Source organism: Dryobates pubescens, chromosome 13 (genome assembly GCF_014839835.1).
Source record: "Dryobates pubescens isolate bDryPub1 chromosome 13, bDryPub1.pri, whole genome shotgun sequence".
In the NCBI taxonomy this organism is placed as follows: Eukaryota; Metazoa; Chordata; class Aves; order Piciformes; family Picidae; genus Dryobates; species Dryobates pubescens.
In genome coordinates this window covers 8,747,077-8,802,227 of record NC_071624.1, presented here as the reverse complement: position 1 = coordinate 8,802,227, position 55,151 = coordinate 8,747,077, and the positions used below count along the sequence as shown (strand labels likewise).

General features: G+C 57.2%; 2 protein-coding genes across 2 annotated transcripts; both read right to left on the bottom strand.

Annotated features, from left to right (window-relative positions):
- Positions 1-4,482: 4,482 nt before the first annotated feature.
- ETV5 (ETS variant transcription factor 5) lies at positions 4,483-18,701 on the bottom strand. The gene is made up of 13 exons (XM_054166378.1): positions 18,632-18,701; positions 18,012-18,148; positions 17,793-17,880; positions 17,596-17,643; positions 17,434-17,484; positions 11,743-11,872; positions 11,351-11,602; positions 9,373-9,632; positions 8,639-8,698; positions 8,128-8,196; positions 7,622-7,791; positions 5,615-5,716; positions 4,483-4,805 (listed from the first exon to the last, which is right to left on the bottom strand). The coding sequence occupies exons 2-13, from the start codon at positions 18,054-18,056 to the stop codon at positions 4,584-4,586; spliced, it is 1,497 nt and encodes a 498-aa protein (XP_054022353.1). The 5' UTR covers positions 18,057-18,148; positions 18,632-18,701; the 3' UTR covers positions 4,483-4,583.
- Positions 18,702-20,792: 2,091 nt separating this feature from the next.
- Positions 20,793-54,901, bottom strand: LOC104299295 (diacylglycerol kinase beta-like). The gene is made up of 25 exons (XM_054166348.1): positions 54,765-54,901; positions 47,518-47,785; positions 44,725-44,801; positions 43,217-43,382; positions 42,245-42,481; positions 41,301-41,471; positions 40,865-40,914; positions 40,028-40,102; positions 39,813-39,932; positions 37,934-38,051; positions 37,223-37,311; positions 36,654-36,770; positions 36,427-36,525; positions 36,187-36,300; positions 36,028-36,101; positions 35,824-35,898; positions 35,651-35,736; positions 35,333-35,422; positions 34,340-34,500; positions 33,067-33,131; positions 32,300-32,390; positions 26,862-27,063; positions 25,090-25,210; positions 24,941-25,001; positions 20,793-24,288 (listed from the first exon to the last, which is right to left on the bottom strand). Exons 2-25 carry the CDS (start codon positions 47,582-47,584, stop codon positions 24,190-24,192), a joined length of 2,625 nt encoding a protein of 874 aa, XP_054022323.1. The 5' UTR covers positions 47,585-47,785; positions 54,765-54,901; the 3' UTR covers positions 20,793-24,189.
- Positions 54,902-55,151: the final 250 nt, after the last annotated feature.

Sequence of the window (55,151 nt, the reverse complement as noted above, 5' to 3'; positions counted from 1 at the left end):
GGGCTGTAATTATCTTCTCCCATTTATGGGCTCCTCTTTTCCAAACCATTTTTAACACGTGCCTCTCATTTTAACGGCTCTTGGACTCTGGTAAAGCTGAGCTCTTGCTCCAGGCAGGCAAGAGCAAAGTGCAGGTTATAAGAATGAAGAATCAAAGCATAGTAGAATTGTTTTGATTGGCAAAGACCTCTAAGACCATCGAGTCCAACTGCCAACCCAACATCATGGCCACTAAACCATGGCCCCAGGTGCCATGTCCACACGTTTCTTGAACACCTCCAGGGATGGTGACTCCAGCACCTCCCTGGGCAGCCTGTTCCAGTGCCTGACCACTCCTGCAGCAAAAGAAAAATATATCCAACCTAATATCCAACCAAATATCCAACCTAAACCTCCTCTGGAACACTCTGAGGCCATTTCCCCTCATTCCATCTCTTTTCACTTGGGAGAGTGACTCCCACCTGACTCCAACCTTCCTTCAGGAAGCTGTAGAGAGCAATGAGGTCTCCCCTCAGCCTCCTCCAGGTTAAACAACCCCGGGTCCCTCAGCTGCTCCTCACCAGACCTGTTCTCCAGACCAGCTTCATTGACCTTCTCTGAACATGTTTTTCCTGGAGTCTCAGATTCCTGATGTCTTTCCTGGAGTGAGCTTAGCCTGCTTCCTCTTCATATCCTCAACTCCTGGCAACTGCTAGCCCAGCCTCAGGGCTGCCTGGGAGCTCTTGTTCTCATTTCTGGGTGGGACCAGCAGGACTTTGAGCAGCTTTGGCTTGTCCCTTGTCCTGGTGGAGGGGGCTGTAGGGGGTGGTGATGAGTGGGACCATGCACCCAGGGCAGCTCCATCCCATCTGCATGGAGCAAAAGCCTCTTGTATACAACAGCAGGAGGGGTGATGTGCAGCAGGATAGAATAAGAAGTAACTTCTTGATGCCTTGAGTACTTAAAAGCCAGTGTGGTATCAAACTCTTTAGGACCTGACCCTTTTTGTCCCACAGACAGGCTGGAATGAAAAATGCCTCCTATCCCATCCTCACACCGTGGCGAGAGCAGCGCACAAGATGCTCTTTGTGCCCCTCAGCCCAGCCTGCAGCAGGATTTGTAAGGCTGGTTGAGTTCTGACATCACAAGCTGCTTGAGGAGGGCTTTGACTTAGAAGACTTTGCCTTATCTGCTCACCTTTGCCCTCCATAACTGGTCCCACACATCTCCTGTGCCAGTGGGTTGAGACCCTGCTGCCCCAGGCCATCTGCCTGCCGGCAGTGCTGCCGGTGGCCCTGATTCCCCCTCACTCTGTCCCGAGCACCAGGACCCAATCTGTTGAAACCACCAGCAAGGTAGGATTACTGTCTGGAGCTCAGATTGTCAGCAAGGTTTTTCACAGCCCCTCCTGCTTAACTTGATTTTTGCAGCCTTAGGCAGAGGACAAGGCTTTGTGATGAACAGAGATGAGCTGGGGCTGGCAGGCTGGCAGGAGCTACAGGTGTGTGCCCAGTCTGGAAAGGTTCTCCATACCAGCCCCATGTGGGTGCAGGGTGCAGGCAGTGCTGCTGCCTGCAGGTGCCAGCAGTCCTGCTGCAGCCCCCAGCCCCAGCACACTTAATACTACATTCTCCCATCTGAATGTCTCTCTGATTCTAGATGGCCACAGGTTATGCTCACGAGAGAGCCTCCCTGAGCGTCAGTTAGAGGTTTGCTTGCCAGAACACCAAGGCTCACTGCCATGGAGCTTGCTAGGAAGTGCAAGGAGATGTCTTCAGGGGCTGAGCAGCTGGTTTAACTCCTGGAAGGCTTCATGCTGAGTGAATTGGTTTTGCTAGGTGTTTTGGGACACTGCTTTGCCCAGGCTGGGAGATGGCCACACCTCTCTGCTCAGCCTAGTCCTTCAGGCACAGTGGAAGAAAGCAGCTCAAGGACCTATCAGGAGCCAGGCTAATAGGAGCATTGTAGCATGTGAAGACCTTCCATCTCCCCCCTGCTACATGTAAGGATGGAGTTTGAGCTGTGAAAACAGCCTGCAGAAGAGCCATGGGTGTCTTCAGCAGCATTGTCCCACCACCCTAGACAGAGATGGGGCTGGGAGCCAGTGAACACCCTGGCTGAGTATGATTTGACCAACTGAAATATAGGCCACCCTGAGCAGGCAGTTCTAGGGTGTTTGAACTTCCCTCCAGCCTGTCATGGAAACAGAGACCTTTCAACTGAGTCAAGTCCACATGGAGCAGCCCTTGCCCTCCACCTACCTACTTCAGCCTTTTGAAGACCCTGCTGCTCCATGGGGACATTTTTTTTGCAGTCCCCATGAGCACAAGAGGCTCCCATCCAGCCCAGGGTGTATCCCCAAGCCCAGGGGATGGCACTGGTGAGGCTGAGCCTCGAATACTAGGTTCAGTTCTGGGGCCCCTGCTACAAGAAGGACATCGAGGTGCTGGAGCATATCCAGAGAAGGCCGATGAAGGGCCCTGAACCCAAACCATATGAGGAGTGGCTGAGGGGACAGGGGGTGCTTCATCTTCAGAAGAGGCTGAGGGCAGTCATCATTGCCCTCCGCAGCCTCCTGAGAGGAGGGTGGAGTGAGGTGGGGGCTGATCTCGTCTCACATGCAGCGAGTGACAGGACAAAAGGAAACAGCCTCAAGATGTGTCAGGGGAGGTTCAGGTTGGACATCAGGAAAGATTTCTTCACAAGAAAGGGTTCTCAGGCACTGGAACAGGCTGCTCAGGGAGGTGGTGGAATCCCCATCCCCGGTGGTGTTTCAAAGACACAAAGGTGTGGTGCTGAGGGATGTGGTTTAGTGGTAGCATCTTAGCAGTAGTGGTGGGACTGTGAGCTCCAAGTGCTGGGCTTGACAACCTCCAAAGACTCTTCCAACCTCAACAGTTCTATGATTCTAGGAAAATGCCCCAGCAAAGCAGAGGGCCAGGCAGGAGGAGGAACAGAAAGCAAGATCCTTTATTGTACACAGTACAGAATGTAATGCAGCTTTGCAGGAGATACATAGCCCTGCTGGAGTAAAGATTATTTCAGATTAGTCCTCAGATTAACCTGCCACACTGAGCAAATAGTTAAACCCCTGTCCCCAAGGTGGGGTTCCCCCAACCAAATGCTCCCCCCTAGGTACAGGCTACTGCAGCCACCATGGAGAGAGCAACTGAGCCTACCCACAGTTAATCTTCATACTTCCCCCCCAAAAAGAATGAATTAGTCAAAAAAACCCCAAAAATCCAACCAAAGCTAACTAAGGAAGAGAAAAAAATTCCTATACAGCATTTACAACAAAAAACATGTAGCCAGTGGAGGAGGCAGGGGTGGATATATGAGTGGTGGAGGAGTGTTAGGAGGCACAGCAGGGAGGGGGCAGCTGGAGGAAGCTGGGTACCCAGGCAGTCGGTGAGGAACCCCCCAGTCCCTGCCCACCGCAACCTTACAGCCCAGCTCCGAGACCATGCCGAGCGGGATGGGGGGAGCACAGCTGAGCCAGCACTGGGGCTCAGCCTTGGCTCCCCCAGGAAAGGGGACTTGAGCAGTGAAATGGAGTGGACCGGGGACTTGGGCAGCCATTCCAGGGAGCTGTGGGTGCCAATGGCTCCCCCTGCAAGCATGACACCAGGAAAGCCAGGGGGGCATCCTCAAGGGCTCTGGGAATAGCAGCCAGGCTGCAAAAAACCCCAAACATAGCTTTGCCTTCAAATACAAAAAAATCTACAAAAACCAGTTTAGAAATGCTTTTTCTTCCTAAATCAACAAAACAACAAAATAAAGAAAGGGAAAGGGGGGAGGGGAGGGAAGAGGGAGGGAGACAGTGTCAGAGTCTGCTCCTCTGAAATGCAACCTATGGGCCACAGCTGGAGCTGGAAGGGGCAGGGAGAGGACTCAGAAGGGGCTGAGAAACCATGACATCAGGTTGTATCACAAGGGTGGGCCAGGGAGGAGCAACGTGGGATGAAGGCAGAAGGCTCCTCAGGGTTGGGGTCAGTACGCTGCGCACATCAGCCCTGGGGCGCCGACCCAGGCGGTCAACCCCACCCCGCATCCTTCCTCTGTGCAAATCAAAGCCCTTTCCACCACAGAAGGCAGCTACGCAGAGCATGCTCGATGCAAAGCAGATTGTCATGCCAACTGGCCGGGTGGTGGCTGTGCCAGCCCGGTGCCAGCCCAGCCGAGTCCCAGGGCACTGGCAGAGCCGTCACCCTGGCGGTGCTGGTGAGGAACGGGGCTGGGGGGGGGGGGGGTCGGGGGTGTCAGAGGCTGCATCTGTCACTCCCACCGCCCCGAGGCGCCGCAGCAATGCTGGGAGGGAGGTGCCAGCCACAGTCAGTCCTATGCACTAGCCCTTGGACAGGAAGGGTGGGGATTCAACACACTGGGCAGGGTAGGCTCCTCCGAGCGGTGGTGTGCGCGCGCGCGGGCTGCCGGTTTGGGTTTTGTCGGTTGGTTGGTTTTGGTTTTGTTGTTGTTGGGTTTTTTCCTCTCTCTCTCTCTCTCTCTCTCTCTCTCCTTAGGAACAGCAAAAAATTACTCTTTACAAAACCGTATTTTGCCCAAAAGTGGATGCGCTAGTGCTCGTGGCTCTGCCGCTGGCCCAGTCAGTAGGCGAAGCCCTCGGTGTAGGGCAGGCTGCCGCAGGGATCCATCTCCAGCAGGTAGGCAGGGCTGTCCTCGAAGTGCGTCAGCGGCACAGTCTCCTCCTCGGGCACCGGGCAGTCAGGCTCCGTCTTCAGGAAGGGACGCTGGTTGTCAGGGTAGGCCATGGAGAAGAGGGCGTCGGGGTCGCAGACAAACTTGTAGACGTACCGCTCACCGGCCACCTGTGAGGAGGAGCAGGAGCGCGTGAGAGGCGCCTCTGCCTTTCCCCTTCAGGGAACACTACACACAGCAGGACTGAAGGGTCTGGAGCACAGGTCTTCTGAGAGGCACCTGAGGGAACTGGGTTTGTTTAGTCTGGAGAAGAGAAGGCTGAGGGGAGACCAATTCTACACAGAGAGAGTGATTGGCCATTGGAATGTGCTGCCCAGGGAGGTGGTGGAGTCACCATCATTGGAGGTGTTTAGGAGGAGACTGGATGGGGTGCTTGGTGCCATGGTTTAGTTGATCAGATAGTGCTGGATAACAGGTTGGATGCGATGATCTCAAAGGTCTCTTCCAACCTGGTTTATTCTATTCTATTCATCGCTCTTTACAACTACCTGAAAGGAGGTTGGAGTCAGGTGGGGGATGGTCTCCTCTCACAAGTGAAAAAGGGATAGAACGAGAGGAAATGGCCTCAGGTTGTACCGGGGAGGATTAGGTTGGATGCTAGTAATTTCTTTGGTTTTGCTGCAGGAGTGGTCAGGCACTGGAACAGGCTGCCCAGGGAGGTGCTGGAGTCACTGTCCCTGGAGGTGTTCAAGAAATGTGTGGACATGGCACTCTGGAACATGGTTTAGTGGCCACTGGGGGTCGGGGGGTGCTAGTTGGACTCGGCAGTCTTAGAGGTCTTTGCCAACCTTCATGATTTTCTGTGATGCTATGACACTGGACCCAGTGCCCAGCCTGCTGTGCCCCAAGATGGTGGGGTGACAGTGGGGGGCAGCCATACCCTCCCCACCCACCCCCCAGTGGCAGAAGGGTCACTTGCCTTCTGCATGATGCCCTTCTCATAGTAGTAGCGCAGGGAGCGGCTGAGCTTGTCATAGTTCATGGCTGGCCGGTTCTTCTGGATGCCCCAGCGTCGTGCTACCTGTGGGAGACAGGAGGCAGCCATGAAGGCTCTGTCCAGGGCCTGGACCTGAACCCTTGAAGGAAATAACCAAAATGTGGAATAGGGGCTGGAGCAGCCAGGGGCAAAAGCGTCACCAGAGTCCTGGAGCGCTCCCTTGCTTGCTGCAATGAATGCAGCAAAATGTATCGGTACAAGCTGGGGGCTGACCTGTTGAAGAGCAGCTCTGAAGAAAAGGACCTGGAAGACCTGATATCCCATGGGCCCACTGACCATGAGCCAGCAATGTGCCCTTGTGCCAGTGGCATTCTGGTGTGCATTAAGGGGAATGTGGCTGTCAAGTTGAGGGAGGTTCTCCTACCCCTTCACTCTGTGCTGGTGAGGACTCACCTGCACTACTGTGTCCAGTTCTGGACTCCCCAGTTCCAAAAGGATAAACAGCTACTGAAGAGAGTCCAGCAAAGGATCACTAAGATGCTGAGGTGACTGGAACAGCTCTTACATAAGGAGAGGCTGAGAGTGCTGGGGCTGTTTAGCTTGGAGAAGAGGAAGCTGAGAGGGGATCTTACTAATGCTTACAAACATCTAAGGAGTGGGTGTCAGCAAGATGGAGACAGACTCTTGTCTGTAGTCCCCAGTGTCAGGACAAGAGGCAACGGGCATAAACTTGAACATAGGAAGTTCCATCTAAACATGAGGAGGAACTTCTTTACTGTGAGGGTGCTGGAGCCCTGGAACAGGCTGCAGAGAGAGGATGCGAGTCTCCTCTGGAAACTTTCAAAATACACCTGGACACGTTCCTGTGTGACCTGCTTTAGGTGATCTTGCTCAGACAGGGAGGCTGGACTCAATCTCCAGAGGTCCCTTCCAAGCCCTATCATCCTGTGAATGCTCCAGCTCCAAGCGCTGGCTGCCACAACACCACCACCACCAAACGGAGGGCCAAATCAAAAGGCATTTGATTAGGGGAGTCTGCCAAAAGAGCTGCTTCAATAAACAACACAATTTCCATGCATGGCATAAGAGATACTATGGGTAATCATCCACAGCATGCAGCTCCCTGCTCCAGCTGCTTTCAATTACTCCCCAAACAGCTTCCTCTTCTGTGCCACCGCCTGCAAAGCTGCAGAGCCTCAGCAGGGCACCACGCTGCACCCAGCCCCCTCTGGAGACCAGGGTCAGAGCAGTTTGGGAGGGAGCAAGCAGTGGCTGAGCAATGGATCTCAGCAGCAGGACACCCACGGCACAGCAGAGAGGTCAGGCCACCACACCTGGTGAGCACTGATAGCCCCAGAAGCAAAGCATATGCCAAGCCAAGAGGCAGTAGGGGAGATGAAAGGCAAATGTCTACGGCTGCTCAGTGTGGGTGGGAAGCTGGTGCTGCCCTCTTGTCCTCAAAAGCTGCCTGGGGAGTAAAGCCTTATGCCAGGAGAGGTTTAGGTTGGCCACCAGAAAAAAAGTCTTTCCTGAGAGCAGTCAGGCATTGGAACAGACTGCCCAGAGAGGTGGTGGAGTCACCATCCCTGGAGGGGTAGAAAAAAAATGTGTAGATATGGCACTTCAAGGTCAGGCTTGATGGAGCTCTGAGCAACCTGATCTAGTTGGGGATGTCCCTGTTTACTGCAGTGGCACTGAACCAGATGACCTCTAGAGGTCCCTTCCAACCAGTGCATTCTACAATTCCCTCATTCCCTTCGGGACATGGTGTAGTGGCTATGGAGGCGTTGGGTTGACAGTTGGACTTGATGATCTCAGAGGTCTTTTCCAACCAAAACAACTCTGATTCCAGCACCAGTGTGAACTGCTGTGGTGTATGGGAAGGATCTAGCCCCACTCCACACCCCCAGGCTCATCCCACCACCACTCCTGGGCTGCGCCCCAGCTCTGGCACACTAGATGCTGAGGTGGGATCCCCGCCCTCCATACCTCCTCAGGCTCAATCAGCTTGAACTCCATGCCCCGGCCAGTCCAGGCGATGAAGTGGGCATTGGCAGGGTCATCCAGGAGGGTAACAAGGAACTGCCAGAGCTGCAGGGACCCACGCCGCTGGTAGGGAGGACCCTCACGGTACAGGGTAGGCTCCTGCTTCACTTTACCTGCCCACATCAAGACAGAGCTGGTTAAATATCTGCCCTCTCCCTGGATGTGCCACCCAGCAGGGACAAATCATAATGCCGAGCTTGCTTCCATGCAGAGACCCCCTGTGCATGGTCAGGCCACGGGGGGCAGAGAGGGAAGAGGTGCTGCAGGCAGGAGAGGTGCACGGTAAGGATGGGGCACAGTGGCAATGCTGAGCAGCCCTTTGCAACAATGCCCAGCAGCTCATAAGAGCACGGTGCCAGCACACCTTGTCCTTGAAAGCTGACTGCCATGAAGCCTAGCCCCACGAGCCCTGGTTACCCCTCAGCCCTTCTCCAGGGCTGGATTCTTACCCTCCAGCCTCTCAGGTACCACACATGTGTCATCAAAATACAATCGTGAGTCCTTTTCATATGGAAATCCTAGAGGGAAGAGATCAACAGTGAACACAGGGGCCCCTCAACCACCCTGGCCAGACCCTCAGAAACCTGCTGGCACAGCCAAACCCAGCGCCGAGATCTCCTCCCCTGTGCCAGGAGCAGCGCTATTTTGGTGGCATGGCACTAGCACACCATCTGAGCACCACACAGCCCTGTCTGCCCCTCAGCCCCCAGGAGCTGGGGGAACCAAGCCCTCCTAAGCAGCTCTCTGGGGTGCGTTATCCCGGATTAGAGGGCGCTGCCACGCTGGCCGGGGCTGGCAGTTGCACAACACAGCTCCTATTTTTAGCGGCATGCGGGCTGCTGCGGGGGCCGGCGCTGCGCCTCGCCGTTCTGCTGGCTGGGGAGCGGGGCGCTCTGCCTGCCCAGAGGGAGCCATGGGGCAGGACACCCTGAGCAGAAGGCGGCCCGGCGGCATACTCACCATCATGGCTGCTGGGGAAGACACCCCCCTGCAGGTACGAGGACTGGCAGTTAGGCACTTCTGTGAGGAACACAACGGTGGAGTTAAGGATGTGTGTCCTGTGGGTCCTACTGACTGCTAAGTAGAATTCCCAAGCATGTCCTATGGCCAAACCCCATCATCTCCTCTCATCCTGCTCTGTGCACCCCGGGCTGCTGCACCCACCTCTAGCCTCCACCCTCAACTTTGGGGAAAACCGAGTACAGTTTAGGGGAGGGGGCACTGGAATGAGCACTGGGAGCCAGGATTAAGTCAGCTCAGGTTTTCATCACGTTATTCAGGCCCCGAGGGAAGGGAGGCAGCGCCGCGCCTCCCCTGCCATCTGCTTGGCTGTGCCACCCTCCAACCCGAGGTCGGGGTATTTTTAGGTCCTAAGGCGATTAGAGGATTTTTCCGTGATGCTGCTGGGGTCCAGCAGCCAGAAATCACAGCTGGCCCCAGGCCAGGGCCATGAGAGACCCCAGCCTGCAGCTACAGCATGGCACAGACCACACTGTGTGGCATTTGAATGCCTGCTTGTGTCCTCCTTACTCCAGAAAGAGAAGGGAGAGAAAAGAAAAATCAAAATAAGAGGAAAGAGAAGAGGCCATCTACCACAGCAGCCCAGCACCACGGCAGCCCCAGAGCGACACAGCATCTCTTGCCTGCAGCTCAACCCTGTGCCCACTGTGCTGCCACCACTGAGCCATACCCACCTGAGTCAATGCAGTAGTCCCGGGGCTCCTGCTTGATGCCCATGGGGGGTTGGAAGCTGCGGCCCGGGGCACCAGGCAGGCCAGGGCCACCATGCTCGTAGAGCGGGTCATGGTACTCCTGCTTGAATCCCTGAGGGGGGCGGAGGGCAGCGGGGCCCAGGGGCTCCGACAGCTGCCGGTGGTAGACAGGGCGGTTGTCCCCCGGGACCCCAGGCTGCGGCGGGAAGGGGTGGCAGGGCTCAGACAGCTGCCTCTGAAACCTGCGGTGGAGAGGCACATGGCATTAACTGGGAGTGGTAGTGCCAGCTTTGCCAGCACATCCTCACCTCCCATCCCACGCAGGCCAGACCACTGTTGGGTGCCTTCAGCCCAGGGTGCTCCCAGGGTAGTTTGGGTGGCATTGCCCTGCAGCAGGCTGGCATGGCTCCTCAAGAGCATTGCCACCACAAGGGTTTGTCCTATGGAGACCCAACAGGGTGCTGGGGAGCCCATCCCCTTCCAAGTGCTGAGGATCCCCCACTGAAGGAGCAGGGCGGCACAGGGGCCACCACCGCAAAGCGCCGTGCACCTCAGCTGGTGGCAGCCCTGCACCACAGCAGGGACATCTGGACAAGAATGGAAAAAGGAAACAAAACAAACACTCCACGGCAGCAAAATCTCTTGAGAACCAGTGAAATCTCCCCCCAGGGTGGCAGGGCAGAGCCGTGGGGCCCTGGAGGATGTTGCACCCAGGCGGGTGCTTACGCAAAGCCAAATCCACTCTGGAGCTCCAGCCGGCTGCTAATCCACTGCACGTCTGGAATTAAACCTTGGACTCGGTGGCAGGGAGCACTATTTTGAGCTCCAGCCCCAGCATGGTCTCTGCTGGTGGTGGTAGTGGAAGAGGGACCATCTCGAGGGGGTGCTGCTGCATCCCTTCATCCTCTGGCACCTTGAAAGGCCATCTCTGATCTCCGCACCGGGCTCCTCTCACCGGCCGGGTGCCATTTGGCTTTGTAACCGGAGCCCTCCCAGCTGCCGGGCTGGGATTACTCCATTTCCGAGCCACGTCCCTCTGCCCTTCCTGAGTGAAACCCAAGACCTGCACTGGCACCGTGCTGCCTGAGGGGTCACAGCCGGCCCCCCCCACAGCTCCAAGGTCTCCCAGAGCCAAGCTCATCTTTGCCTGGGAGGGATGCTCACCCACTGGGAGTTTCCATGGCTCTGCTGCATGACAGCCTTTGCTGGGCTGTCACATCCAGCCCCATGCCCAAAGAGGACACGGCTGGTGGTGACAGCAGCCATCACTGCAGCAGAGGGCATCCGGGATGCCATGAGTAAAACCGGAGGTCGACTGTGACCTGTGCTATGCCACCACCTGATTGCTCAAGCAAATCTGGCAAAGCCTCAGGGAGTGGAGGGGTGATGGGGAACGAAGCCACGGCCTGGAGAGGAAGCAAGGAGCAAGGTCTTCTCTTCCACAGCTCCCAAAATAACAGGGCTGCTGTATGATGCGGAGGGCACCTAAGGATAGACCTTCAGCCCAGGGGTGCTCAGAGACAGAACCAGGATGCCTCTAGCTCCCAGCCCAGCAGCACTCAGCTCAGGCAGAAGAGCTGCAGTGGGTGGGAGGAGAGTGAAGCGGGAGCCCTGACTCAGCACCATCATCCACTGCCGCACGGATGGATGCGGGCAACAGCCTCTGCCACCCTCACCTTTTCCAGAGGGGAGGAGAAGGGTCTTGCCACAGTCCCCAGAGGCTGTGGGGAGCAGGTCCCCATGGGGAGAAAGAGCCACAAGATTGCAGTGACAAGGGCATCTTTTGCTGTGCTGGTTTCCATGGGCCCTCAGGCAGCAACACCCAGCCCATAGTTCATGATCACAGCAAGCAAACAAGGAGACAGGCAACCTCTTTCCACAGATCCATCCCAGGAGGGCCAGGGTTCCCATAAGCACACCTGCAAGATGCCAGTGCTGCCAGGGCCAGGGGAAGCCTTACCTGTGCTCTGCAGGGTATTGGTTTTCAGACATCATCTTTGGCATGTGCAGGGGCGGGTGAGGCGGCTGCGGCATGGCGAAGGTCTGCGGCCTCTGCTCTTGCAGCGGGTGTGGGGCTGGGGCCGCCCCGTGGGCAGCTGCCTGCACGGCTGGGGCCGGTGGCGGTAGGGCTGGTCCCTGGTGTGCAGGGGACACCGGTGTGGCAGGCGGCGTTAATGGCTTGAACCCGGCGGGGGGCTTCCTGTCATAGGCACTGTAGAGTGGAGAGAGGGTGGGGGGTCGGTGGCAACGCCAGCAAGGACACCCCCTCAGGGCACAGGCTGAAGAGCCAGACCACACCCTGAGCCATGACTCGAGGGGGCTGCAGGCAGCAGCTGCCCTTGTGCTACCTACCAGCAGTTGTAGAGGCACTTGTCCCCATAGCCGGCACACAGAGCCTGCTCATGGCTGCAGGACGACAGCTCCGAGGAAGGGCTGTGCAGCTCCCGCTTGATCTTTGCTGGAGGTGGGGCATGCAGGACCACTGCAACGAACAAGGGAGGATACAGCCTCACCCATGCAGGAGAAGGTGCTGGGAGACATCACCTATGGGTGTTCTTCGCTCCAGAATGAAGTGCGGAATTACCCCACCCCCAGGAGCATCAGGCAACCAAACCATGGCTATATGGTACCCCAGCAGACCCTGACATGCTGGTGGACTAAGCTGAGGAGGGCAGAGCTGACAGGGCTGAGACAGTCCCACCAGCCCAGGACAGGGCTGGAGCACCTCTCCTACACAGACAAGACAGAAGAATTGGACTGAGAAGAGAAGGCCCCGGGGGAGACCTTAGAGCTGCATCTCAATATCCAAAGGGGACCTACAAGAAGGCTGGGGAAGGACTGTTTGGAAGGGCTTGTGGTGATAGGTGAGGGGCAATGGTTTGAAACTGGAGCAGGGTAGATTTAGGTTGGACATCAGGAGGAAGTCCTTCACAATGAGAGTCATAAAATACTGGAACAGGTTGCCCAGGGATGTGGTTGAGGACCTGTGCCTGGAGACACTCAGACTTGATGTGGCCCTGGGAAGCCTGATCTAGTTGGAGGTGTCCCCAGCTACTGCAGGGGGTTTGGCCAAGATAACCTTCCAACCCCATGCAATCTGTGAATCTGTGACATGGCCCACGGAGGGGAAGTTGTTCCCCACTGGGATTCAAGATAGGAATGGCATGGGGTGAGAGGGTTGCAGGCAGCTCATCGACAGCTGCGGATGAGACACACACCCAGGCCAGGCTAAAAGCCCCTCAGGGAGGGGAGATGAACCCAGGCACCACTGGCAGCCCCTGCCTCCTTAAGATCTGGGGTGAAGGACAAGGGATCTTGACAGTTTGGAGCTCCAAGAGCTCGTAAGCACCTACTTGCCCTTGTGGGGGCACACCCAGCTCCCAGTCAGCCAGCCAAAGATGTGGGATCCACCTTCCTCCAGCCAAGGTGCTTCAAGGAGACTCAGGCATAGAGTCCCACAATGCTATGAGTTCAAGTGGCAAACATCCCACTGAACTCCAATCCTTCCCAGCCCCCCTAAGCCCACTCACTATATATAATTTTAAACCAAGTGATACAGGCTTAAGCTAATTAATTGCTAAAAGCAGGCGCTCTAGGAAAGGGAAAGCACCTCAGAGCTCTGTACCTAAATAGTGCCTGCAGAGCAGCCAAGAGGAATCGGAAGTAGAGTATTAGCCTCATGCAAAGTCTAAACACAGCCCAGCTACAGCAGAGAGGAGCAAATAGCTCCAGGACAACTGTTCCCAGCTTGCCAGGTAATTAGCCGCTCCTCTAATTTGTCAAAATCTTTAAAGAGCTGCTGACTCCCCTTTCCACCTCCCCCCCACACACACCAAAGGCCCAGCACAGCTGGTACCAAGGGCATAAAACCCCCCAAGGAGGATTTGAAACACAAAGCCCAGCGCTGAGCCAGCACAGCCCCCCACCCGCTCCCGAGCCAGATTTATCCCCCTCCTCTTCCTCCTCCTCGATTCCCGCCCCCACCTCCCACCCCCTCCCTGCCTCCCCAGCGAGGTTTTGCCACTCTCAGCATTTCTAACCTTACTGGGGGGCCGGCAGCAAAGCCTGGGCGCCCCATGAGCTTTGGGACACCGAAAAGGGAGCCGGCCTTGGAAGGGCTCCAGCTGCCTGTCGCGGGCATGTTTCTGCCTAACAGGCTCCGTGTTGTTGGAGCGGGTTGTTTTTCCGCCAGCCCTACAATGGGGGCTGGTTATTCATTGAGGAAAAAAAGAGAGAGAGAGAGAGAGAGAGAGAGAAAAGGAAAGTCTGCGAGTGGCACCACCCTCCATTCACAAACAATTTGGAGCGCTCCATTCATGTGGCTTGGAAAGGGGAAAGAAAAAAAAAGGAAGAAAAATCTCCCCAGAGCTCAGGGCTGCCATTCAAGGAACGGGAAACGAGTTGTAAGATCCTAACGGAGCAGCTGGCCAGGGCTGGACTCTGGGCTGCACTTGGGTTCCTCACACAAACAGCGCAGGGCCACGATGGCCCAGCTCCCAGCTAGCCAGCCAAAAAGCCAGCAAGGAGCTAAATGGGATCCACCCTCCTCCAGCCATGGGGCCTCGGGGTGATCCAGTCATGGGGTCCCACAGCTGTGGGAGTTCAAGTGGCAAACACCCCCCAATGAACTCCAATCCTTCCCAGCTACCCTAAGCCTGCTTGGGGTGGGGGGTGGCTGGGAATGGTGAGGGCAGCACCCAATGGTGGGAGCCAAAGGGAACACCAGGGTTGGTGGGAGGAAGGAGCTGGTTTGGGGTCCTTGGTGGTGAGCAGCCAGGGAAAGAGCAGGCAACATGGCAGGAGGGCTCCCACGGGCGGTGATGCCCTTGCCCCAGTGCCCAACACCTTGAAGGCGTGTTGGATGTGCAATCAGAAAGGAAAGATGGGGAACTCAGGCATACCAATGTCCCCCCACAGTGTTGTTCTGCCAGCCAAGATGGAGATGCTCCAAAAGTCAGCCTTCAGCCAAGAGGTCTTCCATCAGAAAGGGGACCTCCTAAAACTGTGTGGGGCCTTGACTTGTCAGTGAATCGCTTGGCTGGGGACAGAACTTCCCAACCATCAGCGTGATGGGACTTCTAAGAAGCCAAGCCTGGAAGCCACTGGCTTTGCTGCTGACACCCACTGCCTAAGCCACAGGGAAGGCAACCAACCCACCATTTCCAGCCCAGCTACCAGCTGGGGACTTTGGCACCTGCTCAAGCCATCACCTGGGAGCTGAGCTCCCTGCCTGCCCCTCCATCCCTCAGTGTTGCAGGACGTACCCAAGGTCACACCAGGAGAGGAGCCAGAAATAGAAGCCAGGCTCCTGCTTTCCTTTGTTCAAACAACCCTTCCTCAGAAACAAACCTCCTGCTTGCTTTTTGGTGCGCAAGAAATCCTTCTCCACACCCTGCCTGTGACTAGCCCTGTGCTCTCTGAGCAGGAGGCCACAAGTCCCCTGGGAACAAACCCCTGCAAAAAGCAAAGCCTCTTGTAGTGCTTGATCTCCTCAGCACGACCCCATGGCTTCCCAGCTATTTAAACAGCTGACTGAGACACAACATGGGACATCCACCCTTGTCCCTGTGCCAGGCCAGAGATGCGATGCAGTGCAATGGCCAGCATGGTGAGCTCTGTCACCCCAGCTTCCTTGCCTCCCTGGGAGAATCTGCTCCATCTCTGGGTAGTTATAAGCACCAAATATGCCTTCCTGATGCTTGATCCAAGACACCCAGAACAACAGTCCTTATTCAAAGGAGCCCAGCTTTCTCCATCCCCATGGCAGGATTTCTTCTGGGATGCTACAGCACTTTGCTGCCAAACCCCAGCTCTAAGCCCATGTCAGCCAGGGACTTCACCTACAAAAATCAGGAACAGCCAGTGGGCAGCAGCTGAGCTGTGGGTAGCTGCCATGCAGTAAGGGCTTTTAGCATGGTGAAAAGCGATGCTGCAGTTCGGAGCCTCTCCGAAGCTCAAAATAACACATGCCAGGGCATTCTCCATGGCAGTGGGGTCAAACTGAGCCTGGTTTGTCCCTTTTTGCTGCTGTGCTGAGGAAGCTTGGCCTGGGAATGCCAAGGCCACAGAGCAGGAGACAGGGTAAGAAAGAGCAGCAATTTCTGTAGGGAAAAGGCACAAAGCCATGGGCAACCACACTGAATGCATGTCCATACGGGCTAGAGAAGGATCTACCTTCCCCCAGAAGCACTGAACCCCAATGCAACCCCCAGCCCAGGAAAGGAACATATCCCTGCTACTGAAAGCATGATCAAAACCAGAGTGAAATGAGAAGGTAGGGCCAGGAAGCTGCAAGATAGAGACTCTCTCCTTTTTAAACACTCTCCAGTGCTGGTAGGGAAGAGCCGGGCTCCCTGTCCTCCTCCACCCCAGCCTGAGCACCCCCAGATTCGGCGCAGCCCCTTGCAAAGCAGTGAGGGAAACCTTTGCTTCCTCTCCCTGGGAAATGTAAGGAAGGTTATTGTAGCAGGCAGTCACTCCGGGAGATCTCCTTTCAAGTGACAAAGTCGTTTCAACACCAGCTCTGCAGAGGCCGAGCAGATCAGGAGACCATTTTAACTGTCTCAACCAAATGTGCCTTTTTTGCCTTTTTTTCCCTCTCCCCTGCATTGCCCAGAAAAGTTGGTCTCGTCTCTCTGAGCTCTTCAGGTTACAGGGAAACAAGAGATTGCCAAAAGGCACTGGAAACGGCTTCAACTCTAAGAGCCACCCTCCCACGCACACTGCAGTTTCTACTGCTCCAAGCAAGAGCTGCGGGGCTGCACTGGGATGTCAGCAGCCAGTTGGGCTTGACTCTGGGCTCATCTTTTATCTCAGGGGAAACAAGGGGAAAAGAGCCTCTGAAACTTGGGCTGTCTGGAACAGTTTAATGGCAAGCTTCCCACTCACAAGTAATCAAAGAGCAATAATTAGCACGCCTTTACTGTAGGAGAAGATACCCTTGCTGCATGCTGTGACAAAACTGGAATGAAAAATCTGTTCGACTGCAGGCTAAATTTGATTTCTTTTAAGTTCTGTAGCTGTCTGGCTCAGCCAGCAAACCCAGCCACCGACACCAAGCTACTCCTTCTGTTTGCCAGGTAACAACTCAAAACATCCTGTTCCCTCCCCCCCCCCTCCTCCCCCTCCCCCCCTTTCCCTCCAACCGAGCCTTCAACGCCAGGAAAGCCAGCGCCCGGCAGCCAGGCAAGCACCACGCATCATGAGCCAGCCCCTGCCCTTGCCGCTAACCCGTCCTGGCAAAGAACCGCGGCTCCGAACCAACTCCGGCTCTTATGCAATTCAAGAGGGACTGCATTTTCACTGGCCTCCTTTGAAACGCGCTCGCTTGCCAGTGATTAATGCTGCTTGAAGTGGCTCAAGTTTCACCACTCAGGTCTGCTCTTGCCAACTGCGCTGGGCCGGGGCTGTAAAAAGCTCTAGAAGCTGCAGAGATTGTGGCTAACCAAGGAGCCCAGCATAGGCTCTCACATCCACTTGAAAAGGAGCACTGATAAGCAAACCGACATTACCACAAACAAGCAGCAAGCCTCAGAGGAGCCCAGAGATCAGTTAAGAGAGATTTCCATGCATTTGGCTATGATTTTCCCCATTCACAAAAGACAGAATCATAGAATTGTTTTGCTTGGAAAAGACCACTAAGATCATCAAGCTCAGCCATCGACCAAATACAACCAAGGCCATTAAACCACATCTCAGAGTGCCATGTCCACACCTTTCTTTGACTCCACCGCCTCCCTGGGCAGCCTGTTCCAATGCCTGACCACTCTCAGGTAAGCAATTTTTCCTACTATCCAGTCTCAGCCTCCCCTGGCACATGGCAAGTTTCATGGCAATGAACCCAAACCGCACGTGCTTTCTCCCAAAGTCCACGATTTCACAGCTTCAGCCCCTGCAGTGGTTGCATTCTCCAAGAAGCAGCTCCAAACCCAGCACAAGGTTTTTCACAAGCACCCACTTTCCCTGCCCTCTCCCCAACCCCCCCCCCTCCCCCAGCACACACACACACCCCCAAGCGAAAGAAACCCCAGAGCAATCACTTACAGTTGTCAGACTGGAAATCTGGGACAAATTGTTCATCATCAGGGACCTGAGCTAAAATAACAACAACAAAAAGTGGGTTTATGGCATTTTCAGTTCCACCCCCCCAGAAAAAAATTCTCGTGGGGAGATTTTAAACGGCAAAAAGCAGAGGTGAAGACTTGCCTTCGGCTAGCCAGGCCTCTTGGAGCTGGCTGAGATCCTGGAAGAGCTCTGGAACAGAGTGAAAGACTTAAGTACTCCACAGAAGAATAAATAAAACTGCCATTATTTGCAGGATTATTTCTCAACGGGCAAGCAGAAAGCAAACAGCCTCACAGGACTGCAGTGGGGCCACAGCTGCCCAGGCCAACCCTGCCTACCTTCTGAGTCGTGGGCCAGGTCAGTCTCCAAAAATTTCCTTTTCCTATCAGATCCTGGCCGGCCTCGGGCCTCCTCTGCGCAGGACTTCTGCAAGGACAAGGGTGACAGCAGCCCATGAAAGTGGCAGCCCCTAAGGATGCGGTGGTGCCCCGGGACAGAGACGATGCCCCCGTGGCAGCAGGGATCTCAGCAAGGAGCGAGGTACACGGAAAACTTACCCCGGGACCCATGAAGGGAACCTGCTGGTCGTAGAAGCCGTCCATGGTGCGGGAGGGGCAGGCAGCACCCTCGGCCCGCTCAGCATCGACGCCGGCCCGGGAAGGGGAGTCCCGCCCGGGCTCCAGCAGGTGCGTGGCTGGGGGATGAAGGGGAGGGGGGACAGGATCAGGCCCTAGCTCCTGCAGCCCCCGGGGGTGGCTCGGTGCGGGACCGCCGCTCCTCCCCGGGGAGCCACGGCCCACCCCTGCCGTGGCGGATCGCAGCCTCCCGGCTCGTGATGTCAACCGATTTCTATAGAAACGGCCGTGACATCAAGCGCGGCGGCGGGCGGAGAGAGACCGTCAGGGAAACAGGCAGGGCCGCTCCGCGTCTCCGCTGCGCTCCCGACCGCCTCTAGCCGCCGCTGCCCGGTGCTGGGCGCTGCAGGGCCGCGCAGCAGCCGGGCCCGTTCCCACGCCGCCCCGAGTGCCCCATTCATAAACTCCGCCTCTCCCCTCCCCCTCCCCCGCGCGCGCCTCTCGCGCGCCCCCATCGCCATTCACACCGCGCGGCCCGCGCCATTCATAAACATCGCCCCCGCCCCGGGCCGCGTCGCGCCCCGCCGCCAACCGCCGCGTACTCTGCCGGGGCGCCGCGGGCTCAGCCGCCTCGGGGCGAGCCGGGGGCGAGGCGGGGGCGCGGCGGGGGCGCTGCCGCCGATCTCGCCCGGGCACCGCGCTGCCGCTCACGCGCCGGCCCGCAAGACCCGAGCCAGCGGCCTGAGCCGCGCCCCGCCCCGCGCCGCTTGTTTACCCTCCGCGCCGGCCAATGGGAAGCCGCCTCTCGGGTGCCCGTGCTGTCTGATTGGTTGCAGCCGGTGCTCCGTGCCCGCCCGCGCGCCGCTCCGCCGAGTACCATTGAGGGCGGTTGGGTGGGCGGGGCCAGAGCAGGCCAACGGGCGAAGCTTCATTTGCATGACCCCGCCCAGAGCGTTTTTCATTCATAAAAAAATAGAAGGGGGAAGAGGCCGGCGGGCGGGGCGGGGGAGCGCGGCAGTTAAAGGGGCCACGGCCTCCTCCCGCGGCGGGGGTTGGGAGTTTAACGGGCGGCCCCGTGGGACAACCTGGAGATCCGGTTCTGGGCTAAGGGGATCTGTGCCAGCCCCTGCACGCCGTGCCCCATAGCTTGCTGCGCAGCACTCTCTGCAGAGAGGATGGACCTCGGGCCTCACCTGCCCCGAGGCCCTCCTTTACATTTTTGGAGGGGGTCTAGCACCAGCCAGGCGGCGTCACACGGGTCCCCCTGCTAGCCCGGGGCTCATGCAGGCGTGGGTACCTTCTCCTAACAATCTTTTCCCTGTAGGCACCCTGGAGATAGGCTGGTCTTTGAGAAGGAGGTCTCTTCAGAGGAGGCCGTAAGAAAAATGGCTCCCACCTGTAGGGGCTTTGGGGCTACCCCAGCCACCGATATACGCAATGAGTTCATGGACACAAGCAGTTGCAGGATTGCAAATAGCTCAGAAGACTGGGAACGAGTTTAGGACAGAGCTATGCTGCTGGGGCCCACCATGGACCCCCACCCTGGTATTACTCCACTGAGTGGCTCAGTTTCCCCATCTGAAGGTGGTGAGACTCGCTATGGAGACCTGCCAGTGGTCACTTATGCAGGATAAAGCAGGTCGCACAGGATAAATGAGCTGTGTGGAGGCCTCAAGGCATTGCAGGTTGGGACTAGGAAATGAATAATGATAAGGGAACAAGGGATAGTGCTGTGTTGCACACTGTTCCTCTCAGCTTGGGAAGCAGAGGAGCCTTCTGCTGGGATCCTAGGAAGATGCCTGGGATTAGTAGACCTCTTGGTATAGTGTTGTTCTCACCACTCTGAAATCCTCGGTCCCAGGCCATGGGCTTGGCAGTGCCCCTGGGGAGCATCCCAGCATGTCTCTGGGCTGCTGGCTGAAATTTCTCTGTCAATGTTGGGTACTGACGAGATTCTAGAGTCCCCCAGGGCCACCAGGATTTCCCAGGGATGACACTGGTAATTGCAGGTAGCTTGTGTCCTACCATGTTGTGTGTGAAACTGGGGCAGGGGAGGGGGTGTGCTGCCAGCACATGCTGCCCACTGGATGCCAGTGTCTGGGGCGGGGGGGGAGGAAGTGCACAGCGGGTACGGGATGTCCTTGCCACCCGGGTACTGCTCCCGGGGAGCTCTGCAGGTGCTGGCACTCTCACTTCCCTTCTGTACACAGGCAACCAGGATGAAATCACTGCTGGTAAAATTAGCAGATGACACACGTGTAGTTGGGTGGCAAAACCTGGGCCAGGGGGCAAGGCAGGCTGCTGAGGACGATATGGGTCATCACAAAACTGGGCACAAATGGTGACCCAAGGTGACCATGATGCCACACTAGCCGGGGGCTGCTCTAGCCCCTCTGGGCTTCTGGCTGCCACCCAGCACAGGGAGAGGTGATGGGGCCAAGCGCAGCCATGGGGCGGGCTAGTGGGAGGCCGAAGAGATGCCTTGGAAAGAGCTGAAGTCCCTAGAGAGCCAGGGCTGGGAGAGAGAATGGTGACCAGTACCTACTAAATATAGAGCCCACTCTGGAAAAAAAAAATAATTAAATTTGTCAGGCTCCAAATTTAGCCAGCTGCAGCTCCTGCTGAGCATCGCTCCACCCTGCTGCTGCTGACAACCCCCCTTCAGCCTCAGCACCCCATATCCGGGGACTCCATGGACCCCTCGCCTGGCAAGGAATCAGGGACCCCCCCCGTGCACCCCAGGACCAGAGGAGTATTTCACCACCATCTTTATTTGAGGCAAGCCCACAGCAGTCCAGCTGGACACGGCAACACGTGCTAGGCTACGGACGCCATTTCCATGCAAGCAACCACGGCTACGCACAGTGGGATGACAGGGCTGGTACTGGGCTGAGGGGGCTCCCGTGGGAATGGGGTTCAACAGCTCTCAGGAGTCCCCCAGCACTCCTGGTGCCTGAGGCTTCAGCGTGCCTGAGAGCTCCTGCTCCATCCTGCACCCTTTGGGGGATGAAGGAGGCCGAGGAAACACCAAGGGAGACAAGGAGGGTTGGGGAGCCTCACTGGCCTCTTGGATACGTGCCTCATTGCTCTCCAGAGCTGTGGACATCCAGGCTGGTGTCCCGGGCCCTGTAGGTCCCCTCCTGGGCTGGAGACCTTTGTACTGTTGGACTAAGGAGGTGGCCAGCTGTTTGGCCCATTGAACTGTAGCTTCAGCATGGCTGGAGTGCGTTGAGGCTGCGTCCCCTCGGGAAGGTGGCAGGGGCTGTCTCACCGATCATCAGAAGAGGATGTTTGTACCAGAGCCCATCGCTATCTGCAGACCACTGCCATCTTCCTGCTGGTGCAGAGCGCTGGCCCTGAGCTCCCTCTGCCCTGCAGGACATGCATCTGAGTGCTTCCCTCTGGCTTTGGGCTCGAATGAGAGCTTCTTGCCTGTGGCACGCTTCTGGACCCATGCATGTGGCCGTGGGCACGGTGCCCGCTTGCATCCGCAAGTTCTGCCACCGCTGAACAGCAACAGCGGCCTGAGAGCTGCTCTTTGCCCAGAGCCCAGCAGACCATGTCTGGGTGCAAGGAGCAGGTCTGTGGTTGAAACCACTGCTGATTCTACACAGGAACCTTGTAATCAGAGCCCCAGGACAAAACACGGGGTTGAGGCCAAACAGGCAGGGAAACGGAGCCAAAAACCACTGCTGGAAACACTGCTGACCTCGGGAGATTTCAGCCCATGGGTCAAACCCATCACCCTGCCTGCTGGCAAAGCTCTGGAGATGGCTGAGGTTTTTCCCTTTCCCCTTCCCCACACGTGGGGGCTGCAAAGCTCAGCCACTGCAGGGGAGAGGATGGGGAGAGGCTGCTGCTCCATGGCAAGCCTCCGAGGCTTACTGGGCTTTGTTCTCCTATGCCTTCACTTGGCTACTCATTAATGGCTGCCCCGCTGACAAAGGAGGAGGACAGTGGATTTCTGCACCATGGGTGGAGCGTGCCCATCATGCAGGTGGCTGCTCCAGTGAGCTGTGGTGACCTCTGCACCAGCCAGTCAGGCCTGTGCTCAGCCCCAGGTTCCTTGTGGTGCTGAGCCCCCTCTACACGCTGGGCACCACTGGTGCTCCCCTGCCAGCTTGTCTTTAGGGGCCCCTTTGGTGTGGCATTATGGCCAACACCCCCTCCCCAGCTCGCCCTTGATGGTGCAAAGGGCTGGAGAAAAGGACACCTCAGCAGCCCACCAGAGCATCCCTCTGTGCCCTGACTGAGGTGGACTTGGGGACTTAGAGGCCCCTGGAGTGCCATGGCCTCCTCTCATGTCAGCAGAGCTTTACAGACTCCACAACTCTGAGCTGAAGCTTAAGTAAGTGCCCAACAGTACTGTCCCTGCCAGGAGAGGGGGAGGAACAATTCCCTTTCACTCTGTACACTCTGAAGCATAATGATGGCAGTACCCTCTGCACTGCCAGGGGAAAGCTATTGAATGGGGGCCTGCAGCATGGGGAGGGATCAGGTGCTGGGTCACTAGGGAGGACAGCATGGCTTGTCCCAGCTAGGCCTTTGTGCTCTGTGTCAGGGGCAGAGCAGGGACAAGCAGTGGTGCCCCTGCCTGCAGCCACAGCCACGAGGCACACACCACTTCCAGCTTGCCCACAGCAGCACAGGGGCCTCTGCCAGAGCCTGGAGAGCTGCCTGGGAGCACAGCCTGATTTGGCAGCTGACTGTCCCCCCAGGCAGGGCCACCACAGGAGGCAGGGGATACCTGCATAAGCAACCAGCAGCCCTTCCATAGGCCAGTCCTGGGAGCACCATGAAGTGGGGCACACACCCAGACCACTGCCTCCTCCATGCAATTATCTATTTGCTGGTCCCTGTTGTGCCCTGGGGAGAAGCTGTGTCCTGTGACCTGTCCTCATGCTCCTGGTGGGAGACACACAAGTGAGGCCACGGAAACCTGCCCCTGCATCTTTGCTGAGCTTTGGCAGCCAGCTGGGTGAGGAGACTAGAAGAAACTGGGTGCAGGCAAGGGGCTGGCAGCAGCAATAGCAGCTGTGGAGCTATTTGGCTTCAGGGTGGGGCCAGGGGAGACCTGGCCATGCAGAAACCAAGGTGCAGCAGCTCTGCCCCTAGCCCTGCAGCCATCCAGGAGCATTGGAGCAATACCAGGAGCCGCTGGGAGAACACAGGTTTGGCCAAGCACATGAGGAGAAGTAAAAAAGCAGGAGGGGACAGACACATTTTCAAATGAGAAGAGCTTCTGAATGTCTGTCCTCAGGGTCCCCAGTTCCTGGTGCAGGCTGGCAGGTGTTAGGAGAGAGGAAAGTCCCATGCAGCAGGAGGTGCCATGGGGGACAGCCAGCAGAGAAGGAAGGTGGTGTTGGTGTCCAAACCAGGCTCCTAAAAAGAAGGCAATCACCAAAGTCCCCCCCCAAGTTTGCTAAATAAATACATAAATATGAACACAAAGGCCAAAGCTGGGGTGTGGGGGGTTCCCAGGATTCACAGCTCCCCCCTAGAATCCCTTTTTTGCCATTTCCACAACAAAACACAGTCTCCTCTTGTCCACCCCATGCTTGTCCCCATGGCCCAGGCACTGCTTGTTCCCAGCTCTTCCCACCACTGGCAGCAACCAGGGCCAGCAGCCAGGGCTGTCTTTGCATCTGCTTCAGACCCACCCCAGAGATGCCAAAGGCATGGCAGGAACTGCCTCATCTAGGCTAAGGAAATAAATAACTTGTCCCCTGTAGCAGGGTCGGTGGACGGGAAGCCAGCGCAGCAGAACATGGAGTGTCCTTCAAGAGGAGCAGAACATCAATAAGTGAAGCCCAACATTCCTTGGAGGAGTGCTCCTCTGCAGCTCTGCCAGGGGGGTGAGGGGTGGTATTAAATAAAGGAGGAGGGGGGAAGGTGGAAAACAAGCAGTCCCAGCACTGGCTCTGGCGAAGGCACTCCCCAGCCGTCAGCCTGCCTTCACCCACTGCTTCTGCATCAGCTGGAGAAGATACTTGGGGTGGTTGGAAAGGAGCTTCCAAGGCCTTCCCAGGTCAAGTCATCCCCACCAAGCTTGTGGAGATGTTTTCTCTCTCTGCTGTAGAGCAGGGGTTTGGGGACTCCCTGCAGCAGGTGGGTGTCCAGGATGCCAGGTTGCTCTGGGCTGTGGCTCCTGGCACGTTGCTTAATCTCGAGTTCGGCTTCTCCGCTTCAGGAAAAAGAAGCTGCTCTTCTGGGGGGGCCCCAGCAGCATTGGCACTTGGCTTTTGTGTGTAATTCTGATCTAAAAAGAAGTAAAAAGCCCAGCTCAGTAAGGGGCTCCTGAGGCCTCAGCCCTCTGGGCACCCCCAGAGTCCTCCTGCCTTCCGCCATCACCTTGAAACACCGGTCTGTTTTCAGTGGTACCCAGGGACCTCAGGGAGTGACCCAAGCAAGTCAGAAGCAGCTCAGCACCCAGCACCGGGGCCAGGAGCTGCTGCCACCTCCAGCTGGGCCATCGAGTGCTTTGCTGCACAGGAGTAACAGCTCCAGAGCCACCTCCAGGCACTCTGGGACAGGCAGAGGAGTTCTCCTCTGGGCAAGCTACCTGCTGGATGCTGGGGGACCCCTCTGCAGCCTCCCTGGGAAGGGATGCTGCTGCACCCACCTGCCCAGCAAGGAATGAATGAGTCCCCACGCCAACAGCTTCTGTGACAGTTTGCCATGTGTTCAGGGCCGGCATGGACACAGACAGAAACTGCAGGTGGCCAAGCTCTGCAGCCATGCACCAGCAAGTGCAGCAGCCTCCCTGCAACTCCAGGGGCTTTGCCACACTGCACTGGGAGCCTGCATTATCCCACCATGCTGCCAGCCCCTGTCTGCCCCAACCCACTGTGTGCCAGCCCCTGCCTGCTCCAGCTGCCCATGGCAGAGCTGCTCCCTACCCATGGACTCACAGTGCAAGATGGCTGCATCCAGGGCTCCCCATCTACCTGCATGGGCAACAGCTTGGAGGTCCTGCAAAGTACAAAGAGAGGGAATTCAGGGTGACACAGGTGCCAGCTTTTGCTGTGGGTGTGTGCTCAGCCAGAATAGGGACAAGTACCTGATGGTGACAGATGAACACTGGGCCAGTCTCTTTCCAGCGCTCTTCAGCCCCGTGTAGATCTGCCCCATCTCCATGGCACCTTCCAGCCCCACCACCTCCAAGAGGTGGTCACTGAGGTCTGCAAGAGAGAGGGATCTGAGTCAGCTCCCCCATTCCCAGAGTCCTCCTGCCTTCTGCCATCACCTTGAAACACCAGTCTGTTTTCAGGGGTGCCCAGGGACAGGGCACAAACTTGAACCTAGGAAGCTCCATCTAAACATGAGAAGGAACTTCTCTAATTTAAGGCTGATGGAGCATTGGACTAGGCTGCTCAGAGATGTGGTGGAGTCTCTGTCTCTGGAGACTTTTAAAACCTACCTGGACATCTTCCTGTGTGAATTCCTCTAGGTGAAACTGCAGGAGGATTGTACTCAAAATCCAGAGGTCCCTTCAACCCCCCAGCATTCTGTGATCCTGTGATCAGGGCCAGCACACTGGGGCTGCTGGCTGCCCTGGAGAGCAGTGGGGCTGTTGGAACAGTGGGGCTGTGTCCTTATGTTCACTGTGCCCCAAGACCACCGAGCTGGGTGTTGGCCAGTGCTGCTGCCCAACATCCCTGCAGCACAAATAATCCTGGTCTGAAGCAGTGCCCAGTGCTACATGGCTCAGGGTGGCAGCCTGGATCCTCACCAGCTCTTTTAACTGCTTGTCTGCAGTGTTGTGTGAAATGGCAGCAGAACCTCTCCCAGCTGCCCTGGGGTACATGAACAGGGGAACCTTCCCCCAGCCAAGATCTGCTCAGGCTCACTGGCCCCTTTTTCATCTCCTCCTGCTTTTCTGGGCCACCAGCAAAGGCAGCCAACCCCAGGGCAATTCACTCATCTCTCACTCTTTCAGGGTTGTCTTTCACTCCTGGTGGAACTCTCCTCAAAAGAAACTTCCTGAGCACCCTCCATGCTCTCCTGTAGCCCTGAAAGCGGGAATGTGCCCAGGTGCCCAGCACTGCTGCCTCTCACCACCCTTTGGAACAGCTTTTGCCCCACTCCCTTCTGCCCATTCCCGCAGACTCACCCAGGGAAGGACAGCTGTTGACAGCCCGGGGTATCTGGCAACACCAGTCCTGGCACCCACCCCCCTGGCAAGGGGGCTTCTTCCCACTCCAGCCCCAGGCAGGGGGATGTGGCAGGTGGCAAACAGGGGTGTTTTGCTGCTTTTTAACCCAGGGCTCTCTGCTGGGAAACCCTGCCAGCACTTCAGGCTGCCCATGACCACAGGGAGTGCTCCAGTGACGGCAGCAGTGGGTGCGAGGTGCTGGCCAGGGCACGGCACGGGTACCATGCCGCTCACAAAACTGCCCAGCCAGGCTGGCAGCACTGTGGCCAAGCCTGGGAAGATGCTTACAAAAGTCCTTGGTGCCAGCTCTGCAGCTCTGCTTCCAGCTCTCCTCAGCAGCAGCTGCTTGTCAGCCCTGCAGGGTGCCCAGCCTAACCCCATCCAGGCATCCCTCGAGCCATGATCCCCAAAGGCTGAGAGGAGAGATGGATGGCAGGACATGGGAACTGCATCCTCCCTGGCCACCATGGCATGGCCAGCCCTGAGAAACGCAGTGCTGGAGCATACCCAAGGCAGGCAGAGCCACCAGCTTGACCAGATCCTTCTTGGGTTTACCTTGGCACCCCAAAAGGCAGTCAACTGCCAGCGATGCCTCCAGTGCTGTTGCCCCAGCGCCTGTGGCCAGAACAACCTGCACACCCCACAAAGCCCAATCACCACCAAGAGCTGCCACTCACCCTGCACACAGAACTTGAGCTCCTTGGCATCAGTGACCACTGTGGCATGCAGCTTCTCCGGTGCTTTCTTGCCCAGCCGGTTGTACCCACGCTGCTTCTTGGTCTCACCCCAGAGGTTGGAGCCTCCATACATGCTGGGGATGTTGAGGATGGCAATGCCCTCCAGGGATGTGTTGCTCAGGTCTAGCAGGGTCCCATCACACTGCCAGGCACATGGGTAGTGTCAGACCATGGCACCCCTGCCTGCTGTTTGCCTGCTGAAGGAGCAGGGCTCCCCAGACATGCTGCTGAGTGGCCCCCAGAGCAAATCTGAGACTTCAGACTACATATTAGGGAGAAATTCTTTAGAGTGAGGGTGGTGAGACACTGGAACAGCTTGCCCAGCGTGGTTGTGGATGCCCCTTCCCTGGAGGTGTTCAAGGCCAGGTTGGACAGGGCCTTGAGCAACGTGGTCTAGTAGGAGCTGTCCCTGCCCACGGCTGGAGGTTGAAACTAGATGACCTTTAAGGTTCCTTTCCAACCCAAACCATTCTATGAATCTATGAACCTGCCCCATACTGGCTGGGTCTGAAGGTGCAAACAAATAGCCCTGTCTGGGCTGACAACTACCACTTCCCCTCTCTTTTGACATTACATTTACTACCTGTTTTGAAAAGCAAGCTCCTGTGAGGCCACATAAAACCTTAGTCAGGCTCAGTGCTGCAACCTCAAATAGGAGGTAATAACTACCTCAGCCTTGCATCCAAGCATCTCCAGCAGGTGCTTTCCCACTTCCCTTTGCTCAAACTGACTCTGAAGAATCAGAAACTTGGCTCAAAACCACACTCAAACCAGTTTGCCTTCAAGTGCAACTTGGAAACTAGAAATGAGGCTGGAAGGAAAGGACAGGGAAGATGTCTGGGTTTGGAGAGAAACCAGAACTTCCTAGAGCTGCTAAGCTGGGCTGTGCTGTCACACAGCTGAAAATTCCCTGTAAAGGGTAAAATAGCTGCTGTCTGTGGCTTCCCCACAGAACTGGAAGCAGTAACCATGGAAATGCATTTTTTTTAACTTCAGATCTTCTTGCTCTCTGAACATGAGCCAGCAATGTGCTCAGGTGGCCAAGGCAGCCAACAGCACCCTGGCCTGGATCAGCAACAGTGTGGCCAGCAGGAACAAAGAAGTGATCATGCCCCTGTCCTGGGCATCAGTGAGGTCATACCTTGAGTACTAGGTTCAGTTTTGGGGCCCTCACTACAAAGATGACATTGAGGTGCTGGAGTGTGTTCAGAGAAGGGCAACAAAGCTGATGAAAGGTCTGGAGAACAGGTCTGGTGAGGAGCAGCTGAGGAACCTGGGGTTGTTCAATGTGAAGAGGAGGTGGCTGAGGGGAGACCTCTTTGCTCTCTACAACTCCCTGCAAGGAGGTTGGAATGAGGTGGGGATTGGTCTCTTCTCCCTGCTATTAGGTGATAGGATGAGAGGAAATGGCCTGGAATTGTGTCAGGGGAGGTTTAGGTTGGAGATTAGGAAAAAATTCCTTGCTGCCAGAGTGGTCAGGCATTGGAACAGGCTGCCCAGGGAGGTGGTGGAGTCACCATCCCTGGAGGTGTTAAAGATAATCGTGGACATGGCACTTTGGGACATGGTTTCACGGCTGTGGTCGTGTTGGGTGGGCAGTTGAACTCTATGGTTGTAGAGATCTTTTCCAACCAAATCAATCCTATGATTCTATGATTCTCATGGTACCCAGACAATACTGGATCCCTTTCTAGATACATCTGGAGGAAGCAGCAGCTTTTCCATTCCACTGTACTGCATTTCCATTCACCTGCACACTTCTGCTCTCTGCCTGCCATTCCATGCTCTCAGACATCAGCACCACTTTTCCCTTGCACTTCGGTGATGTGACAGCATCTCTGCCCTCACCTGCCTTGCTGAGAGGAATGTGAATGGGCTGAGGAACCCCTTGCCACTGCTCTGACTCCAGTTGTTCTCCTCTAGCAGAGAGGGAAGGTCTGGATCTTGTTTTGAAGGTGCTGTCAGTAAGTGCTGAGCATGCCAACCACACATATGCAGAGCTGAGTGTGTGTGCAAGCAAATGTCTCTGTGCTCTGCTCTGCTCTCCCATCTTATTTTTAGCCTCAGGTTGAAAGTAAAAGGCAGAAATCCTCTGGTCTGGGAGTGAAGAGCTGTCTCTCTGAGGCTCCTAAAGGATGTAAATCCCTTCTTTTCCAATACTTTTAAATTCCATTATGATTTAGAATCATAGAACCATTGAGGTTGGAAAAAACCGTTGAGATCATCAAGTCCAACTGCTCCCCTAGAGCTCACAACCCCACCACTACTGCTAAGCCACTGCCACTAAACCACATCCCTCAGCACAACTTCCATGCATCTTTTAAATACCTCTAGAGATGGGGACTCCACCACCTCCCTTGGCAGCCTGTTACAGGCTTTGAGAACCCCTTCTGTGAAGACACTTCTCCCTAATATCCGACCTGAATCTCCCGTGGCACAACTTGAAATCACTTCCTCTTATCCTGTCACTTGTTGCATGTGAGAAGAGACCAACCCCCACCTTACTCCAGCCTCCTTTCAGGGACTTGTAGAGGGCAATGAGGTCTCCTCTCAGCCTCCTCTTCTCCAGAGTAAACAACCCCTCAGCCGCTCTTCACCAGACCTGTTCTCCAGACCCTTCACCAGCTTCATTCCCCTTCTCTGGACACGGTCCAGCACCTCAGTGCCCTTCTTGGAGTGAGGGCCACAAACACGAACCCAATACTCAAGGTGTGAACCTTTATACCAAGAGAAAAGACCCCCAAGCTCCAAGCAGCAGATACTGAGCAGGAGGGCTCTGACTCCGTGTGGGACGGCCTGCACAGCCCACGCCCGGCCCAGCCGGGCACCCCCCTTGCTGCAGGCGTCTTTCCTGCCAGCCTGCGAGGTGGCAGGAAGCAGTCCGCCCCTGGTGGAACGGGAGCGAGCGGCTGTGGGGCTGCCCGAGGGGGTAGGGGTTGGGCAGGAGCCCAGCTGCCCACGCCTGCCCACGCACACACGTGTGGGGAGCGCTCTGTCCCCACGCAGCCCCCCGCTGTCAGCGTGCCAGCGGGGCCACAATGGGCTCTTTGAGCAGGGGCAGCTGACGGCGTGCTGGCAGCGATGCCACGGCTCCAAATTTGCAGCTGGGGAAAAAGAAAATTCATTTCCAGGAGCTGCAGGGGAAGGAGTGCCAACTTCCAACACAAAACTGCCATTTCTCTGCAGGGCTGACAGTTGCCTGGGAGCTGGGGGGGAGGACAGGCTGAGCTTTCAACTTCAAACACTGCGGGGTTAACCCTTTCCTGCCAGCGCAGCGACACCCAGCGCAATCACCACGGCCGGCAGCTTGGCAGGGGGCGTTCGGGCAGCATGTAGGGCATCTCGCCAGGGGCACAGGGCACCTCAGGGCCGTTTCCTCCCCTCCTACTCTGCCCTGGTTAGGCCACATCTGGAGCATTGTGTCCAGTTCTGGACTCTCCAGCTCAGGAGGGACAGGGAACTACTGGAGGAAGTCCAGCTGAGGCCACAAGATGCTGAGGTACCTGGAGCATCGCTGGGAGGAGAAAGGCCGAGAGACCTGGGACTGTGTAGCCTGGAGGAGACTGAGAGGGGATCTTCTCAGCACTCAGCAAAGCTAAAAGGTGGAGGTCAACGGGATGGGGCTGGGCTCTTCTCAGTGATCCCCAGCAATAAGAAAAGGTGCAACAGGCACAAACCAGAACCCAGGAGGTTTCACTGGTACGTAAGGAAAAACTTCCTTCTGTGAGAGTGCCTGAGCCCTGGAGAAGGCTGTCCAGAGAGGCTGTGCAGTCTCCTTCTCTGGAGACTTTCAAAACCTGCCTGGATGCATTCCTGTGCATGCTGTGGGAGGGCTCTGCTTTAGCGACGGGGTTGGTACTGGGTGATCTCTGGAGGTCCTTTCCAACCCCCACCACTCAGTGACTGTGGCCTCCAGCAGCATGAACCTTATCTGTCCCAAAATGCCAGTGTGTGGCCAGTGAAGGGAGTGAGATGGCTGCACCGCTGCTCCTGCCCACCAGCTGCTGAGGGTGCAGCTATTCCCCTCAGGCTTTGGGAAAGATGCAACTCCACACCGAGAAATAGGCTTCAAAGTCCATCTGCCTACGGCCACATGTGCCACACTGCCAGCTCCTCCAGCTCTGCCTTCTCTCTGCCTGCCACTAGTGCCCCTGTGCCCACTGCCTGGTCCCACTTACAGCAGCCCTTTGGTTTGTTTCTCCTCGCCCTCAGGCCTAAGATATAACAGAGTCATTTATGCCAAGATAAGAAGAGGCTGAAGCTCCCAACAGAGGATGAAACCCACGGCAGGAGCGGGAGCAGAGGAATGACAGCACTCCTGGCAACTGTAGGCCCTCCTCCCAGTTCCAATTAAAGGCTGTTCCCATCTCAGCCCACATGGACTGGGAGCAGACGTGGAGTTTGCAAAAGGAATATTCCAGGCATGCTCTCAAATACAGCTGGAAAGCAGGGGAAAATACAAGGCTGTTCTGCCCATAGCTGCCTGACTTAGCAGCAGAGTAGGACACAGAATGTTTTGGGTTGGAAGGGACCTTGAAGTTCATCTAGTTTAAACCCTGCCACCACGAGCAGGGACACCTCTCACTAGCCCAGGTTGCTCAAGGACTCATCCAACCTGGCCTTGAACACCTCCAAGGAGGGGGCATCCACAACCTCCCTGGACAACCTGTTTCAGTGTTTCCCTACCCTCATGGTCAAGAATTTCATCCTAATTTCCCCTTTTCCAGCTCAAAGCCATTGCCCATTGTCCTGCCACTACAAGCCCTGGTGAAAAGTCCCTCCCCAACTCTGCTATAGCCCCCTTCAGGAACTGGAAGGCTGCTCTAAGGTGTTCTGGAGCCTTCTCTTCTCCAGGCTGAACAACCCTAACTCTCTCAGCCTGTCCTCATAAGGGAGGTTCTCCAGCCCTCTGATCATCTTCATGGCCCTCCTCTGGAGCCACTCCAGTATCTCCATGTCCTTCTTGTGTTAGGGGCACCACTGGATGCAGTGCTCCAGGTGGGGTCTCACCAGAGCAGAGCAGAGAAGCAGAATCCCCTCCCTCATCCTGCTCTCACACGTCTTTTGATGCAGCCCAGCACATGGCTGCCTTCTGGGCTGCCAGTGACCATTGCTGGCTTATGATGAGTGTTTCATCAACTGGTACCCCCACGTCCTTCTCCTCCAGACTGCCCTCGAGGCACTCCTTGCCCAGCCTGGATTTGTGCTTGGGACTGACACGGTAGCCACTGCACCCTTCTGCCTCTGTAAGAGGTCAGAGATGCTGTGGCACCCTCTTCCTCAACAGCCTAAAGCTCTGCCCATGAGACCCGTGGACAACATCTCTCAAAAAGTCTCTGTGCTGTGGCTGGAGCCAGGGGCCATGCCAGGAAACCCACCTCCACCTCAACATAGTCATGGAGCTTCTTGCAGGTGGCTGCAAAGGTCTCTGATGTCCCAAATTCGAAGTACCACAGCTTGTTCTTCATCCTGGGGCACAGAAAAGCATCAGCATCTGCTCAGGAGCAGCACATTGCCATAGCTTCCCCCAGAGCCTTTCTGGAGCCGTTGCAATGGGGACATGAGCCATCACAGGGAGGGACCACTGGTGTGCTGTGGGACAGGGGCTGGTCCAGGGAAATGTGGTTCTGACAGCCCACAGAGGAGAAGGATGCAGGTGCTGAGTGGTGCCTCAGCATGGGACAGGGTGCCTCCAGCGGCTCTCAGCAGAGCTGAGCATGAGCTCTGATTCCTTGACAGGGCTGCAGAGCCAGATGCTTGTGTGTCCATCTGGGGCTTTTGCAGCAGGCTTTTCTGAACACGGGGATGGGGGTTGCAAGCCACAACTCATGCTGCCATCACACCACTTCCATGCACCTCAAGCACAGTGGAAGCAAGCTGGGACCTGCTGCCTGCCTTGCCCTGGCTGCCTGGCCTGCTTCTGCCAGTCCTGGAATTCAGTGCTAATTATAAAGCATGAATGAACCTAATTGGGTGTACGGCCAAGCTCCAGCAGCCCACCACGCCGCACGGGTTGAAACGGAGCGCCTTGGACCTCCACCATGCCTGGGCCCCTGCCCACCAGCCACGCCATGCATCAGCACATCCCCTTGCTCTGGTGCTCTCCCACACCCAGCCTTCAGGGAGAACCGTGGGCAGCCCTTACCTGCTGTTGAATTTCTCGGGGTGCTTTTCTCGCATGATGTGAAAACGGTGGGCAATGGAGGCATCCTGCGGGGGGACAGGGCACAGGGACACGCAATGAAACTGTGCCAGGGGAGGGCTGGCTTGGATATTAGGACACATTTCTTTCCTGCAGGAGCGGCCAGGCATTGGAACAGGCTGCCCAGGGAGGTGGTGGAGTCACCATGCCTGGAGGTGTTTGAGAAAGCACGCAGACGTGGCACCTGGCGGTACGGTTTAATGGCCACAGCGGGGTTGATGGCTGGACTCAATGACCTTAGAGGGCTTTTCCGACCTGAACGATCCGGTGATTCCATGACTCGTTTTGAGGACCCTTGAAGCCCTGCTGCTCCCAGGATTGACCCCTGGCACTGGGGAAAGCCCCCATGGCACAGGGCTGCCGTCCTCCCTGGGCTCCCTAACCTCCCTGGGTTAGGAAAACACAGGAGACCACAGGTCTGAGCACCAAAGCGGGGCTTTGCCAATGGGTGCTGTCTCAGCAAAACCTTCAGGTGAGGCCTTCAGCAGACCTCAACCCACCCCTGAGGATCTAACACTCCTTGAACCTCATTTAAGCTCCTTACACACTTGCTTTTCCAACATTTCTGGCTGGGAAGAGAGAGATTCCTTGCCTGCTTATGCATTGATGTGCTGCCATTCCAAGTGCTAATAAACCCAGAAAAACAGCAGGAGCCTGTGAAAAGTTGGAAACGTGACCAAGGAAGAGCAGAGAGGAAGAGTCTCCAGCTTGGGAAGGCTCAAGCTCAAACACTTGAGATTCACCAAACACTTAGAAAAGCTTTTATGGTCACTGGGGAACATCACCAGCCCCTTGTCTCGGAATTAACTTGGGGCTAGCTGGGAAGAGGGCTAAGGATGAGTGTAGGAGGAGGCAGGGAGGGAAGCACAGGGGACTGGCACTCCTTGAGTGCAGCTGCTTGGCTGAATTGCTCCAACGACTTCAGGGCAACCCAGCCATTTCCCACCAGCTGAGTGGGACATGCTCCTAGGAATCCCTTGATCCAGGTGGGTTTGAGGCTGCAGCTGCTGTGGGGACCCAGGTGACCGTTTCCCTGCTTTGCTGGCTTCTGAAACTCTTCCATCCACATCGCCATCTCTAATGGGCCCCAGGGGGCATAGCACAGCGCTGACCTGGGCACTGATTACTACTAGCCCTGTGCTGTTCTCTCCAGCTGAATCGTGGCTGCTGTGCTCTGGGCTGCCTCTGAGACCCATCCCTTTCCTATGGTACTCACCACGCCAATGGAGAAATAGTTGTTGATGATGGTGGATGGGACAGGGTCTCCGTTGGTCTCTCTGTCACTGGGAACGATGTCTATCTGCCAGCGGTCCAGCATGACCTCTGTGCTGTGCTCAATGTCTTTTAGGACCTTCATCAGGTTGCCTCCTTCATAGCCTGTAGGGGAAAGAAGGTGGGCATGGTAGGATGATGAAGGGGAGCACAGCTAGTCTTGCGGGGCTGGCAGTAGTTGGGTGCCAAGCACTCAGGAGAGCCTGAGGCTGCTGCTATGGCACCAGTGAGAGGCCCAGCTCACCCCATGCAGCAGTGGCACAGATTTTGGCTAGTGTCAAGACTCTGCCCCATGGAAAAGGCTGTTGGACAGGACTTGGCTGATGGGAGTTTGGAAAACAGTGGCTGCTTTTTCTGGAAGGGGTTAAAAGCACCATCAGGAGGTACCAAGGCTGAGATAAAGCCCTGAGCCTTATCTAAAGAGCAATGAAGCTGGTAAAGGGTCTCCAGAGAACAGGTCTGGTGAGGAGCAGCTGAGGGAACTGGGGTTGTTTAGCCTGGAAAAGAGAAGGCTGATGGAGACCTTCTGGCTCTCTACGGCTCCCTGAAAGGAGGTTGGAGTGAGGTGGGGGTTGGTCTCTTCTCTCTGCTATCAGGTGATAGGATGAGAGGAAATGGCCTGAAATTGTGCCAGGGGAAGTTTAGGTTGGAGATTAGGAAAAATTTCTTTGCTTCAAAGAGTGGTCAGGGATTGGAACAGGCTGCCCAGGGAGCTGGCAGAGTCACCACCCCTGGACATGTTCAAGAAACGTGGGAACATGGCACTCTGGGACATGGTTTAATGGCCATGACAGCCTTAGGCTGAAGCTTGGACTTGATGACCTTGGAGATCTTTTCCAACTGAAAATGTCCTGTGATTCCATGATTCCCAGAGGTCCTCCCTCACCCAGGATGGCACCTGTTGGGCTACCCCCCAGCAATGCTCACCCAGCCTCACCTCCTCCCCAGCGCAGGCACCTGGCCAGGTCATTGCCTGTTCCCAGGGGCAGGACAGCCACCGGCGGGTGCTTCACCAAGTTGGCCTTGTCTGTAAAGCAATGGGAAAGAGGACTCTGGGCTGAAAGGGCACTTCCCTTGCTCGTCTCTTTGGCCCAAGGGCGAGGATGTCGGCAGGGCCCTCACCCCGCTCTCACCAGAAGCATGCTGGCAGCCTGCATGGTAGCGGGAGGTGGATGGGATGGATAGTGGGTGGATGACATGGGTGGATGGCGTGGGTGGGTGATGCTGTGTGGCACCACAGCTGCTCCTCGCTCACCTATGCAATCCAGGATCCAGCCCACGGTGCCGTCCCCTCCGCAGGCCAGGACACGAAAATCCGGGGTGTCCCGAAAGAAGCTCAGCCTGGAGAGAGCCAGGAGAGACAAGGTGTGACACGGGACAGCAGGGGCAGCGGGAGGGGGCAGAGGACTGGCCACAGCATCTCCGTACCCCGGCGCAGGCCCGCCGCGGTCCAGGTTGTACACTTGGCGTGGGTTGAGCAGGTAGTGGAACTTCCGCAGGACCCTGAGGAGAGCGAGGCGTGGGACACGCTGTGGAGGCACGTGTTCCTCCAGAGAGGCGCTGGGGCAGCCCAGGGGACAAGCAGCCCCTCCCTGCCGTGGGGACGCTCCCCCCAGGCAGGACCCCACCTACCGCTCCCCTTGCCTTCCTCCGCTCTTGGGGTTCACCAGCACCAGGAGGGGGTGCGTCCCAGGCCGAGGGCTGATCTGGAGGGCACAAAGCACTGCTGCCACCGTGGCACTCAGCGTGCCCCCGTGGCACGGCTCACCAGCGGCCCAGCACCCAACCCACCTGGAGTCCTTGCCCATCCACCGTGGTGGAGTTGAACTTGAAGCCCTGGTTGTCCTCAGGGCTGGTGCTGGCAGGGGAGTCGCTCTCCGATCTCCGGCAGTGGGACTGCCTGTCCTTTGGGGGGCAGAGGCAGGGCTGTGTGCTCTGTGCCAGCCAGGCAGTGGCACCGCTGGGGAGGCAGCTTGGCCACGGCCACGTCCCACTGGGACCCTGCCCAGCAGCAAGGAGGGGGCCACTTACCAGGACAACCGGGCAGATGTAGGATGGCAGCAAGATGTGGTCCCGCAGCGGGCCCCCGTCACACTCTGGCTTCACGTGGGAGGCACACTTGTTGTGCAGCTGCAGGGGTCACAGGAAGGGGGATTGGGCAGCGGACACCAGGCCGTTTGGAAGCCCCATCTCAGCCAGCACTGGCTGTGCAGAGGGCATCACAGGGGGCTCCCAGGCTGCCCACACCGGGTACTCACAGTGACTTGGCACCAGACACAATGCAGGCCAGTGATGCCCTGGTAGCACTTGATGCTTTTGTGGCATCTGTCGCACTTGACAGGAGAGTTGCCCTCGATCCAGGTGTGCTGCATCACCTGCAAGACATGGAGGGGGGCACTGTGGGCACAGCACCCACTGGCCCACGGGCACCTCCTCTCTGCTGAGCTGCACTGTGATTTGAGAGGGTGGCTGGCCATGCAGGAATGCTGACTGATCCAAACAAACCCCTCACGTGGCCACCTTCTCCCCCTGCTGCTCCATGCAGCGCAGCAGGGACACCCATCCTATACCAGCAACCACGGCCAACCTTGCAGTTAGGGGTCCCGGTGAGTCCCTAGGGGATGGGGATGGAGCCTGCCCTGACAGGCTCTGGATGTTGGGAATGCTCCTGAGCTGCTGCCCAGGACCTGATGGGAAAATTCCCAGGGGAAAAAGCCATGAGGGATCAGGGCAGAAGATTGATGGCCTAGCTGCTGCTGGTTGTGCTGCCTCGGGGAGGGCTTCTCAGGAGACCTGCTGGTGGGAGACATGCTGGCTGCCTACTCACACTGGTGTTTCTCTTGGATTTCATGTAGGTGCTGATGCAGGAGGCAATATCTTTGGACACACACCTCTCATGGACAGTGTATTTGCAGACTGGCAGGAGAGAAGAAGGTGGTCAGCATTATAGAATCATAGAATCACAGGATCATAGAGTTGTTTTCCTTGGAAAAGGCCTTTAAGATCATTGAGTCCAACCATCAACTCAACACCACCATGGCCATTAAACCCTGTCTCCAAGTGCCACGTCCACATGTTTTCTGATCATCCCCAGGGATGGTGACTCTACAGCTTCCCTGGGCAGCCTGTTCCAATTCCTGACCACTCTTGCAGGAAAGAATTTTTTCCTAATATCCAGTTAAACTTTTCCTGGCCTTTCAGGCTATTTCCTCTCATCCTATCTCATGATATTAGGGAGAAGAGATCAACCCCCACCTCATTCCAAACTCCATTTAGGGAGTTGCAGAGAGCAATGAGGTCTCCCCACAGCCTCCTCTTCTCCAGGCTAAACAACCCCATTTCCCTCAGCTGCTCCTCACCAGGTGTTCTCCAGACCCTTCATCAGCTTTTGTCACTCCCCAGCACAGGCTCTGACTCCTCCCTGCTCACCCTGCAGCACCCACAGGGCTCAGCACTGATGGGAACCTGTCCCCCTCCCTGGAGCACTGGGATGGGGTCGAAGCAGCCAGCCTGGGGGCTGTGATGGGCCACGACTCACAGGAGCAGCAGAGGCCCTGCTTGCGGACCCCCAGCAGCATGGTGCGGCAGAAGTTGCAGTAGGCAGGTTTCTTGAAGTGCTTCAGCCTCCAGGCATGCTGGCCATCATCCTTCACATTCTGCAGGGCAGGAGAGTGGAGGGCAAAGGGGGGAATCACTGCCTGTTCAACCTGACATTTATATCAGCCTTTTGCCCCATGAAAGTCTCCAGCTTGTCACTGGGAGTTCAGTCCTGGGGGGGGATCATGGGCTGCCCCTGTTCCCCTTCTCCCTGGTGTTCCCCTCAACATCCTTCTTATAGGATTCTATGATCCCTGCTGCCTGGCTATGTCCAGCTCCTGGCACTGAGATCCTGCTTCTCATGGTCCCTCAGCATGGTCTGGCCACAGGGATGCTCTGCTGATGGCTGACAGAAAGATGACTCCACATCTGGGGCCAGGCCACCACAACCAGACTTGAGTGCTCTGCAGGCACTGCTTCAAACTCCCCATCTGCTTGAATCTTCCTGCCAGGAAGCCATCCCTCCCACCTCGCCCCCCACCCTTCTGTCAGAAGTGAGCACCACAACAGGCACCGGGGCACAAAACCCTGGACTTTCCCTGCAAGCCATCACCGAGGCCAGGGATGCATTGCTGGGTGTAGGGTGCCCTCCCGTGGTCCCTGCACGCCCTCCACTGCCACCCATCCGTGGTCCCTGCACACCCTCCATCACAACCCACCCATGGTCTCTGCACGCCCTCCATCACCACCCACCCGGGGTCCCTGCACGCCCTCCATCACCACCCACCCGGGGTCCCTGCACGCCCTCCATCACCACCCACCCGGGGTCCCTGAACGCCCTCCATCACCACCCACCCGGGGTCCCTGCACGCCCTCCATCACCACCCACCCAGGGTCCCTGCACGCCCTCCATCACCACCCACCCAGGGTCCCTGCATGCCCTCCATCACCACCCACCCAGGGTCCCTGCATGCCCTCCATCACCACCCACCCGGGGTCCCTGCACGCCCTCCATCACCACCCACCCGGGGTCCCTGCACGCCCTGCACGCCCTCCATCACCACCCACCCAGGGTCCCTGCACACCCTCCATCACCACCCACCCGGGGTCCCTGTATGCTCTCCATCACCACCCACCTGTGGTCCCTGCACACCCTCCATCACCACCCACCTGTGGTCCCTGCACACCGTCCATCACCACCCACCCGTGGTCCCTGCACACCCTCCATCACCACCCACCCGTGGTCCCTGCACACCCTCCATCACCACCCACCCGTGGTCCCTGCACACCATCCATCACCACCCACCCGTGGTCCCTGCACACCATCCATCACCACCCACCCGTGGTCCCTGCACGCCCTCCATCACCACCCACCCGTGGTCCCTGCACACCCTCCATCACCACCCACCCAGGGTCCCTGCACACCCTCCATCACCACCCACCCGTGGTCCCTGCACACCCTCCATCACCACCCACCTGTGGTCCCTGCACACCCTCCATCACCACCCACCTGTGGTCCCTGCACACCCTCCATCACCACCCACCCATGGTCCCTGCACACCGTCCGTCACCACCCACCCAGGGTCCCTGTATGCCCTCCATCACCACCCACCCAGGGTCCCTGTATGCTCTCCATCACCACCCACCTGTGGTCCCTGCACACCCTCCATCACCACCCACCTGTGGTCCCTGCACACCCTCCATCACCACCCACCCGTGCTCCCTGCCTGCCCTCCATCACTACCCACCTGTGGTCCCTGCACGCCCTCCATCACCACCCTCCTCTGCCACTGCTGCCAGCCCCATGTCCTTCCTCTGGGAGCGTGCAGGGCATCTGGATGTGGTGAGGATGGGGCTGATACTCCCCTGCAAGCACTCACCGTCTCCATCCCCAGGAGGACCAGCAAGGGGATGGTGGTCATGCCACCCCGGATCCACTCCTCCAGTGTCACAGTCCCGTCGTGGTCATAGTCGATCTCCTCCATCATGGCCTTCAAGATCTGGAGGAGGTGTGGAACACGATGGCAGGGTGATGCCTCCTACCAGCCTCAGCTGTGCCCCACACACACCAGCTGCTCCCAGTCCCACCACTCACAGGCTTCAGCTCGGCCGAGTCCCACTCCAGATACTCAGCCACGTGCATCATCTGGTTGATGATCCGATCCAGCTCCTGAGCACAGAAAGATGGCAACAGTGCCTGGCACCCAGGGGTGGCTTTGGGCATGAGTAGCCCAAATGTCCAGCCTCACCCCACGCACCACGTCCACGGCCCAGTGCACCCAACGCTGCCCTGAGGCCCCACTCACACAAAGGGCCAGCAACACCCCACCTCTCCGGGGGTGCTGGCTGCTGCTGTCTCCTATCAAAATCTGCCAGAAGATGGAGGGGCAGAGGGTTTCCCCTCAGAAAAGCTGCTCTGACACAACAGATATTTCTTTGCAACGGTTTCAGAGGGAGATGCCCAAAGGACAGGAAAACCACCCCCCGGGGTGGGGGCTGCGCACGACTTTGCATTTGCTGAAGCGCCGTGACCTGATGTGGAGCTGCAGCTGCTGGTGGGTGGATGTTCCCTAGCTGCTGCTGGATGCTGCAGAGCTGGCATGTGTCCCCCAGCCCCACAGTCCAACTCTGCAGTGAATGCTGCTGTCTTCCTCATTGAATCACAGAATCAGTTGTAGAATCGTCGGACTGTTGAGGTTGGAAGAGACCTTTGACACCATCAAGTCCAATCTCTTGCCCAGAGCTCACAACCCCACCATGACTGCTAAGCCACTGCCACTAAACCATGTCCCTCAGCACAACATCCATGTGCCTTTTAAATACCTCCAGGGATGGTGACTCCCAACACCTCCCTGGGCAGCTTTCTCCTTCCTTCCTTCCTCCCTTGTCTTTTCCCTTCCCTTTCCTCCTTCCTCCCCTGAGGAGGGCTTACCGAGCTGTCCAGGAGACCGTTTCCATCGGTATCATAGAGGCGAAACATAACTGCAGGGAGAGAAGCCAGCTGCTGGTCAGAGCCCAGGGGCACTGGGCAGCCAGTGCTCAGTGTTGGAGTGACCAGGGCTGTGGGAAGGGAGTGGCATCACACCAGCTCACCCCAACAAGATATGACCTGAGCCCATAGCAGACTGTGGGATATGGGAGCAAAGCCATGGCCCTGCTGGGTGCCCCACCACTGGACACGGGTGCTGGCAGGCAGGAGATGGTGAGAGGGTTTCCCAAGTGCCTGTAAGGTGTCTGCCACAAATCTGAGCAGGAGCACCAAGCCCTGTGCCTCAACTCGGGCAAATCCATCCCAGGCAACGACTCCAGCTACTGGTCCCCCTCCGTCAGGCATAACCAGCAGCCCACAGCCCCAGGGTCTCACTTACATTCCAGCTTATCCTCTGCCCGTCCCCTCTCCAGCAGGGACAGGTAGCAGACAATGTCCTTCAGATGGACCACCTGGGCCAGGGGGGTGGGCGGCGGCGGGGGAGTGGCTTTCACTGAGCCGTGGCTCTTCCGAAGGCTGAAGGGTAACCTCTTCTCCATGCTCCTCACGCCTGCAGGCAGGGACAGGGAGATGAAGGCCAGGCACAGAGGAACAAGGAGCTGTCCCCAGCTGAGACACAGGGCTCAAAGGGACCCATCTGGAATGGGGTGAGCAAGGTGCAGAGGGGGCAAGGCTGGGTACAGGAGGAGGACTGGTTACACGAAGAGGACACTGGGCTGGGTGCCATCATAAGAGCAGGACTGCACATATGAAGGGGACACTGGGCTGGGTGCCATGGCAGGAGCAGGGCTGGACACTGCCAGCTGGTTCCTGGGGCACAGACCTCTGGCACTGCAGACGTGGGCAGGGTGAGTGGTGGGAGCCCACGTGGATGTGCCTTGCTGGTGCCTAGCACCCAGGCAGAAGGAGCGAGAAACTCGTCTGGCAGCAGTAGCATCTCAGGGGGCTGCCAGGACAGCCCACGCTGGCGGGCGCCCATGCTGCCGGCAGCCTGCAGCAGATGGCTGCTCCTGGCAGAGGGACCCTGCCTAGCACTCCCCTCGTCGGTGCTGGCAGGAGCTGGGCTGGTGGCAGCTGTGACTCACCGCTCCAATCCCCCCTCACTGGGAGCTGCAGCCAGGTAATGGAGACATTGACGGGCAGGGGCTCTGTGGGGTGGCTTCGGTTTGCAAAGCAAAGATGTCAAGACACCAGGAACCCACAGAGTTTGGAAGGTCACCTCCGCTGTGCCAGGTTCCTGACCAGCTGTGCCACCAGCAGTTCCACAGCTTGGGAAACCAGGAAGGCACTGGCACTGCCTGTGTCCCCTCTAGACAAGCTCACCTGAGGACTGAGGGCTGAGCAGGGACCCAGAGATCTTTGAAGAGCCTGAGGAGTTGTGAGCAGAAAGGGTGCCAGTGGTGGACTTCTGGGAGGATGATCTGGACCAGCTGGGAGAGGTGTTGGGGATTGATGCTGGGGTGAGGGACGCTGGCAGTGGCTCAGCTGCATTGCTCTGGCAGCTCTTGGGCTCGGCAGTGTGTCGTCCCAGGGCACTTAGGAGCATTTTCCCATTGATCCCTGCAATGCAGACAGATTCCCCTTGCCAGTGCGACACCAGAGTCCCTGTGCCAGGCAAGCTCCTTACTCAATGAACCCTGCCTGGCTGCCAGTTGTTCACCTGGAGATCCCATTTGCTAATCCCAAAGTAGATTGGCACCCAAGCCCCAGGGCTCTCCAAGGGGCACCGCAGGTAGCCCCTCACCCTCCTGCCTGGTCCAACAGCTACTTGCATGCTTCTGTCCTAGGCTGTCACAGTGCTTGAGACCAGGCAGGTAGGATATGGTCCCCTGCCACCATTCCCCAGCATGGCAACCAAGAACCCCAGGAGGGTTCTCCCTATCCTTTTGCAGGTTACACCTTTCAGCAGATGGCTCAAATCCCCTGGGACCAGGGCTGGGCAAGGCAGAAGCTGGTTGCCTGGCACACATTCCCTGCCCTGGGTGCCCACACTGGTACCTGTGACAGGGGCACAAGCCTGTGTGGATGGAGATGACATCAACAGTGACTCGTCTCTGAACTCTCAGCAGAATCAGCGTAAGGATGCTCTGTGAGTCCCTCCCCCTGGGAAAAGCCCTCTCCACTTTGGTGTGGCACAGAGCCCTGGGGCGCCCATCTGTCTGTGCTGACCCCAATGTCACCCACAGGAGGTGCCACCCCACAACCTTTGTCCCCAGAGGGTGCTGTAGGAGTGAGCCTGACACACTGCTGTGCCACGGCATGCCTGGCTGGGGGGCAGGGGCAGGGCTGGCTCACCAAGGTTGTTGAGCTGTGAGATGCCAGTGCTCTGGCGCTGGGCCTCGGGGGAGGCTTGGCATATCTTACGCCTGAAGGAGGTGAAGAGGTGTTGGCAAAGCTCCTCAGGCACGTCTGCCTCCAGGTAGGTCTTCATGAAGAGGCGAAATCCCTCATAGTCAATAGGCTGGGAGGTGGGGACAGAGGAGAAGGATAGAGGTTCCCTGAGTATGCTGTGGTGGTGCAGAGCTGCTGGCAGTGTTGTGAGCCCTGTGCCCTGGGTCTTCCTCACGGGGCACACCATCTACAGAACCCTCCCCAAAACCGCCAGCTTCCCAGATCTCAGTGGTGGAACATAACCTGAAGGGATCCAGGGGCAGCAGGGCCAGAAATCCCCAGGTCTGGCTGGAGGAGTGCAGCAGGGCCAGGCCAGTGGTGTCTGAGTCAGAGATGGGAGCTGCAGGAGCTGGGACAGGAGCTGGGGGGTGGCAGGGCAAGGAAGGGCAGAGCTGCAGCAGGACAGGATTCACCGGTGGCAGGCTGCAGCCAGCTTGCCTGCCTGGGGGTCTGCAGACCCCTGCATGGTGGGCAGCTCACTGCAAGGGCAGCAGGCACTGATGGGTACTCATCTCTGGGCAAACAGCTGAGGAACTAAACACAGACCTTCTAGCATGGCCAAAGAAGGCTGGGGGTGTTGGAGGCAGAAGATCTAACAAGCAGTGCCCAAGAAGTCTCCTGCCTTCCCAGGGCAGGGCACGGAGCAGTAGGATCCTCTGGTCCATCCCCTAGCACTTGGGGGCCATCATTCTCCTGAGGTTCTTCACCTCCTCCTTCCCCACTGAGCATCCCCATCACATCCAGACGTTGCTGCCCCGATGGTTTTTGTGCCTTGGCTGCAGCAAGGGTCCTGTGGTGCCCCTGAAGAGCAAGGTAGTTTTGCTGCCCCTCGCCACTGCATCCAGCCCTCTGATTTTTCTTGGTTTAGCCTCTTTTCTGGTGATTATGGCCCCTGTGAAAGGCTCTCTCCTGCTGGCACACTAAGAGCTCTCTGAAAGCATGGCTTGGAATAAACAACCCAGCTTTCCCCAGGCGAGAGCACAAAGGCACAGGGCAGTCCCTTGTCCCCACGCCAGCAACAGCAAATTCATTTGCTTTTGGAGGAGAGAGAAAATCCCTCTCAGCTCTTGACTGGCAAGCAGACGCCCCAGAATGCTCTCAGCAAGACAGCCAGCAGCCAGCATGGGATGGCAGCATGGCCATGGGGTCCTGGCAGTGCCACTGGGATGTGGTGGGATGGGCTCACAGCAAGCCTGGTCCCCAAGATGGCCAGGGGCAATGCAGCTGGAACATGCTCCCATCTGTGAGAGCATCCTTCCCAGTCCCAGCAGCAGAGCCATGGTGAGGAGCAAACATCCAGCCAGCCCTGCCTTCTTCCAGCTGCTTTCAGCTGGGGAATGTGGGCTGGGGGAGCTGGGGGGTCAGGGAGCTGCCAGCAGATTGGAGGCAGGCTGGAGGGGACAGGGCCATACCTGTTCAGGGTTGTATTTTGAGAGGACACCGTCCCCATGAAACTCCTCCAGGACGTCCTTGAGCTTCTTTGTGGAGTCTGTGGAAACAAAGGCATCATGCTGAGCATGGTGCCCACAAGTCCTCTTCACCATTAGACCACCAGCACGATGGTGGAGAGAAGTTTATCTGCTGAATATACAGTTTCTGGTTCCTTCCTTGCCTGGGAAGGGGCCACCTATGCCCTGCTGTCCCTGCAGATGTTATACTGGTGGTCTTTTCCTCCTGTCTGAGTTAAAATAATGGTAGACCCAGGGCAAAACCATGGGCTGGGCAGGGGAAGCCAAAACCACTCCCCAGTCCTAGCTGGAGTGATGTTGAGCACCAAGTCTGGCTGTCCCTGTCCTGGCCCCCAGCACAGGCTTTGGGTGGATGTCTCCCGCTGACACCCCCTTGGCAGCCCACTTCATCCCCAGACCCTGCTCTGGGCTGGCTGCCTCCAGGGGATGAGCAGCACTGGTATTGCTCAGTGGCAGCTTCCAGGGCATTTAGGAAATGGCTCCCGAGTTTCCCTGGGCTGGGTGTCCTCCAAGATGAGTGTCTGGAGAAACACTGGTCCTTCCAAAATTCACAAATAAGGGGAAAACAGTAAAAAAAGATCAAATGGAGGGGATGGTAAGCCCTAACCTTCAGAGGTATCTCTGTGCATGTCCATTGAACAAGGCTCTTGGACAGGACAGCCCCTTTAGCTGCTTGGCAATCCTCTCCCCAAGCAAGGGGCTGTACTGGCTCCCGCTCCCCCAGCCCTCCACGGGGGACAGAGCTTGACACTGACCCACGACTGCCTGGGATACCTGGGGCAGGTCTGAGGGTCACAGAGCACAGCCAGGGGCCAGCGTGTGCCCAGTGAGGGGTCTCCTGGCTGCAGGGCTGGGGAGGACTTGTGGGAGGACCTGTGAGGCTCCCAGGGAGGGGGCAGCTGCTGCTGCAGCCTTGCTCCCCACACTTGGACGCAGGCGATGGGAACGCCAGGCGCGCTCTGGGCTGGGCACCGCAGATGGTGCTGTGTGCCTGTGAGTCACCAAGGCAGCGCCCACTCTCTCTGGAGCAGCAGGAAGAGATGCAGCAGGAACGCTGCACACATGCCTCTGCCCGCAGCCCTGCCAGCCCACCTGCACTGGGATGCCTGAGAGGGGGAGAGGGGCTTGGGGGCAGCTTACACAGGGCTGTTTGGACAGGGAGACTGCATCTCCCTAGGCTGCCCGCGCACACCAGGCTCATCCTTCCCCTACAATGCACAGCAGCCCTGAACACAGCCCATGGGGGGCTCATGGGGGCCCCACTTGACTCCCAGCCCTCTCCTTCACAGCTGCAGGACTCAGCTCACCTCCAGAGCCATGCTGCCCCTACAAAGTGATGCCCCTGAGGTTGTAAACCCCTTGTGCCTCCATCCTGCAATCCTGGATGGACTTCCTGCCCATTCTGCCCTGCTCTCAGCACCTCACAGAATCACAGAATGCCAGGTTGGCAGGGACCCCAAGGATCATCTGGTCCAACCTTTCTAGGAAATGGTGTTGAAATGAGACGGCCCAGCACACTGTCAAGCTGAGTCTTAAAACTGTCCAGTGCAGGGGAGTCCACTGCTTCCCTTGGCAGATGATTCCAGTGTCTGACTGTTTTTATGGGGAAACATTTCCTTCTGGTGTCCAGTGGGAATCTCCCCACGAGTAACATGTACCCATTCCCCTCCCTGGGCTGCACCACTTCTCCACCACCTGCCACAACCAGCATGCCTGCATGCTGGCTTTCTAGCAAGCAGGACCTCGAGGACCTGAGTTTGGACCTCTGGCTCCCTCCCCAGCTGTTTACAACCCCAGGACCCCACAGCATCACCATCAGCCTCCTCCTCTTGGCAGGAGCTGCAGGAGAGGCTCAGTCTGCAAAAGCAGCGAGATTACTGCAGCGGGCTGGCAGCCCGAGGCGGGCGGTGGCGGCGCTGGGCGTGTTTGGGCAAAGCCTTCCTGCCTTCCGCGCTGGCATTTTGCTGCGCTCACAGACGTGGGAGCCGGCCGCCTGCGGAGGGACCCAGCCATGCTCATCTGTGCAGCCCACAGAGCCGGGAGGCTGTGCTCAGAGACATCCTCCTGAGCACGGAGACCCCTCTCTGTCTGTCGCACCCCATCAGCCTGCACTGCGGGGCAGGGACCCTCCCATCCTCTCCGTCCAAAATCCACCAAGCCACCTAGATGGCTCTGCTGGAGTAGGGGCAGAGTAGTCCATGAAAATTACCAAAGGGCTGGAGCAGCTCTCCGATGATGAGAGGATGGAAGAACTGGGGCTGTTCAGCCTGGAGAAGAGGAGGCTCCAGGGAGACCTTAGAGCTGCATTTTAATATCTGAAGGGGACCTAGAGAAAGGCTGGGGAGGGACTGTTCAGAAGGGCTTGTGGTGACAAGACCAGGGGCAACAGTTTGAACCTGGAGCGGGGTAGGTTTAGGTTGGACAGCGGAAGGAAGTTCTTCACAACCAGAGTGGTGAAATACCGGAACAGGTTGCCCCAGGATGCGTTTGAGGTCCCATCCCTGGAGACATTCAGGATCAGACTTAATGTGACCCTGGGCAGCCTGATCTAGTTGCAAGCATCCCTGCTGACTGCAGGGGGTTGGCCAAGATGACTTTTGAAGGTCCCTTACAACCCAATGCAATCCATGAACCTAGATCTCCAGCAGGACAGGAAGGACGTGTGGGACACCAGCCCAGCACAGATCAACAAATCCTGTCTCCAGGAGGCGGGTGTGGAGGCCACAGGGTACTCACAGTCTGTGTACTGCTGGAGCTGGGCAAACTCAGTGGGGCTGAGCGAGATCCAGCCACCATCGCCCATCTTCAGGCACAGGGCCCCAAGGCAGGGCCACGAGCCACGGTGCTCGCTGTGCCAGCTGGCGTGCCGCAGGTCCCAGCTGACCACTCAGTCACAGCAGCGCTGCCAGGGATGCAGCAGGCTCTTAGCTGGCTGGCACCATCCTGCTGAGCCCCCAGGAAGCGAATCTCAGAGCTTCAAAGCACTGGGTCAGCACCTTCCTCCCTAGAGTAAGGACAGAAAGAGAGAAGGGGATCAGTGGTGTCCTGCCACGGCTGCCCTCAGGGAGACACTCACCTGCAGCACTTGTGGCCGTGGGGGCTGACGTGGGTGCGTGAGCTTGGTATGGGGCACAAGGCTGCTTTGCCAGATGGGGAGGGCTCCCCATCACAGCAGAGGAGGACCCCTGGTCCACATGAGCAGAAAGGGGAGCCTCCAGCCACAGCAAGGGTCTGGCAGAAAGTGGGGTGAGGGCAAGGAGGGACACAGAACATCTCACCATCCAACCCTCTCTGGGGCTTGGCACCCTCGGGGCACCCTCTGCCATGGAGGCAGTACGGTGCCACCTGCAGCAGCCACAGCTCATGATGGCTGAAGGATGTGGCTCAGCAGGGGGAAGGGGGACACCACGGGCAGAGAAAGGAGCTTGTTGCCTTATTTACCCCCTGCATTTTCCAGGGAAAGGCAGCGTGATGAGAGCAGAAGGAAGGACACAATTAATGAGAGAAGACGCAGTGCCCGCAGGCAGGGGATCTGAATGAGTGGAAACTCCCAGCTCCTGGCTCCATCTCCAAAGCTGGTGGTGACCTTTAGCTGGCTCTGCCACTGAGAAACACCACCAATTAAAATCTATGTTCAAAACAGGGTGAGAGGGAGCCTGCTTGGGCTGGAAAAACCTGCACCACCGAGGAAGTGTCAGAGAGCTTCCAACCAATTAGCCCTCTCGAGCCCATCCGTCTGCAGGCTTTAACATTTATTAGCGTCTTCACTTAAGCAAATTGGTTGTGGAGGGCAAGGGGAGCTGCCCTTCAAGGTGGTTGCTCTTCAAGGAGTGGATTACAGCAGTTTGATCTCAATTATAGAGCCATCTCCCTGCTAAATGTAGGCTCCAAGTTTCCCCCAGCCTGAGCTGATGAACTGGAGAAAGCAAAGCATGAGTGAGCTGGGAAGAACCACACAACTTGTGGTAATGCTCAGGGGGTACCCATGCCCTCTGTGGCTGGCTGGGCTGCCCACAGCACTTTTTCATTCACTGGAAAAAGTATGACTAAGTGAGAGTCATTCTGGTCTACCAGGTCCCACATGCCACACCAATACCATCTGGTGTCCCCAGGGACAGTGGCACATGGGATGCAGCAGTGGAATGCACTTAACCCCTCATCTTCAGGATTTCCCCCCACAGCTGGTCTCTGGGGGATAAACCTTCTTCAGCTCAGCCACACAGGGCAGCCCCAGAAGTGGCAAGAAGAGGTGACCACCTTTATGGGGTTTTAGGAATGCAACATGGGGAGCACTGCTGCTCACTTCCCAGCAAAACCATTTAACGTTACTTCAGCTTTAACTCCAGCCACAGTGAATCACAGCATTATGGAATTGTTTTGGTTGGAAAAGACCTCTAAGATCAGCAAGTCCAACCATCAACCTAACACCACCATGAGCACTACACCATGGCCAGAAGTGCCATGTCCCCACATTTCTTGAACACCTCCAGGGATGGTGACTCCACCCTCTCCCTGAGCCATGGCACACAGGCTAATCCCGGTGTTGGCAGAGGATGGTGTGCTGCAAACCCCTCCTTGGGGCTAGTAGGGGGACAATGACACTTGGGCAAGCAGTGCAGGGCTAAGCACCTGGCTGGGTGACACATGATGTGCTCTTCAGCCTTGAGGAGTGACTGCACATGTGGAGAGAAGCCCACCAAAGCCTGAGAGCTGCCGGGCACTGCAGATCAGAGCACACCCTGCTCCACTGCCAGGACCTGCTCCAGCCCTGTGCCATGTGGGGCCAGGTGGTGGGCAGGGAGGAATTTGCCTTGAAGCAAATTTTGCCCAGTATGAAACTGTGCCCTGCTAAGAGGATGTTCTCTAAGAACTGGGCAGATGCCACTGCCCAGGAAATCCCCTACCCCTCTCAACCCTCTCTGCTAGCAGAGGACAGCCCTGGGGTGCAGTGCTTCTGGGGCTCTCTCCTTGGCAATCCTGTCCCATGGCCTGGGACTTATTTGCTGCAGCTCAACATGGTTCTGAGGCTGCTGGCAGCAGAGTTGAACTGGCAGGGCCTTGGGGATCCCCCAAGGTGGTTTTAGGCTGATGCTTGGACTTCATGATCTTAGAGGTCTTTTCCCACTGAAACAATTTTATGATTCCATGATGCCTTTCCTGCTCCTGCCCAGACCCATGGGGCGACAGCTGGCCCAGGACTTCAGGGTACAATGCCATAAACCTGCACTGCTCTGCCCTTGGGTCACTCATGTGAGGACAACACACAATCCTGAGGAATATGTCATCTCCATGCCCTCACTGCAGCCCTGCCAAACCCCTGGCAACTTGCCTCCAGCCCGTGGCCATCCCAGCTCCTTCCTCTTGACAGTCCTTTGTCCCCATGCCACCAACTGGGGCCAGACAGGCTGGACACAACAGTTTCAGGGCTAGAAAAAACCTGCCCAGTGTTTTCCCACACTGACACTGGTTTCCTGGGGATTTCCATCTTGGGGAAAGGACAAGCAGGAACAGGGTGTCTGCAGCTTTCCAGGATGAAAGGTTTCTCCTCAGGTACCTCTGAGACCTGAATCTTTTTACTTTTTTGTCTTACATTTATACAAGGAAAGGCTAAGAAAATAAAGCAAGTTCAGCCCTAAGAAGAAAAGGCAAAGGGTGGGCACCTAGCTAGCTCCAGCTGCCTGAGTCCAGATTCATCAGGTCCTTCCACGACTGATGGCAAGCAAAAATATCCCTCGCTTCTTTTCACGGCAGGTCAGAGAATCACAGAAGCATTTTGGTTGGAAAACACCTGTAAGATCATCAAGTTCAACCATCATACAACTACCAAGGCTGGTGCTAAACCACCGTCCCTCAGCGCCACATCTCTGTTTTGAAACATCCCCTCCAGCGATGGGGATTCAACCACCTCCCTGGGAAGCCTGTTCCAGGGCTTTAGAGCCATTGTGTTGAAGATCAGTGCTGAGCCACCTCGTTTAAACTACATTCTTACCCTGAAAGGTTGGACTAGATGATCCTCGAGGTCCCTTCCAACCTGGCATGCTATGAATCTATGAACCCTTCCAGTGAAGGATTTTCTTCAGATGTCCCACCTAAACCTCTCCTGGGGCAACTTGAGGCCATTTCCTCTTGTCCTGTCACTTGCTACTAAGGAGAAGAGAACAACATCCACTCTACTCCAACCTCCTTTCTGGGAGTTGTAGAGGGCAATGAGGTCTCCCCTCAGCCTCCTCTTCTCTACACTAAACAACCCCAGTTCCCTCAGTTGCTCCTCACCAGACCTGTTATCTAGACCCTTCACCAGCTTTGTTTCCCTTCTCTGGACACACTGGGCTCTGAGGAGTCCAAAACTGAACCCAGTACTCAAGGTCTGACCTCACCAGTGCTGAGTACAGGGGGACAATCACTGCTATGGTCCTGCTGGCCACACTATTGCTGATCCAGACCAGGATGCTGCTGGCCTTCTTGGCCACCTGGGACACTGCTTGCTTGTGTTCAACCTGCTGTCAGTCATCACTCCCAGGCCCTTGGGCAGCTCCCAGCAACTCTGCCCCAAGCCTGGAGCATTCATGGGGTTGTACTGACCTAACACTTGGCCCTATCGAATTTCATCCCATTGGCCTTGGCCCATTGATTCAGCCTGGCCAGGTTCCTCTGTAGAGCCTTCCTACCTTCCAGCAGATCAACATTCCATCCCAGCTTAGTGTCATCTGCAAACTTACTGAGGGTGCCTCGATCCCCTTGTCCAGATCATTGATAAGGACTGTAAAGAGAACTGGCCCCAACACGAAGCGAGAGAAGGAAAGCAAAGCACTGGGCCATCCCCAGGGGCTTTCCTTCAGCAATTGTTGGAATAACAAATGCCACTTCTGGCACGTCAGCCTCAGAGCTCAGGAAAGGCAGAAAAAAGCCTCCTTAGGAATCCAGCTGCTGCTCGTTTGGCCGCTCTCTGAATTGTCAGTGGCAAATTATGTTCTATTAAATCAAATTTACCTTGCTATAAATAGCTCCCCTGCTAGTGTTGCAAATAACACTGGATTACCCTGCCTGAAAGCCCTCTCTGGGACACGGCCCCTCTCCCCCTCCTCACTCCTTGCCTGCCAGCCACGTGCGTGGGCTCTGCCGTTCCGCCAGCACCGGCAGCGCAGCGTGACTCAGGGTGGCTGAAGTGCCTGGGGTAGGATGGAGAGCGGGAAGCCAGGAGCACTCCAAGTGCCTCCCAAACCCTCCCGGAGGATTAAGTGGTGCCAGAGCCCCCCAGGGCCACTGCACAGAGCACACTGCCGGCCCCAGGGTTGGGTGAGGGTGATGAAGGAGGTGCCTCAGGGAGCAGAGCCGGTGCAGGGAGAGGCACACCTCAGTGGGAGCCAGAGCCGAGCCATGTACAGCCTGAAACATTCACGTCAACAAGGGAGATGCCAGGCTGAAGCTGGCGATGGGCCAGTCCCTGCTGGCAAGTGAGGCCTGGGCAGGCAGCAGCATGGTCAAGACGTGGGCAGAGGGCATGTCCTGATATCCCTGAGAATGGGATACCCACAGGCATTCCCAGTGTCCAGAGCTGGGGGGCTCCTGAGAGGGCAGAGGAGCTTCTTCTTCACACAGCCACCCCTGCCCATAAGCCTCACCGCCAGGGCCTGGCTGCCGGGTGCTGCTGAGGGCCGGTGCCCAAGTCCCTGCGCTGCTCTTTTGGCACGCAGTGCAGCGCCATGGGGCTCGCCACGGGTTTGGGAGGGCTTGTTCCACTGGCACCCCACCTGCCCTCTCTGGGACTGGAAGCGGCAATGGAACCCTAACACTGCCCAAGCCGGGCAGAGCAAGCGTGAGTGGTGGGCTGGCAGCGTCCAGGAGCTGGCAGCAGAGCAGCCTCTCCCGCAGAGCCTCCAGCCTTCGTCCAGCTCCGCAGGAGCGTGCAGATGGGCTGCCAGCGCGTGCCCTGCCTGCAGGAGGTTTCTGCTACAGATAACCTTTTGGGAAGGAAAAGCGTTGGCTCCTTGAGCTTCAGAGGATGAAGCAAGGAGAGAAAGCTCCTGCTCTGCATGCGCACACTGGCACACACAGAGGCTGCAGCTCCCTGACCAGGGCATGGATATGGCATGGCCCAAAGCTGGGCTCTTCCCTGCACCCCTGGCCAGGCACACTGGAAGTCACTTCCAACATCTTCTGGTGGGGCAGGAGCGCGGTGGGTGCCTGCAGGAATGGCATTTTTCAGCACACCCGCCTCATCTTTTGGAAAGATCAGCCTATTTTTGTGTTGGGACTGGGGAGAGGCCCCCGAGGCGGTGGGTGGAGTGTAAATCCCTCCTGTCCCACTGCAGCAAACAAAACCCAACCAAGTCACGCTCAAACTATTTTCTGCAGTGAGAGGAGAAGGCAATTTTCTGCATTTTGCCAGTCCGAGAGGACACTCAGGATCTGCTTTTCCCACTCTCCCTGCCTGTAGCTCCCTACACTTCCCCTAGCCCCTCACCCATCCTGCTGAGCTAGGCACACTGCTCAGGTACCTTGCACCAGCATTGCTTTGGGTGCCCAGCACCCCTGCAGCATCAGAGCAATGAAAGGTGCTGGCAGGGGTAGCCACAGCACCCATGCAGGCAGCTGCCTGTAAGCCTGCACACCCCAGCCCTGAGATCTCCCACTGGAGGAGAGATGCTCCTTCCCACCTGGACTAGCTGCTTTTTGATGTGTGGCGCCAGCTGCCCACTCCCTCACCTTCAGCAGCAGCCCAGCAAACACAGAGATGATTGTTAGTACACAAACTGAAATCTGATGTGCACACATCTGGCAGGAGCACCTTGCCTACTTCCAGCTGTACAGGTGTCCTTCCCTTGCAGCCTGTAAGCAGCAAGCGAGCAGCATTTCGCTCCCCTCTCCCCGGCTGCTGTATTCGGAGGACTGGCAAATCTGGGGAGAACAAACATCTGCCACCACCATGGCTGGCTCTGGTCTCTCCCACACAACTGGGTGGTGATACAGGAGGAGAAGGGCGGCCATGGTGGCCCCCTGGTCAGGCTGTGGATGTATCAGCTCCTGTACAGGAGCTGGCAGAGCTTAGTTCAGCTCAGCAGCGTGGGGACAGCAAGGACACAGCACAGCCCCCCTGGAGCTCACACCACTCTCCTCCGTCAGCCCTCCAGCACCAGGACAAGCTCAGCTCACACCCTGAGGCCACCAACAACTTCACAACTGTTGCCTTTTTAGAGAATTGCTCTGCTGGCTGAGTTGAGAGCAGGCTGAGAACAAGCTAGCAGGACACCTTCTGAGCAAGACCCATCCCTTCACTACACAGTCCCAGCACGGTGGGGGTTGGAAGGGACCTCCAAAGATCATCTAGTCCAAAACCCCTGCTAAAGCACCACCTCTCCAGCAGCTCCTAGCCAGCCCAGAGCTTGTCTGGTAGAAATGCTCCTTCCCATGCCACATGGCAGAGGGGGAGAGGACGGGGCAGAGATGGGATAGGGCACACACAGGGGCTAGCCCTTCAGCCCAGGGACTGGGATCCTGCCTGGGCTCCAGTCTCCATCACCTCACCCCTACAAACCCAGGGCTTCCTGCTACAGTTCCCCGGGTTCACCGCACCTTGCATGGGGTAATGCTGCTTTCCACAGCTTTGAAATATCTTCTTCCCCCCACCTTCCGTCTCCTGAAACAACCTGCAGAACGAGTTGCAACTAGCCTCTTCCCGGAGGCCAAGACATGCTGAGCACCTCCCTTGGTTCTCCTTGCCCTCCAAAGCAAATTTTTTTTTCACTTAATGAGAAATGACCCTTACTGAGCTTCCCCCACCTGGCAAGCTGGTGGGACAGCTGAGCTCTGGGGCCATCGGAAAGGTGTCTGCTTTTACCACACATAGCTGAGACCCAACACAAGGTGAGACACCAGTGAAGACCTCATAGCCACCCCTGGCTGCCTTAAAGGCTCGGTAGCCATCTTCTCCCCCCCCTGCCTGTACCCCACCCCGTGTCCCCAGCCCACCGCTGTCCCCTTACTTGGTGGCAGCAGAGCGGTGCCATCGGCAGCGGCCAGGTCGGTTCCGGTGCTGGCTCCGGGGCTGCCGGTTCCCAGCCTCGCCGAGATGAGGCAGGCGGAGCCGCTCCCCGCCTTCGGCTGCTCTCCGCCCCGGCGCTGAGCGCTGAGAGCCGAGCGCCGGGGCGGGGAGTAGCCGGGCGGGGGGTGGGGGGGAGCGGCTTTTCCACTCACTTATTATAATTTCCCACCCCCTCTAGAGCGAAAGGGCTTTCCCCATCCTTGTCCCCAGTTCCCTATCCCTATTCCTGCGGATTTTTAACCCCACCCTACCCCCAGTCCTGTACCTCGGTCCCTTCAGCTTTTTTTTTTTGTTCTTTGGCTCTTTCCTAAGGAACGGAACAAAGCAC

What these genes read in the sequence shown, in the direction of transcription:
- ETV5 (XM_054166378.1), bottom strand. Translation starts at nt 18,056, where the DNA reads ATGGACGGCTTCTACGACCAGCAGGTTCCCTTCATGGGTCCCGGG. An exon ending in CTTCCCCAGCAGCCATGATG is followed by an intron (nt 8,197 to 8,638) that starts GTGAGTATGCCG and finishes TCTTCCCTCTAG; the next exon opens with GATTTCCATATGAAAAGGAC. An exon ending in GGTACCTGAGAGGCTGGAGG is followed by an intron (nt 7,792 to 8,127) that starts GTAAGAATCCAG and finishes TGATGTGGGCAG; the next exon opens with GTAAAGTGAAGCAGGAGCCT.
- LOC104299295 (XM_054166348.1), bottom strand. Translation starts at nt 47,584, where the DNA reads ATGGGCGATGGTGGCTGGATCTCGCTCAGCCCCACTGAGTTTGCCCAG. An exon ending in GCAGGGCCTCTGCTGCTCCT is followed by an intron (nt 37,312 to 37,933) that starts GTGAGTCGTGGC and finishes CTCTCCTGCCAG; the next exon opens with TCTGCAAATACACTGTCCAT. An exon ending in ATGACTATGTTGAGGTGGAG is followed by an intron (nt 27,064 to 32,299) that starts GTGGGTTTCCTG and finishes TGTGCCTGGCAG; the next exon opens with TGTGATGGGACCCTGCTAGA.